General features: G+C 41.4%; 1 protein-coding gene and 2 long non-coding RNA genes across 3 annotated transcripts; 2 read left to right on the top strand and 1 right to left on the bottom strand.

Moving 5' to 3' along the window:
* Nucleotides 1-20,372: 20,372 nt before the first annotated feature.
* On the bottom strand, nucleotides 20,373-46,260 carry LOC309653818 (myosin-1-like; the record flags this gene model as incomplete). The annotated part of the gene is given in 34 exon segments (XM_082478621.1): nucleotides 20,373-20,698; nucleotides 21,700-21,795; nucleotides 22,356-22,439; nucleotides 22,583-22,819; nucleotides 22,903-23,028; nucleotides 24,003-24,206; nucleotides 25,170-25,490; nucleotides 26,415-26,539; nucleotides 26,635-26,800; nucleotides 26,885-27,068; nucleotides 28,205-28,401; nucleotides 28,529-28,647; nucleotides 28,982-29,108; nucleotides 29,541-29,930; nucleotides 30,017-30,107; nucleotides 30,192-30,337; nucleotides 30,413-30,589; nucleotides 30,682-30,810; nucleotides 30,812-30,928; nucleotides 32,974-33,207; nucleotides 37,589-37,825; nucleotides 38,728-38,898; nucleotides 40,026-40,175; nucleotides 40,253-40,371; nucleotides 41,465-41,587; nucleotides 41,590-41,602; nucleotides 41,758-41,861; nucleotides 41,953-42,051; nucleotides 43,036-43,099; nucleotides 43,234-43,346; nucleotides 43,349-43,455; nucleotides 43,556-43,769; nucleotides 45,941-46,097; nucleotides 46,183-46,260. Coding segments are annotated over 34 exon segments (5,271 nt in total). The 3' UTR covers nucleotides 20,373-20,446.
* A 7,721-nt stretch (nucleotides 46,261-53,981) lies between these two features.
* On the top strand, nucleotides 53,982-56,805 carry LOC309653817. Its single transcript, XR_014259531.1, has 2 exons — nucleotides 53,982-54,014; nucleotides 56,249-56,805. It is a non-coding gene; the product is annotated as an uncharacterized lncRNA (long non-coding RNA).
* Nucleotides 56,806-65,694: 8,889 nt separating this feature from the next.
* Nucleotides 65,695-67,340, top strand: LOC309653820. Its single transcript, XR_014259532.1, has 3 exons — nucleotides 65,695-65,855; nucleotides 66,119-66,253; nucleotides 66,909-67,340. It is a non-coding gene; the product is annotated as an uncharacterized lncRNA (long non-coding RNA).
* Nucleotides 67,341-72,089: the final 4,749 nt, after the last annotated feature.

Raw genomic sequence — 72,089 nt, forward strand, 5'->3', positions numbered from 1 at the left:
AGTGTCAGATCGTCTATCCATCCTTGCTTTTGCATCATTAAGTCAACACAGTGAAGAAAGCACATGGCATCTGGGTATTATGAAAATTGTTTTGACCTCATGTACCTCTTGAAAAGTTCTTAGGAATCTCCAAGGATCCATGGGCCACAGTTTGAGAATGGTTGCACTATAGTGTGAGGGAATCTCATCAGGCTGCAAGTGTATGATCTGATGTCATTTAGCTTGACTTAGTGTTCAGCCTGCTACCCAAAGTGTTGAAAGTTGATCCACATCAAACTCATCTGCAACAGAATCTCTGTGGTTGGGACTGAGGAAACTGAATTGTTCTCAAGGGCCTCAAACACAGTGATGTTTGGGAGCATTATTTTGCTTTTATAAAGCCACTCTTTCCAAAACCATGGCATAGTCCCAATGGTCAAATACAAAATGATTTTAGGCAACTCTTTCTTAATTTTAATAGTTATATTAAAGTCTATTACCTTATTTTAGCAAAATGTAAGATGCCATCGATTGTAAGATAACCTATTTTGTGTCCCACTAATAAAGGAAAACACCCTGCTAATTACAGTACTCCTTTCATTGATTATAAGATGCATCCCAAGTTTAGAGATAATATTTTGTGAAAATGTGAAGAAAGTTAGAATAAAGTAGAATAATATGTTCTAACGACTTAGAGACAGTGAAATATCTGTTTATAGTAGTGATATAAAGCAGTGTTTCTCAAACTTTGGTGGGCCTAGGAATCCAGCTGGGAATCTTGTTGAAATAGATATTCTGATTCAGCAGATGTGGAGTAGAGTTTGAGATTTTGAATATCTAAATGTCTCAGCTGATGCTGAGATAGACGGTCCAGACTTTCATAGCAAGCAAATAGGGTAACTGAAAAACACATCTAAGAAGAAAAAGGAATCAAGGTAAATCAAAATATTAAGTGAATTAGCAGTACTGGTCTTAAGTGGGTATTGCAAAATTTGTGATAGTAGTATAAGAATGAAGTCTGAAGTTGGGGAAAGACTACAGTGACTCATGGTCAAACTATACCTTTAGGTCTCTTAGAAAAACAAGACTTTCCGTCTGGGATTCAAGTCACTGCGTGTGTTGAGGTGAAGATTTTTCTTCTTCCACCCACAGCTCTAACCATGACTCAGAATCCAGTATCTCCTACTTTTACTGCCTAGATGATGCATGAGTTGTATCAGCGATATTCTTGCAAATGTGTTGTCCAGACTACTCAAATGCCTTCAGGATGACTTTTTTCCCTTTTGAAAATTTTGGAAAATCATTTGGGGTAGTTTCTGCAGGCCAAAGATACTTCTTGCTTTAAACTGAAATCTGGCTCTCTGTGACTTCAGGATGTTTGATCCTCCTTTCGGCTCTTGGTAACAACAGAAAGAGTTCAAACCTTCTCCCCAGAAGACAACTTTTCACCCACTTGATGGCTGCTCTGGGTTCTCCTTGGCTTTTTTTTTTTTTTTTTTTTTTTAATGTGGAGCATTTTTCAAGTCTTTATTGAATTTGTTACAGTATTGCTTCTGTTTTATGTTTTGGTTTTTTGGCTGCAAGGCATGTAGGATCTTAGCTCCCAGACCAGGGATTGAGCCTGGAAGGCGAAGTCTTAACCACTGTACCTCCAGGGAAGTCCCTCAGCTTCTTCTTTTCCAGGCTAAGTAGCCCCAGTGCTGTCTTCATCTGTTTCTTCCGTGATGTGCTTCTGCATCTCCTTTACCATCACAGTGAGCTCACTCCTGTTAATCTCTTAAGTGTGACATCCAGACCACATGTTGTCCTCCATCAGCATGTGCCCTCACCTCTCCTGACCTAGGTGTCATGCCCTCTGGCAGCCTCCTCACACCGATGGCTCACCACTCACTGTCAAGCAAAGCCCCTCAACGCACGCTGTGTGCGTCCGGTTGCTAAGTCAGATCTTGTCCCCATATTTATACAACTGTACTCTGGGACCGAGGGCTAAAACCATGTATTCTTGGCTGATAAAACTTTCCCTTGTTAGGTCTCATCCAACTCTCTTGGCATGACTCATCGTGTCCCTGGAAACTCTACCCCCAGAAAGTCCTCTAATTATCTGCTTCTTGATTTTGAGAGCTTGACCTGCTTCCAGCCCTACACAGCTGTGTCCCTCCAACCATCCCCTCTGTTCCTGTCTTTAGGGGTCTTCCAATGGGGATGGCCATCCCAGTCTCCCTGACCTCCAGCACCACCTTCTGAGTGCTCCCCAACACCTCTTACTGCTGTCAGTGCACTATGACACTGCTCTCAACTTTCAGCCCTCTCCTGGGAACTTCTCAGCTACTGCATCTTGTCAGCAATGGTGTGGTCATGACTTAATTATACTTTGGTTTCCTTGGTCCTAATTCATCTAGAATTACTTCCAATAAACACAAATCTTGAGGTGGGGGAGTAATTTTTTTTTATTACTACAGTGGACATAGGTTTGAATCCATTTCTCCTTATTCTCTCAGCATCATTTGTGAGTAAAGACACAGCTGAGGGGATTCACGGGTGTGGCCTCTGCTCAAAAAACAGCAAAGTTAGACTTGTGTGAAGACTGAATCTTGAGCCTACGAATATCATGTTTGGGGCCAACCTAAGTATATTGACCTGGAGCTTGTGTGTCAAAGTTCTGCAGTGTGTTTTATTCCTGTTAGTGTGATGAGCAAATTTGGGAAGCCCTGCTTCCTTAGCTGCATATTTTGTAATCTGCCTTTAGAGATACTTAAGTAATGGATTTTAATTTCATCAGTTTCAGATTCCTATGAGTGTGGCAAGAATGAGAATGTGTAAAACACTGTTTGCTAATTTCAATTATTGTATTCCCAATCAAGATGAAAGTGACTCTTACCTTCTTGGTTTCCAAAGCAATGGTTAGTGTCCTTCAGGAATGAAGTGGCTTCTGAGAGTGATTCCAGAAATCAAAACTATACAAAACAAAGAACAAATGAACTATGAAGAGTTTAAATAAATCTAGAAATTGTACTTTTCTAAGTTTAGCTACATTTAAATAGTACACAGTGGATGGTGTGGGATGGAAATATATTTTCCATTTTTCCCTTCGGTTAAGTCATCATTCTTTAAATAATTGGGTAATTACAGCACTGATTAACAATTTTTTTGAGTATCTTCTGTGTGTGCAAAGTACCATGTCAGCTCCTTAAGGGGGTATAAAAAAGGATAAAGACAGGCTCTACCCTAAAGGAATGCAAAATTTAGGAACAGTTAAGAGAAATGCTCAAATAAATCTTTGAACAAGGAAGAATAATACAAATTCTGTAAGCGTCTAAATGAAGTGTTATGGGGACTTAGAGAGATGATGCTTCCGGCTGAGGGTAGGGGGCCGTGAGGGGTCAAAAAAGAAAGGAGGGAGGGAGGGGAATGATCCGGATTGTAACTTGGATGCTTTTAGACCAGAAGTTGAATTCTTTGGCAATGAGAGAAAAGTTGTGAATTATGGGCAAGACTTCTTTAAGAGGTCTAGGAAGGGCACTCTCTTAAATATCCTATATTCTCTTGGAGAAGATGAAGGTAGGGTAGCTGATAACTTATTTGGGACTAAGGAATCTCAGTCCAGAAGTTTATAACCTACATGAAGATCTCAGGATACCATAAGAGTCTGAATAATTTTCAATATCAAATTTAACTTAAACTTCCCATTTACCACACAGTACTTTTATGGAACCTGGGGAACATGTCGTGAAATACCATTTAGGCAGGAAGAGACATTTCAACACTTGCTTTCCTACTTTGGTCGCGTACTCTTGGTCTCTTCCTTTTATGAGTCTCTAATAATCTCCAGCTATATCCTAAAATTCTCACAACTTACTCAGGAAAAGATTAAATGATTAAGTATCATATTCTGAATCCTTGGTTCAAACGAAATCACACTTGGAGGCAGAACCTCGGTTTTCTAATGCCAGCTCTGTAAAGTAGCTGTTGTAATTTCCTTGAGCTTTGGTTTCCTTCTGTAAATGAGACAGATGGACCAGAAAATCCCCAAGATTTCTCTTAACCCTGTGAATGTATGACAGAAGGTATTCTGGTGAAGATGGTGGCCAGAAATCAAAGCATCGCAAGCTCCTAAAGCTATAGAATCCCTCTGAGGGATGCTCCTGCAGTGTCAGACATGACCCAGCCCAAAGTCCACAAGGCATGCCATGCATGAGCAGTCTGGAAACTGGTCATTAATAAGCAAACTAGGATGCATTCTGAGATGGATAAAATGCATGGGAGAATTTCTTCCCGCAATCATCTCCCAGAAATCCTGACACAAGAAAAAAATTTACATAACCAACCACAAAAATTTCAAATACTACTTCAAGGCAATCACAGAAGAGATATCACAAATTAGCATGTTTATTTGTTAACTGCAATTATAATACTGACCTAAACAATTAGAGGGGTAAGTACGTATTATATTCGTTTTATATCCTGCAGGTTAGTTTTTTTTTTTTTTTGGTGTCATAATTGCTTATATTCTTGTCTTTTTACTCTTTGTAGAAGCTTCTTGAAAGGCCTCGCCATCTTGTCTCCCATATTGCCCGTAACACAGCTCCTTACGCTTAGTAGGCCCTCAGCAAAGGCAGCTGTGTTGCCTTCTCTCCTCTCCAGGTAACCTGATCAGGTATAATCACAGCTACATGGAGCAAAAAAGCGGGCACTTGTGAGCACTTACCTTGCGATGTTGTGGTCGAAGCAGTTTCGAAACTGTGGCCCCCCCCAGCTCCCTTTATACTCCCAAATGCGCAAGCCCAGCACTCTAACGTGGCTGTATTGGGGGATCACCATTTACTCCTTAGATGTAAATGCATCGTAGCCCTGATCTTTCACTCTTGTTAAGTTACTTGGATAAATGACCAGCGGAGGCTGTATAATGCCAAGTCAGCTGCGTAGGGATTTTGACGTTGGACACAGATCTTTGAGACTTAGAGAGTCCTAGAGGCTGAGCAGAACTGGGGCAGAGTGTGCTAAGAAGGTCAGTGAAGGGCAGAGCCACAGGGTGAATTGTCAAGCGATGGATGATCAATAGCATGGATACTAAGTACGTCTCCTTTACCCAGCATCGTAAACATGAGGTGGTGTGCGCCTCTTCTCAGAAATCTCCGGAAAACGTAAGATTGGCCATTTAACACATCCATTCTTTTTTTTAAAACGTTATTTTTTAATTGAAGTATATTTGATTTACAATGTTGTGTTAGTTTCAGGTGTACAGCAAAGAGATTCATGTATGTATATACACACACACACACACACACACACACACACACACACACACACATATATATCTATATATTCTTTTTCAGATTCATTTCCCTTATAGGTTATTACAAAATACTGAGTATATAGTTCCCTGTGCTATACAGTAGGTCCTTGTTGTTTTTCTATTTTATATATAGTAGTGTGTATGTGTTAATCCCAAACTCCTAATTTATCCCCCACCTCCCTTTCCCCTTAGGTAACCATAAATTTGTTTTCTATATCTGTAGGTCTACTTCTGTTTTGTAAATAAGTTCATTTCTATCATTTTTTTTTTTTAGATTCCACATATAAGCGATATCGTATATTTGTCTTTGTCTGGCTTACTTCACTTAGTGTGATAATCTCTAGGTTCATCTAACCCATCTATTCTTATCCATTAATTTATTTTGTTAAAAAATCCATTATAGATGGAAAACTTTCTAAAATGTATTATATATTATCTTGATTTATTTAATCTAGTATCTTGAATAGACTTCAACTTTTCCTTGATCACTCAGGGGCCTGGGAGGTGATGTAATAAAATTGTCAGGGATATTATAGTTTCTTCGCGGATTTTACCCTGCACTAATTGTTCCTAGGTTGCAATGAATTTTTGTGTCACCTTTCTAGTTTTTATATCTACACCTTCACGGCAAGGTACTCAGCTGTATTCTGTCTGTGGTTAGTGTGTTTGCCTCTGTGAGCCCAATCTTCCTTTTTCTAATCTGCTATAGAATGGGAAACAGATGAGCAAGCTAAAGGAAAAAACAAACAAACAAAAGGAGTCATAAGTTCCATGGGAAGTTCTAGAAGTTCTAATGGAAATACATGGTCTTTGTGACAACTCTTATGGTTGCTCGGGGTTGTTTTTTGGCTGAAACATAAGTAATATTTGAGTATGTAGGAATTACCATACATTTTAGAAGTTAGAGCCATTTACAGCAATACAGCCTGACTTGTTTATGTTGTATATGATCAATGTGTACTGAATTATACTCAATATTTTGTAATAACCTATAATGGAATATAATCTGAAAACAATATAACTGAGTCACTTTTCCGTACACCTGAAACTAACACAATATTGTAAATCAACTATACTTCAATTAAAAAGAAAAAAGATTCTCTAGTCTTCCAGTGGGTACTCTCATATAGGTGAGGCATTTCCAAGGACAGTTTGCATTAGTCAAAATGAAATTGTGGACAAAGGAGAAACAGATAGGAATAGGACTTCCACGTAGCATTTTCCAAAATAGATTTGACAGAATGCTGATTCTGAGAGAAACTGTGAAATAAAAGGTGCCGTGGCTAAATGAGTTCAGGAAATGTGGCCAACTCTATTCCCTGTTGCTGGAGATTCACCATAAATACTAGCATGTTAAGGGGCCTGAGAAGCCTTTCAGTAAAAAAATATGAAGAATTTTTTGTACCTGGTGATCTGATGTTGGAACACCATCTTACTCCCTGCTTGAGAAAACAAGAGGAGAAGGCTGAAGGCTGCAATCCACAGAGAACTTGTCTCATTCTTAGTACCATTTGGCCCAGAAGAAAGCAACAGAAAGTGATCAGGCATAAACACAGCTGCTTTTATCCAAGGGACAGTCTTTGGTATGTAACAGATGCTCAGTAGATTTTGTTCCTGTGTATAAATGAATAAGGACGATTCATGGGGAATCTGTGTTGAAAGAGGGCTGAAGTGATAAGGCAGAAAAGAATGGAATCAGACTCAGTCTCACTTAATAGTAATAGTTTATATTTATTAAGAACTCACTACGTGCCAGGCTTTATCCATATTGGCTCACTTAAGCATCATAATAGTGTTGTGGGGTAGGTGCTAACATCATTCCCATTTTATGGCTGAAGAAATTTGGGCCACTGAGAGTTTAAATAAACTGCCTAAGGCCACACAACTAGTAAGTGGCAGAAATGGGATTCAAATCCTCTCTGGCTCTAGAGCCAATGCCTATAACCTTTCACTTTTGCAAGCCCATCACTTTTGAGTGCTGGCAATGGGGAAAGGAGATATGAAATAGGGACATTGCTCCAAAGGAGGAGATAATGGACATGGGAAGAGAGTACATAGACACGAAAAGATAAATTACTTTTCGAAGGTTAAGTGCCAAGATGAGTGAGATGCACAGTGGACTAGATGTATGGACAAGGTATTTAAAACCCGTAAGGTATGTTGTTTATGTAAAATATTCTCAGAATTGTTATTAATGATAATGATACTGCTTTGGAGGAGAGAAGAGATCTGAAGGGGATGGTGACTGTGGAGATAATAATAATAATAAAAAATAATAATAATAATGCTTTTTGTAGTTCTTTCCAGTTTACATAGCACTTTTGTATATTTTATTATGTTTATTTTTCTCTGCAAGCCTTAGGGGGTTATACTGTTTATATTCTTATTATTCCCATTGTCCATATGGGGAACTGAGGCCTAAGGGAGTTAAGTGATTGACCAAAAGGCCCCACAGCTAGTAGGCAATGGAGCCAGAATTGGAATCCCAGGTTGCTGATTCCAAAGCCTCGCCTTTTCCTCTATCCTCTACTCTCTCTTAAAGGAGGCAGATTTTAAGAGTACAGGAAGGAGGTTCCAGGCTTAGGGAACGTAGGGATTGTGGTTAGAAACAAGACTTCCCAGGGTGTGTTTCAGGAAGGTGGAATGGGCAAGCCTGGATGGAAGGGTTGGGGGTAACACGGAGGTGAGGCTGGAGAAGTGGGCTGGGCTTGTCTGTGATGGGCTCCCAATGCCCATGGAAGGAGTCAGGACATTATTCTGAGATCATTGGGGAACCTTTCAAGGCTTTAAGCAGAAAAGTGAACGTGTGTGTGTGTGTGTGTAGACACACACATATATCTGAAGATTAGTATAGAACTGATGGTGGGATATAATGGAGAGCGAGAACCTGAGGTCCTAGAACCACTTAGCAACTATTTAGAAAATCTTGGTGTACAACTTGCCAAGATGATTATACAGGCTCTGATATGATTTATGGGAGTAGGTGGGCAGTTAGAATTAACCCCTGGATGACCCTATAAATTCAGATCTGTGTTAAAATTCTCCATAGCACCAGAGGGCTGGCTTTCCCAGTGATTGTCCCCTGGTATCTCCGGGTCCATCCCGTAGGTTCAAGAAGAGTATTGTGTGGGCTTGAAATTGTCTGCCTCACTGTCCCGTTTAGGCCTGGCAAAAAGAGAACCCCAGGAGGTGAAAGGAATATGTTTCTCTCATTTAAGACCTCTCTGAGCTCTACACTTATTATTATTATTTTTAACATTTATTTATTTATTTAGGCTGCTCCAGGTCTTAGTTGCGGCATGTGAGATCTTCGTTGTGGCATGCACGTGGGATCTAGTTCCCCGACCAGGGATCGAACCCGGGCCCCCTGCATTGGGAACGTGGAGTGTTACCCACTGGACCACTGGGAAGTCCTCTAGACTTATTTTTCGAGGCCCTATCCCACATTAATATATTACAATCCTCTCAACATAATATTAAACATGCAAGTAATATCTATTTGCATTGAATATAAAAATAATCATGGTGTAAAATGAAGAGGGCCTTGATTAAGCAGTACAGAAATGAGATGTAAAAGGAAAGAGAAAACCCAAGGGATACCCTGAAGGCAGGATCCACAAGACTTTGATGATGCCGAGTTTGAGGAGGAAAAAGGAATCAGAGGATCCTACCTTTCATCCAGCCCTCACTGCAGCCTAGAAATCTAGGGGCATGATACCTGCCCAGGAGAAATAGTGAAGGGGGGGAAATAGGAATTTCGATTTTGGACAGATTGAGATTGAGATGATGGTGATATCCAGCTAAGTAGGTAGAGATAAGGATTCAAAGTTTACATACAGGAGACATTAAGACTGAAGATGTAGGTCTGTGAGTATGAGGGTGTCACCTGTATGCAGTTGACAGTTGAACTTATTAAGGAAGCTGGGTTCTCAGAGAAAGGCTGCATGTTGAGGAGGTGAGAGGCGGAAATGAAGACAAAAAGAGTGGGAAAAAAAAAGGTTATTCTTCAGGTAAACAAATACCTGAGTGAGATCTTGCTGGAGTCAAAAGAGCCACGTGGATCCATATTTTACTTCTGTCATTTACTGCCATAAATGACAAGTCCCATCACCTCTCTTCGCAGCTGTGATGTTTTCTCCTTCCGCTGCAAAATCAGAAACATAATTCTGTTTCTGCCCAAGTCATGAGGATAGTGTGGGGATCAAATGAGATACTGTCAAGATGTGGCTGTCTCCGCAGGCAGTCTCTTTCCAGCCAGTGCCAAACAGTATGCTTCAATCTGTATCAACCTTGACACAGACCTTGGCAAATAATCCTCTAGCACAAAAAACATAGGTGAGCAATGCAGGCTTTACTGAAGATTTTGTAGAGCAGACTAGAAGAGGATTATATTACATCCCCTAAAGTATTAGTTTCCATCAGCAATGACTTCCACGAAGTCCATTTTCCGTCACACTGATGCAGGTGGTGGATTTCCTTTCTTCCCCTGAGGTGTCTGCCCGACCCCTACGGGTACTCAGTTGTTCCTCTGTTACATGGGGCCGTTTAGCTCTGCCATTGACCTGCATGCCTACTCCTCTGGTTACTCAACAAAATAAAAGTCCTCAAGTAAAGAACACCAGTTTTATCCTTAGCAAGTTTGGTGATCACCTATTTTTACTCACATATTCCCTTTGGGAGCTTCATCTTTATCCCACCACTATGCCCTGTAGTCCCCAGCTCACACCCCACACCATCATTCCATCTCTCCCAACCCTGAGAGGAGTTCTGCCAATGAGGGTTTTCTCCAGTCTTGTTACAAAATCATTTTGTCAACTCTAAAGTGATGGGAACTTCATTATTAGTGTCAGAAGAAGTCAAGGGAGGTGGTATCTTCGAGAGGGTGGTATTTTCAAGAGAGAGGATATAGTAAAAAGCTCTACAGAGAAGATGGAGAAAAGGAGGACCATGAAAAGGGCATTGGGTCAGTGAGAGAGGTGATCCTGACATTAATGTCAGCAGGATGGTGGGGGTGGAAGCTTTGAAGGCAAGGATTAAGGAGTGAGCAGGTGTTAAGGAGGAGGAAAAAGTTTTCCTGATTTCCCTGGGAGCAAATCTCTCCACCAATCACTATATAAGGCACATTCAGAGGAAATGCAGATTTGGATGGAGAAAGCAGCAGCAGGGCCAAATAGAGAGGCCCAGGAAACAAGTGTAATCAAGTTCATTCCGCAGAGGGCTACTTGAGAAGAAAGGGCAGTTAATTGTGCTGCTAGGAGGATCATCCCTTACCCGTTACAACTATCTAAGAGCTATGTAACAGATGAAATTTCCAAAAGCAGCAAGAAGTTCCCCAGCCAGAAACAGAAATTTCTGGGCAAAAGTCACAGGACAGGTATATTAGTGAATGATACAAATTTATATTTAATCGCCTAATTAAAAATATTGAGTGAGAATATTAGATCCAGAACTAGAGGGGAACCTTGAACATTACCTAATCTAACCCTGATGTTACAGAATCAGAAACTGAGGTTCTGGACAGGTTACCTAATTAATGCTAATTAATTAGACAGACCCCCTTCCCATTCTACTCTCAGATCCAAGAGCGCTAGTTCAGAACTCTTTCAAGTGCAATACATAAACTTCCATACTGCTGGCATTTCTACACTACAATTTTGCAAAGCAAGAAGTTGATGGGGGATTGTCCAGAGAAATATTTAAACTGATTTTCCTTCAATCAATGAGGACATAGATTTATCAGTTTTACAGGTTGGAAAACTGAGGCTTGGCAAGATTAAGTGACTAGTCATACAGCTAGTAAGTGGCAGAATGGGAGCTAGAACAAGTCTGGTTTGAATCCAAGTCCAGTTTGTGTTTTCACTACAAGACAGCTGTTTCTGGCTTTGCAAGATCCTGTTAAGACACTAACGCTCTCAGAATTATACATGCTTCTCAGAATTACACGCAAACGAGGCATCCTTCTCTGAAAATATCATGGAGAGAGTGTGTGCATGGCCTGGGAACATTGTGTTCAGAGAAGAACTTCTACCAGTTAGGTCTGTCCAGTAAACTGGAGACTTTCTTATCTGGCCTCATAATCTTGACTGATGCCTGTGAGACTTAGGGTCCATGTCATTTGCCCTTTTTTGTCTAGTAGTTGTATTTTTTTTGTTGGTTTCTTCAGTGCTTAAAGCCTCATTAGAACTAAGAAACGCGTGATCAATTACTTTTAATTTCAACTGTTGGGGTATGAAACAACATAGCCTAAAAAAAAAAAAAAAAAAGATTTTATGCCCTTGGCTAGGCATAGCCCAAATGCATATTTACATTTTTAAGAGCTGCATGATAATGTAGTGACTAAGAGTGGACTTTGAGAGTCAGAATACTGAGGTTCAAATCCTGACTTCACTATTTAAACTATTTGAATTTGCGCAACTTATTCTACTTTTCTGAGCCTCAGTTTCTTCATCTGTAAAATGGGGATAATAACAATACCTAACTCATGGGGTTCTTGTGACAACTGAGTTAATAAATGCATGATAGGCTACTTTTTGAAAGTGACATGGAGTGGGTGAGGCCATGTCAACAGCAGAGCCTGAGACTTAGAAGCCAGGAACTTTCTCTAGAGAATGTACCAACCATTGCCTGTGCCAGAGGGCTCTGGAAGCCAGGACAGCATCTTCTATGTTGTTCTTTCATCTCTTTTTTGTTGCTGTTTGGTAAGGCCCATCAGCTGACCACAGCCTCACTACTGTCCATCCAGCCCTCCCATTCTACCCACTACATATAGCCAATTTCCTCTCCAGATGGCCCAGAACACTCCTAAGTCACCGCCACCCCCCACCCCCCACCCCCTCATTCCACACACTCACAACAATAAAACAAGACGAGGAAGATGGAGCCTAGATACCTCAAAGCAGGGTGACCAACCTTCCTAATTTGCTTGGAATTGAAGAGATTCCTGAGACTTCAGTTTTAAAATCAGGACAATCCTGGGCAAACCCAGATAAATTTATCACCCTACCCAAAAGGTGGTTGGGGGTATGATGGCAAAATCCTCAAACTTGACCAAGATGGGGCTAGATGGAACCAGCTTGAGATCTCTCACAAAACCAGGATGGTGATGAAATTCACATATGGAATTGCTAATTTTGAAGCTGTAATGCACAGAGCCGGTAACAGGGAGCATGCACGTATTCAATTGTTTATTCATCAAACATTCATTGAGGGCTTACTACATGCTGGGAAGATTTTAAGCACTAGGGAACAGAACAGGCAAAGTCTCTGCCCTCATGGAAACTCTATTCTAGTGTGTGTGTATGTGGGGACAGACAACAAACAAACAGATATCAAATGTCAATTAGTGATAAATTCTCTGAAGGAAAGGAAAATTAGGATAAGGAAACAGTGGCTGTGTGGGTTTGAAATGGATCAGTCAGGATAAGTTTCTCTAAAGAGATGATATTTGAGCACTTAGAGGAAGAGCAAGCCAGGAGAATATCAACGGGGCACAGTATTCCAGGCAGAGGAAACAAATGCAAAGGCTCTGGGAGGGGAACTTGCCTGCACAGGAACAGAATAAAGGCCAGTAGGGCAGGGATGAACGGAGCCAGGGATACAGTAGCAAGGAATGACGTGGCAGAAGCGGCTAGGGGCCAGATGCTTAGAGCCTTGCAAACTAAGGTAAGGATTTAGGGTTTTAAATGCCAGCTGTTATTATAAAGGTAACGCTATTCTTCCATATACTCTGCTGAGCGTTGGCTCTGTTATTTGCTGTTTTTCTACTCAGCTTTGCTTTACTCTGTCAAACAAAACGTTTAGCTGCTCTTCATTTAGCAAATGGCTTATAAAGACACCATTCCAGGCATTGGGGATTAGAAGTTGGTTCTCTCAAACAGCTTACCATCTAGTTCGGGGAGGGTGGGTGGATCACAGTATTGAAAACACGTGAAAAAATCAGCAGCCGTGGACTTCCAAGGAAACAGCCGGTAACTACCGAGAAGAAAGGCGGTTTCAATTTCCCAGAGAGGTGAGGAGTTGCTTCCGGTGCGCCCCGGGGCATCATGGGAGGGGTGCGCCACCGGGGAAGGAAAGGCTGGAAGTGATTCCGCCGGGGTTGGGACCAGCCTGGAGACGGTGAGGGGCCCTGGCCGGTGAGTGTACGTTTGGAGTTCGTGAGAGAGCCAGGCGTTTCTCTTCAGCTCCGCGATTCCAGAGCTTAACTGTGCGTGTGGTGGGAGGGTGTGAAGCCGGAAGTGGCGAGGGAATTCGAACCCCCGGCTCTTGACGTGACTGGGCCGCAAGGAAATTTCTGAAAAGTCTCAAGTCGCCAAATTCCATTTGAAGTTTTTCAGTACGTTTGTAGGCGTTTTATTACATTGCATATACATGTACTTATGTAATATATAGGGCTAAATCCATTTTTGGGTACTAAAAACTGTGGATATCAATAGAATTATTTTTCAGAATATACCGGAAAAAAATATGATTCTGTTGCTCCAAAGATACCACCCTTCCCAAACATCCTCTTAACAACATTTTTCATACTTTGAGGGCTCCCCCTGTGTTGTACCTCAGTTTCCCCGAGAGAGAGCCATAAGCCGTTGTTTCTGTGAGGAGCTGAGAAAATAGCCCGCCCCCTTGGGAAGGTCAGGCTACTATAATATAAGAAAAGCCCTGTTTTGGGTGTGTTCCCCAAGGGGAATGTTTTTCTCCTTCATCAGCGAAGAGGCTTTCTTTTTCTCTCGTGGGCTCCGGAAGCAGCATCTTGGTGGTGCTTGGAGCCAGGAGGGAGGAATCAGGCTGGTAAATTCCATCCTTAAGGAAGTAAGGTTCTTTGCATCTGCCCACAGCTGATTCTTCAGCTTCCCACTTAGGAAAATGGGACCGACTAAGTCCGCAGTGAAGGTGCCTGGGGCCACTGGTGTCAATGTAACATGTGCCCAAACCTCTGTCACAGCCAGGAGGCAGAATTTAAGTTTGCTCACCGACAGCTGCTGTGTTAGCCCTGGAATGGTAATGCTTACGGAAAACTTGGCTGAAAGGCAACAGCTTTCAGTAGTTGTGCTAATGGTCTCGTCCATCAAATGACCCTCTCCTCTGCACCTTTCTCTTGTCAGTTATACCCATGTCTTTGATGAGAATTGGATATGAAGTCCTCTTAAGAAGCACGTTCCTTTTATTTATTGTATTTAAAAAATAGGAGCCTTTAAAAAAATTCCCAAAGTGAGGTACACATTGTAGAAAGATTGAAAAACATAATCAAACATACTGAAGGAAAAATTTAAATCACTCCTAAGATTTTAGCATAGAAGTAATCTCTACCGGAATTTGGATTAAGTCCTTTTACACTTTTTTTTATGTTTGTAAACACATACACAGTTGTTTTTTTTTTTTTTAAACACGTGCTTTAAACAAATACATAGTTAGGGTATCAGCCTGTAAGCATGGTTTTGTATTCTGCCTTTGCAACTTAACAGATTATGGGAAATTTTACCATGATATTAACTCTTCTTCTACATCATGATTTTTAATAGTTACATATCGTTCCATCCTATGACTGTACTCAGTTTTCTATTTTGGGGCACTTAGGGTGAACTAAATTTTTTTTCTTTTAAATACTCCTGTAAACATATGTGTGCATATGTTTATGCATATCTTGACGATATTTATAGAATAGACTTTCTGGGCAAAGGGTATGACTGTTTTAAGGTTTGCAGTAGTACAATGCCTGTTATTACAGTCTCCACAGTAGTGATGTGGCATAAGAAAACAATAAGTATTCTCTAATGATCGTTACGGAGCCCAAGCTCATATTGCTTGCCGCACAACAGGTCAACAAATCGAGAGACGAGTGGTTGGGGCAAGGAATAGTGACTTTATTCGGAAAGCCAGCAGACCGAGAAGATGGTGGGCTAGGGTCCTCAGGTAAGATGGGCTAGAACCATCTTCCCCGAGGTAGAATTCAGGCTTTTTTTATACTAAAAGGGGAGAGAGTGTTGTTCCCTGTTGCAAACTTGGTGTCGGAATCCTTTGTTCTTGTAGCTGTCCACTTAGGTCAGGTCATGGTGTTCCTGTAAACCTTCAACAAGACAAACGTTATTCTCTGTTCTGCAACTTTTTCTCTCTCTATGAATGGAAAAATGTTACACCTGTAAAGGCCAGAGCCTTGAGAATTGGCTATCCTGTATATTTCAGGCTATAGGCAACATTAAGTTGTAGCAAAAACAAAGTACAAAGGTTAAAGTAAAAGAAACAGATCTGATATGGTGTCAGTTTTGTTATTCCCTAGTACATGAGCATACTGATTATCAGGTGTCGTAAATATGCAATAGTCAGTGCAACATGACTGCAAAATAAAATGGCAAATACTGCAAAATTTTCAGAATTTAATGAAGTTGATGAAAGTGGTATTAGAAACCTGCTTGAATTTTGCAAAGCCACTGGCCAGGGTGATGCAGCAGCACTGAACTAGTTAATAATTATAAAACTCTGAACATGGACAAAGATGATCCAATAAGTGCTTCAAGGGAGTGACTTTAGGATCAAAGGATTAGGAAGACCCTTAAAATATCAATGAAGACATCATACAGTTTTTGCAAAAAAGGACATTCTTTATGATTGCATTGCAAAAGTTAAACATAAAGGGTGCCACATCATACAAGATTGTGAGAAGGATGTTCCTTTCCTCCCAACTCCAACATTGATTCATTCTTTGTTCTAAGAATTAACAGAGATGCAGTTATAATGTAAATCTTGTGAAGTATAAGAGAAAATAAATTTATTTCAGTAGTTCTGGCTTGATTTTTATGATAAAATCCCAATCAGACTTTTTCCCCACAATTTACTGTGTAATTTTGGACTTCATTTTAATTAATTTAGATTCACCTTAAGTGGTTGTTTTCTGAGGTACATGATTGTTGATGTAGAAAATCCCAAAGAATTTACCCCCAAACTCAGAACTATGAAGTGAGTTCAGTAGGGTTTCAGGATATAACATAAACATACAAAAATCAGTTGTATTTCTTTAGGCTGTATGCTAGCAGTGAACATGTGGACACCAAAATTAGAAATACAGGGACTTCCCTGGTGGCGCAGTGGTTAAAAATCTGCCTGCCAATGCAGGGGACACAGGTTTGATCCCTGGTCCGGGAAGATCCCACATGCCATGGAGCAACTCAGGTCGTGCACCACAACAACTGAGCCTATGCTCTAGAGCCCGAGAGCCACAAGTACTGAAGCCCGTGTGCCTAGAGCCCGTGTTCCACAACAAGAGAAGCCACTGCAGTGAAAAGCCTGCGCATCGCAATGAAGAGTAGCCCCCGCTCGCTGCAACTAGAGAAAGCCTGCGTGCAGCAACAAAGGACCAATGCAGCCAAACAAACAAACAAACAAACAAAAAATACAATACAATATACAATTACTTAAAAACAAAAAGAAAGAAAAAGAAGAATTTAGGTGTAAATCTAACAAAACATGTACAGGACTTGTATGCTGGAAACTGTAAAACAAGGAAGACAGAAATTGAAGAGGATCTGAATAAATGGAAAAACATACTTTATTCACGAATTGGAAGAATCAACATAGTAAGTAAGCTGATTTTCCCCAAACTGGTAAATAGATTTAATGTAATTCCTATCAAAAATTATAACTCTGGCTTTAAAGTTGGACATACAGTATCCTAATTATTATTTTCCCAAAGCACTATAATTGTAGTATTTCCCCCAATAAAAATTTTAACAGTTTTATGGGGATATAATTGATGTATAACGAACTGTACATATTTAAAGAGTCTCGACATATGTAGACACTGTGACACCATCATCTGAATCAAGATAATGAACATGTCCATCACCCGCAAAGTTTCCTCCTGGTCCTTTGTAATACATCCTACTGTCCTTCTGTGCCTCCCATAAATCCTGCCTCTCTGTCCCTAGGCAACCACTAGTCAGCTTTCAGTCACTATAGATTCATTTTTTTCCCCTACAATTTTATATAAATGGAATAATAGAGTCTACAGTTTTTTGGTCTGGCTACTTTCCATCAGCATTATTATTTTGAGATCCATCCATGTTTTTGTGTGTGTTAATAGTTTATTTTCATCATTTTTTTTTAAACAATTTATTTATTATTTTATTTATTTATTGTTTCTGGCTGCGTTGGGTCTTCGTTGCCGCGGGCGGGCTTTTCTCTGGTTGCGGCGAGCGGAGGCTACTCTTCGTTGCGGTGTGCGGGCTTCTCATTGCGGTGGCTTCTCTTGTTGTGGAGCACGGGCTCTAGGTGCGTGGGCTTCAGTAGTTGTGGCTCTCGGGCTCTAGAGCACAGGCTCAGTAGTTGTGGTGCATGGACTTAGTTGCTCCACGGCATGTGGGATCTTCCTGGACCAGGGCTCGAACCCGTGTCCCCTACATTGGCAGGCGGATTCTTAACCACTGTGCCACCAGGGAAGCCCAATAGTTTATTTTTATCATTTTGTAGTATTACATTATATGGATTTACCACAATGTGTTTATCCATTCACCTGTTAATGGCCATTTGGGTGGTTTTCAGTTTGGGGCTATTACAGATAAATATGCTGTGAATATTTGTGTGGACATACGTTTTCATTTCTCTTGAGTAAATACCTAGAAGTGGAACGACTGGAACAAATGGGTAATTTCCTAACTTTTTAAGAGGCTGCCAAACTATTTTCCAAAATGGTTATGCTGTTTTACATGACCACTAGCCGGTGTGAGAGGTCCAGTACCTCCACCTCTTGGCCAACACTTGGACTTTTAGTCATTGTAATAGGTGTGTTGTGATATCTCATTATGTTTTAATTATTAGTCCCCTAATGATTCATGATGAGCATTTTTCATGTGCTCTGTGTATATCTTCTTTGGTGAAATGTTTGTTTAAATCTTTTGGCTCTTTAAAAATTGGGTGATTTGTTTTCTTTTTAGTGAAGATATAGATTTCTGTATGTATTCTGGACACAAGTCCTTTATCAGGGGTATACTTTGCAAATACTTTTTCTCAGTCAGTGGCTTGTCCTTTCATTCTGTTTAACAGTGTTTTTCAAAGTGCAGAAACTGAATTTTGATGAAATCCAGTTTATCAATTTTTTCTCTCATGGCTTGTGCTTTTGGTGTTGGCATCTAAGAAATCTTTGTGTAAACCAAGGTCACAAAGATTTACTCTTACGTTTACTTCTAGAAGTTTTTGTGATTCTACTTTTGGTTTCCTCTTTGATCCAAACTTTAATTTAGGAGAGTATTTTGAATTTTTTTGTTTTAAACTGTTATTAATTTTAGACATTTTTGCGATTGAGGCCTGTGCAGTTTATACTGTAAAGGAGTGAGGCTGATAGGGGTTGGGAGGCAAGGGAGTGTGGATGGTAGAAGGTGGAAGTGGGACAGGAGTGCATAAAGTACAATTTTTGTCTAGATTGCATTTTTGTTCTACTGCTTCCTCTCTTTCTAGATACCAAACTCCTCATGTTTATACTGCACTAAATCTTTCTTGTTTTATTCTTCCTCTTTTCATAAGTCCTCTCTCTCTCTCTCTCTCACCCACTCATCCATCCAATGTGTCAGAAAACCCTATGTGCGCTACCTTCACAGTACATCTAGAATCCATCTGCTTCTCGTCATCTCCCAGTGCCTATCTCTCTGGTCTAAGCCACTGTCATTTTTTATCTTTTATTTTGCAGTAGGCTCCTAACTGGTCTCACAGTTTCTACCTCTGCCTCCTTCACTGTATTCTCAATGCAGCAGAGTGATTCTTTTTTTTTTTTTTTTTAAGACTTATTTATTTATTCATTTTGGCTGTGTTGGGTCTTCTTTGCTGCGCACGGGCTTTCTCTAGTTGCAGCGAGAGGGGGCTACTCTCCCTTGCGGTGCAGAGGCTTCTCATTGCGGTGGCTTCTCTTGTTGCGGAGCACGGGCTCTAGGTGTGAGGGCTTCAGTAGTTGCAGCATGCGGGCTCAGTAGTTGTGGCTTGCGGGCTCTAGAGCACAGGCTTAGTAGTTGTGGTGCATGGGCTTAGTTGCTCCGTGGCATGTGGGATCTTCCAGGACCAGGGCTCGAACCAGTGTCCCCTGCATTGGCAGGCAGATTCTCAACCACTGCGCCACCAGGGAAGTCCCCAGAGTGATTCTTTTAAAATGTGTGTTAATATCACTCCTCTGCTCAAAACACTCCAAAGATTTCCCATCTCACTCTGAGTGAAGAAAAAAGTCCTCAGGTGGCCCTGAAGCCCTACATGATCCCTGGGGCCCCAGGTTCCTCTCTTATGCTGTAACTATCTTGCTCATTCTCCTCTAGCCCTGCTGGCCTCCTTCCTGTCCCTGGGACATGCCAAACTGCCCCTGCCTCAGGGACTTTGCATTTTCTTTTGTTCCCTCTGCCTGGAATACTCTTGCTTCCTTCAGGTCTCAGCTCAAATGTGTTTTTCTTAGAGAGGCCTTGCTTGACTCCTCTCCACAAAGTACTAACTGCCTCCCTCTTACTTTTTTTATTTCTCATGAGCACTTACCTGACACATTACACAGCTTCTTATTTTTTTTGTAGATCTTTTAACAAAAATTTTATGTTGGAGTGTAGTTGATTAACAATGATGTGTTAGTTACAGGCGTACAGCAGAGTGATTCATTTATACCCATACAAGTATCCATTCTTTTTCAGATTCTTTTCCCGTTTAGGTTATTACAGAATACTGAGCCGAGTTCCCTGTGCTATACAGTAGGTTCTTGTTGATTATCTAGTTTAAATATAGTAGACACAGCTTCTTATTTGTTGACTGCCTTTCTTTCCTTGCAGAATATAAGTTCCCAGAGGGAGGGAACTATGCTTTGTTCACTGCTATTCCCATAGTACTGAGAGCAGTGCCCGGCGCATAGTAGATGCTCAGTAACCACCTGTGGAGTGGGTGCATGAGTGTGTCCTGTCTGAAGGGGTAACCTCAGTGAGTGGTTTCCTTAGTAATTTGTAACAGTCTAGAGAGATTTAATAAAATTAAGTCCAGTAAAAGGTAATTGTGTGTGTGTGTGGTGGAGCTGGAGATGGGAACGGGGTGGTGAGGGAGGTACAGATATTGAATGTTCCACAAAGCCATATATAATGTTAGAATAATAATAGCTAGGTGAGAACTGTGTTTGAGAGTAAATAATTTTGGAAGTAAATGAGTCTGGTTCAGTTTATCAGTTCACTGTAGTTTTTATTTATTCAACATGAAGAGAAAAACATCACAAAGCAAGTGACCCAAAATAGCACATTTTGTGCATTTCTTCAGCCCCTTGGCAGCATCAGGCAGATGTGTTCTCTCTGCACTGACTTGTGTGTGAATCTCCCGGCTCTTCACCCGCAGCTTGTTGACCTGGGACTCGGCAATGTCAGCCCGTTCCTCGGCCTCCTCCAGCTTGTGCTGGAGCTTGCGGAATTTGGCAAGATTAGCATTGGATTGTTCCTCCTAAGAATAAAGATGTGAGAGTTAGACTTGGTGGTTCTCATTGCACTTGTCACAAACAGGATTATTTCCTCAACTCAGATATTTCCTTCTAACGGTTTGTCATATCTGATTTCAAATCCAGACAGAACTTGTAACTTCAGTTACATTTTTTACTCTAAAGAATGAAAGAAGAAGTAGTTTTGAAATGGAAGAGACGAGCTCATTATGTCAAACCCATGTATACGTGAAGTCTATTTACGATGTATGGACTGAGTGGAAAGGAGGAAGAGACCCATGTGCGCTCGCTCACAGAGGTTAGACAGTAAATGTAAGGTCAAATTCTAACTTCGGGAAAATCCCAGTTGAAATGTTTTTGCCATATATTTTGACTCTGGTATACAGAGACGCTGCGGGTCGGGGGATGGGGATAGGAAGAAAGTATGCCCTTTGTTGGTTGCACTTACTACCATTCGTGCCTCTCCCTTTCGTGTTCCCTTTTCTTACCTCTTACCCACTACATTGTGTCTGGAAGAGTGGGGAACAACCAGGAAAAGTGAAGCTGGAGAATCTTCCAACACATCCTAATTTGCTACAGCGAATGTGCAGGGATAAGTCCCTGCTGATGACAGTGGTAGTGAGGGAAGGAGTCAGCTGGGGTAAAAGATTTCTGTTTGGCTTTTGGGAACAATTGATTTTGTGCATTTCTAGAGGGAGAGGAATATTTATCATGGTGTTAGATTTTCTGCTGGATATTCTTTGCAGCTATCAAGTAAGGTGGGTTATTTGGAATTTTCTTTTTTCCCCCCAACCCCTACAAATTGCTTAATAATAAAAATATCTCGTCCTGTGGTCTTATTCTATAATTAGGATTTGGGGGTAAATTCATATTTATATCCTCTCTCTTAAAATAAGAATGACATATTCTTACTTGGTCTCTTTCTTTCTCATTAACACATTCTCTTAATATACTTTCTACCCCCAACGAAGTTTCCTTCTTCCCTCAAGGGCTTAAAGATACTTACAGCCTCCTCAGCTTGTCTCTTGTATGATTTCACCTTTGCCTGTAATTTATCTACCAGGTCTTGCAGCCTGAGAACATTCTTGCGGTCTTCCTCAGTCTGGAAGTTTGAAAAAAATGGTCTGCATTGAATCCAACAAAATCAACCCACTACAGGTGGTGAAGTAAATCACTTTGATATGATGGCAGGTGGGCCTGGGGTAAATGTGGTCAACTCTGAGGCTTCCTTCATAGTATTAACAGTAGCCACTCTTGTTAAATGTCCACTGTGTGCAGGCACTATATTGGAGAGTTATACATGTCTCTAATCCTTACCTCTCTACTCTGGTGAGTAGATGTTTTTATTCTATTTTACAGGTGATGAATTAAGGTTGAGAGTGTTAGGTAACCTATCCGAGTTTAAAAAGTAAGAGGCCAAACTAGGACTAATACCAGTTTATCTGTCTTTGAAACCTGTATTCTTTCCTCACTTACACGATTTTCTAAAGGCCTTCCTGATTTTCCTAGCTTAGGAAAGGGTCTGTGATAGGTGATTGTGTCATTTGCCCCTTATGTATATCAAGTTAACATGTAGCTATTTGTGAGTACCACATAGTCACCAGGTTTTCAATTTCCCTTTGTGCAGGAAGTCTGGATATTCTAGAAAGCTCTTCCCCTTACCTGGTAGGTGAGTTCCTTTACTCTTCTCTCGTGTTTCCGCAAACCTTTAACAGCCTCAGCATTACGTTTCTGCTCACTTTCAACCTACCTCTCCTTCAAGCTCACGTACCTACAATCAAGAAAGATACTTATATAGTCAGTTTTGGGGGATGTTAATTAACTCAGGACCTACTGACGATATTGGGTGGCTGTCCCCAGCCACAGGATAAGGATGGGAGTCAACATACAAGAAGAGAGAAGGATGGGGGAGTGCCGTTTTCACTTCCCGGATTCAGAGAGATTGAGAGACCCACCCTGGCCTCCAGCTTCTGGATGTGCTTCTTGCTGCCCTTCAGGGCCAGCTGCTCAGCCTCGTCCAGGAGGTGCTGCAGGTCCTTCACCGTCTGCTCCAGGTTCTTCTTCATCCGCTCCAGGTGGGCGCTGGTGTCCTGCTCCTTCTTCAGCTCCTCTGCCATCATGGCCGCCTAATTAGTAAATAAACCAGTATAATAAACCTGGTAATGGCAGGTAACACACAGTGTCGTTAAACAAATGCTCATTTGCTCACGTCAGTGATGGCCTTCTCGGCCTTCTCTTCCGCATTGCGCGATTCTTGAATTACTTCTTCCACTTCACTCTGGAGTTGCGAAACATCATTTTCCAATTTTTTCTTGGTGTTGATCAGGCTGGTGTTCTGTTAAAAGGAGTGGAAATTTACAAGACCTGCAGTTTGCACACTTGGGATTTTACAAATGTCTTACTCGTTGCTTATGCAGGGGACTAATGGCAACATTTCACTGAACTTTAAATATTTGTTCAGTGCAAAATGTTAATCATTTGCAAGGTTGGTTACCCCGCCCCGCCACTGCCCCAATGTCCATCTGATTTATGCATAAGGACATGGAGGTTCAAGAATGTCTATATTAGTTAATTGCTCTTTCAATTATATGTCAACGAGACATCGCTAGTGTTCTGTCCTTAAAAGGTTGGAAATATTAGAAAAGAGTCGATTCTTTTTGTGAGAGCCTGGCACTGAGAGTTTCTCAGTTAGAAGGAATCTATTCTCTGTTAGCTTGAATGGTTTGCTCCCTTGGGGAATACTGAATTACTCTTACGAAACATTTTCTTAAAATTTCAACCCAGTGGTTCTCTAAGGGAAGCAATATCACCTCAGTGGGTATTTGGAAATGTATGGGGGTGGATATTTGTGGTTGTCAGAATAACTAGGGCGTGCTACTGCATTTAACGCCCGGGCTGGTCAGCGATGCTGAGTGTCCTGCAAGGCACAGGGACTGTGAACATAGCAGTGCTGAACGCTGAAGCGCTCCTGATGGGAAACGCTACGCGGAACATTTTCAGATTTTGGAGTCAACAGATATCTTTATTCAAGTTTATTCCACACCATGGTTTTCAAAATAATCTAGTCAAATCTTTTTAAGTAAAAAAAGGAATACCCCTGCCCCGTTTTGGTAGAAAATCTTAAAAAGAACACACAGCAAAAAATCATCTATAATCGCATCACTTCTAGGTAATTGCAATTAATATTTTAAAGCATCTCCCCCATCCTTTTAAATATACACATATTTATAAAAATAGCGTACTTCCATATTATAATTCTGATTCGTCACTTTACAGTACACCAGCATTTGTTTGATGTGAGGGTCCCACCTGGGTGTGCAGGAGCTGGACGCGCTCGCTGGTGCCCAGGAGCTCCTGCTCTGCCATCTTCCTGCTCCACTCCGTCTGCTCCAGGGTGTCCGGCAGCTCCTCGATCTCGGCCTGCAGCAGGTTGGCTCTGCGCTCCACGATCGCCAGCTGCTCCTTCAGGTCCTCTTGGCCCCGGAGAGCATCATCCACGTGGAGCTGGGTATCCTGTTAAGTTAATAAAAAGGCTTAGACACTCTGAAGAGGATGTGAACATCCCAGGAGATGAACTGGAAGAATGGGTTGGTGCCAGGAACGGGAAATGACAGGCCTGTCATTTGAAGGAGCATGAAAATGGGGATGTCACCTGCTTAGGTGAGAGAGGATTATCAGGAGACTGATTCTTGTTGTGTTTTATGCCATCAACTTGTTATTTTTCATGTGTGAGTCACCAGTATCTATAATTTATGGAGCATTTTCCATATGCTGTACCCAGCACTTGACATCTGTCTTCTCGCTTCATCCTCACAAGTAACCCTATGAGGTGGGTAGTTTCATTCTTAATTAGTAGAAGAAACAGAGGTTCTGAGAGGTTATAATAACTTGCCTAAAATCAGGCAGCTAGTAAGTGACAAAACTAAGACTCGACCTCAGGCCTATTGGTGCCAAAGTCTTTTAATTTCTCTCATATCATAGCTTATCTCTGGGCTTCTGTTTGTTCTTTTATAGAACGTTTCTTTAAAAATAATATATTCGGACTTCCCTGGTGGTGCGGTGGTTAAGAATCTGCCTACCAATGCAGGACACATGGGTTCGAGCCCTGGTCCGGGAAGATCCCACATGCCACGGAGCAACTAAGCCCGTGTGCCACAACTACTGAGCCTGCGCTCTAGAGCCCATGCTCCGCGACAAGAGAAGCCACCGCAATGAGAAGCCCACACACTGCAAGGAAGAGTAGACCCTGCTCGACGCAACTAGAGAAAGCCTGCGTGCAGCAACAAAGACCCAATGCAGCCAAAAATAAATAAATATATATTCTATGTGTATTTATTTTTAGCTACCTCCATACTATGAACTGTATAATTTGTTAAAAGAAAAAAAAAAAGGATGGTGTAACAAGAAGGTGTTGTGATGCATGGGAGACGGGTCACTTCCCTGACTTGTCTGGGCTGTTAATGTGGACCCATCTACCTTCAGGATCCCTTGGGTGTTCCTGTAGTTCCTCAAGCTCTCTGCTGCCAAGCGGTTGGCGTGGTTCAGCTGGATTTCCATTTCATTCAGATCTCCTTCCATCTTCTTCTTGACTCTCAGGGCATCATTCCTGCTCCTGATCTCAGCACCCAGTGTGCTCTGCATGGTCTCCACGACTCTAATGTGGTTCCTCTTCAGCTGGTCAATTTCCTCATCTTTTTCAGCAATTTTCTTATCAACTTCAGACTTGACTTGGTTCAACTCCAGCTGGATACGCAGGATCTTTCCCTCTTCATGTTCAAGAGGTGCCTTAACAAAACAGTGATCAATTAATTAATAATCAATTAATAATGGAAAATGAATATTTGGAGGGTATTCCCTTGTGAGCCAAACTCTTACTAATATCAGTTTGTCTAATATTACAAAGTATAATAAAACAGCTCTAGGACCCTACTAGGTAAATCATCCTTTAATTTATTCAGTCATAGACTTTATTGGGCAACTCTGTAATAAGGGTGCTTTGTAAAGTATAAAGTGCTATACAAATATTATTCATATGAGTAGTAACAAAAATTATATGATTAAACTTATGTGTAGTAAACAGGAATTCTCTCCCGTTCTATAAATTAAAACGTTCATGTGATTCCTGTTGTAGAAATTCTCAGTTTTAAAACATATCCATATTTTTGATTACAAAATATGTGTCCATTGTGGAATGTGGGGTAATTTATAAAAACAAAACCTTCCTATTTTGCCTCCACTTAGAGGCACAATTTTAATGTGGTATATTTTTTTCTAGTTTTTTTCCTATTTATATATATTTATACATGATAAAGTTCTATTGTATATGCAAATGTGTGTCTTGCTTTAAAAATTATCCTCTACCATAAATATTTCCCCATATTAACTACATTTAATGGCTGTAGAAAATTGCATCATATGGATGTTCTATAGTTTGCTTTACCTTGTTTTTGGATTGGACATCTTGTGTGTAAGCTTTGCCTACATTTAGGATAATTTTCTTGGGATAGATTCTTAGAAATAGAACTGATAGGTCATATTATTACATTTTTAAGACTTTTGATAACTATTGCCAAATTGCCCTTCATAAAGGTTATATGAGTTCAGATTCTCACCTGCTCTGTAATAATGGATCCATCTCATAGTACCATTGCCCAATGAAAACAGTGGTGTTTCCACCAATGTTTATCTTTGATTTTCCCCCCACAACATCAATATGCATACCTCTGCTTCCTCTAAGGCAGCCTGAATTTCACATTTCTCTTGTTCCACTTGCTTCTTTATTTTCTCCAGTGCATGGATTTGCTTCCCTCCCTCAGCAATCTGCCCAGTGAGGTCCGAAATCTCCTCTGTGGGTGAACAGAAGGGAGAAGTGGTCAGACTGATATAACATGGAAAGGTCTTTCCAGGGCCATATAGGGTAGGGAAGTTCAAGAGCACTCATGCTGCAAGTTCTTATGTTCTCTCTTTAGCATTTCAAGTTGTTCCAGGGATTCCTCGTAGGCATTCTTGACCTTGAACAGCTCAGTACTGAGAGACCGGGACTCCCTCTGGGAGGCCTCAAGTTCAGCCTGGGTTTCCTCATACTTCTGTTTCCATTCTGATAGGACCTGAAAAGCGGTAAACTGTCAGCTAATGGAAGGAGAAAGGGAGACTAAGTAAAACATCGGTGGAGTTTGAGCAGGTTGGGCCACCTTGTCAAAGTTCCTTTGCTTCTTATCGAGAGCCGCGCAGGCAGCATTAGACCGCTCCACATTAAGCATGAGGTCCTCCGCCTCATTCTGGAGCCGCTGCTTGGTCTTCTCAAGGGAAGCGCATTTGGCGTTCACGGCTTCTACGTGTTCCTCGGCTTCCTGCAGACGCTGGGCCAGCTTCTTCCTGAAAAGTTAGCCAGGCAGTTAAGGAGAGAGGTCAGGAACAGGGGCAAGTGCTAAACTCCTCAGCCCCCTTTCATAGTCCTTTTTCTACAATGTCAAGTAGCATGGTTTTCAAAACTGTGGTAGCCAGAACTGCTTTCCAGATGGATTAAACTGTGAAAAAGTCCAAAGTGGTGAACAACTGGACTCAAGTCCTTTTTGTTTTTGAATTGTTAGAGGCCATTGTTGGAGCTGACATTGTATGTATCTTACAGCATATGATTTCAGGATTTTCAGGGCTTCTGATTGAGTATGGTATGGAGAATGATTAGCCAGGGCAGTTCTATTGATTGATTTATATCTCATCTCATTCCAAAAAGGATTTGAGACTAACTAGATATTTTATTGGTCACAGATATACTGGGCATATTCTTTTGCTTTCTCAGACTTTACATTTTATTTTATATACTTTTCTTCCTAGAGAAAAATAGCCAGTTTCTTCTAATAATATATATTTGGTCAGTCTCACCTGAGAGAGGAATGGATAAATAAATCAGGATAATTCATGTAGTCGAAGCAAAGGCAGGGTTTTTCTTTTTATTCCTTCTGAATTGTCTATATTCTTGCTTTACTCCCAATTGTGTGCCAACTATACATGCCTAAGGTACACAAAAACCTTTAGCCGTAATGCTCTAGAAGATCTACCTGAAGGTCTCCTTTGGTCTGTACCCAGACTAAGACTTTACTTTATTCAGACTAACCCTGAACATTATGCACAGTTCAGATGGCCTCCAACATGAGTTTTAAGAGATCTGTCTTTGTACTACAATACTTAAGAAGGTGGTCTCTGGAATCAGAATGTCTGGTTCTAATCCCAGCTGTACTATTTATTAATCATATGCTCTTGTGTTAGTTGGTTAACCTCTCACAGTCTCAATTTCCTCATCTGTAAAACAGGGATACGAATAATAATGCAATGTAATGTTGCTATGAAAACGAAATGAGTTAATAATAGGATAGTATTTGACACAGTATGCACTTAGGGTAGCTTCTGCTTTTGTTATGTTATCATCATCATCACAGCTGTTTCTGGGAGTTGCTGAGTTGGGCAGCTGGGAAACCATGTCATGTCCCTCCTCTAGAGTTCACAGTACACACTTGGCCTCCTCCAGCTCCTCTGTGTGCTGGATGGCATCCGTCTCGTATTTGGTTCTCCACTGGGCCACCTCGCTGTTGGCCTTGGACAGCACCCTCTGCAGCTCGGCCTTGGCTTCCTGCTCCTCCTCATACTGTCCCCGCAGCAGGTCACAGTCGTGGCGGGAGGACTGCAGGGCGTGGGCCAGGGCGTTCTTGGCCTGTGGAAGTATGAGTTCAGTGACTTAAATTCATTTCTTCAGTGATATTTAATTTATACACTTAAAGGAGAACCTAACTGAATATGTTTAGATTTGATCAGTCGAGAATACTTTTGGTAAAACTTACTTTAGTTTCTTCCTCTAGCTGACATTTCAGCTCCTCAATCTGCTGCGTAGATGCTTGTTTGGTTCTTGAAAGCTGAGAGACCAAAGCATCTTTCTCATCCAATTGTCGGGAATATTCACCTAAGAATTACCGAAGTAAAGGAATTTGTTCATGGCATAAACAAACAAGGCTAAAGTTTGTATATATAATTATATGTATATGACAAATATATACTTTATCTAATTATAAATATTGTTACAGAATTGGCTAGATTAAAAAGCAGCATTGCTATTGTAGTGTAACAAATAAACTAGTCTGCTGATTCTTTCTTGCTTTTTTTTATTTCTTCTAACCCGCTCAGCAAATTCCTATAGTTGATTACTCCCCTCTAATATGGGAGTATTGCTGTTAATTCAGAACCCCCGGGATTGCTTTTGTCTAGTACATAATTGCGGGACTGAGGGAAACCTCTACCTGCTTCCGTCTGCAGGCGTGCTCTCTGAGCCGTCAGGTCATTGATCAGCCGCTGCTGCTCTTCCTCCTTTGTCTTAAGTTCACTCACTTGATCTTCTAGAGTGCGGCACATCTTTTCAAGGTTTCCCTACAGCACATGTACCCGTGAAAGATGAGACATTGAATACAGTGAAAAAAAAAAAAAAGTTACCACTGGATTCTTAAAATATTTTTAGAGTGAATAAATTTATGTCAAGTGTGAGTAGAAACTTCTGGCACCAACTCTATGGAACATGCTAGGATTCAAGTATGACGGGTGCATAATCTCCCTAAAGTGCTCATTGTTGGAACTCATTCATTTATCCCAGTGATACTTGACACTGATACTTAAAGTAGATTTGGAAATAATCTTAACAAATTATATCCAGTATTTTAAAAAAATGAAATAAAATGGAATAGATTAGAATACAAAATTTTAGATCAGTGCTATAAACTGCCTACAAACAGTGTTTAATGCCAGAGAACAATGAGGGTTCTTACAGGTTATTAACTATGCTCATTTAAAGACAGTATTGGGTACCTTGGCTTTGGAAATGGTCTCTGAATTACTGCTAAGGTCGTCAGTCTCCATCTTCAGCTCACTCTTCTCCTTCTCCAGCTTCTGCTTGACCCTCTGCAGGTTGTCAATCTGCTCCCCCAGCTCGGCCACACTGTCCGCGTGCTTCTTCCTCAGCGCGGCCGCCGTGGCCTCGTGCTGCAGGGCGGCCTCCTCCAGGTCCCTGCGCATTTTCTGGAGCTCGGCCTCCCGCTTCTTCTTCATCTCAGTCTGGGCCGAAGTGGCCCCTCCGGCCTCTTCCAGCCGCTCGCTGATCTCCTCCAGCTCCCGGGAGAGGTCCGAGCGCTGCTTCTCTGCTTTGGCGCGGGAGGCCCGCTCCGCCTCGATCTCCTCCTCCAGCTCCTCGATGCGGGCCTGGCAGTGACACAGCACATTAACATGAACTCATTTCAATTTCAGTTTTTTTGGGTGCAGAAATAAATGGAGGTGAGATGACTCACCTGCAACTCTTTGATTTTCTTCTGTAGTTGAATTTCTACTGCCTGCTCATCTTCAATTTTGCTTAGCAGATTGCTGATTTCAAATTCTTTCCTTTAGACAGAAGAACAAGGTGTATTAGTACCCATACGAATTGAAAGATGATGTTGCATAGAATCTTTTTTCTGGAGTTCCTACTTTTTAAGTTTCTCATCAAGTTGCTGTTTGTCATTTTCTATATCTACTATGGATTCTTGGGCCAATTTTAGGTCACCCTCCACTTTCCTCTTGGCTCTTTCTAGATCCGTTCGAAGTTCCTTTTCTTGTTCTAGAGACCCTTCAAGCTAATGAGAAAATAAACTTTGTTAAAAATTGAAAGTATATTAAAAAAAACTTTCAAATGGGTATTAAAAACACACATCATCCACTTGCTGCTCTAGCTTGGCTTTAGCTTTGTTCAGGGTGTTCACTTTGTCCTCTTCTGCCTGCAGGTCATCCAGGGTCCGCTGATGGGCCTCCTGGAGGGCCTTCTTCTCCTTGGTCAGCTTAGCTATGACTTCGTCCAGGCCTGCCATCTCTTCTGTGAGGTTTTTCACCTAGAAAGGTTAAGGAAGAGATTATCTCTGCTCTAAAGCAGCTTAGTTAGATGGCAGAGTCTCTATATGCTGTATACAAATATATTTCATACCTTGTTCTCTGTGGCATGTTTCTCCTTCTCAACCTTGGCCAGTGTCAGCTCAAGGTCATCTATGTCTTTCTTCAGTTCTGAACATTCGTCCTCCAATTTCCTCTTCTTGGCCATCAGCTCAGCATTGATCTATCTCTTCCTCATCCTCAGCTCTCTCAGTCACTTCCTTGATCTTTGCCACCAGCTGGATTTTGTTTTTAATCAGTTGCTCACACCTCTCCTCTGCATCAGCCAAGGCATCAGCTTCCTGTGGAGAGATTTGCTGAGCTGTTTAGAGAATTGTTACTTATTTTGAACTTGTTCTTTGCACAAAGTTGTAGTGTTTACTGAATGCTAATGAATTTTTCAGTATGAATATAAATTAATTGAACATCATTCCATTGTCTGGAGAAATGTAGCTAATTAGATATGGCACTATAGATTTAGAAGCAAATTAGGCTGAAAAATGACTGGATTGAAGCAATTGACTATTTTAAAAAGTATTGTGTAGAAGAGTGGAAGGACCAAAGGAAGCCTGGGTTCTTGTCCCAAATTTGCCTCCATATGTATGACCTTGTGCAAATTGATTTACTCCTCTTACCCTCAATTATCTCATGTAATTAAGAGGATTGGAATAAATGATTGCTAAGAGCATTTCAACTATAATATTCAAAGAATTTTGACTTAGTCAAATTGGTTAGTTTTGGTTTTGATCATTCCCTACTTGCCTCAAACAACTAGTTGCTACATTGAATTTTAAAAAGGAAAACTACGTAAGATTATGCCTATAAATACATTTCCATGAAGCATTTTTCATGTACTCAAAACCTCCCTGATAGACCATAACAGTGCTGTATAATTGTCCAAGGTTTCCATTTCCATTTTAAGAATTACCTATTAGTCTCAAAATGAATATTAGACTATATAAGAACTTGTAATTTTGAGAAACTACATAACTCAATGAGGTTTTTATAAATGATTAAAGGACTCATAAAAATCAGTTCAGCCACGACCTTATTACTCTGGGCTGGGGAATTTCTTTAACTTCTCAGTGTTTGTTTATATCTTAAGTTTTTAAAATGCTTAAACTTTTGATAATGAGGCCTTCCAGGGTTCCTTTGCTTTTATTTTTTTATTTTTATTTTTTTAATTTTTATTTATTTTTATGGCTGTGTTGGGTCTTCGTTTCTGTGCGAGGGCTTTCTCTAGTTGCGGCAAGCGGGGGCCACTCTTCATCGCGGTGCACGGGCCTCTCACTATCGCGGCCTCTCTTGTTGCGGAGCACAGGCTCCAGACGCGCAGGCTCAGTAATTGTGGCTCACGGGCCCAGTTGCTCCGCGGCATGTGGGATCTTCCCAGACCCCGGGCTCGAACCCGTGTCCCCTGCATTGGCAGGCGGATTCTCAACCACTGCGCCACCAGGGAAGCCCCGCTTTTATTTTTTTTTTTTTTATTTTTTTTTTTATTTTTTTCGCTTTTATTTTTAATAGTCATACACTCAGTATATATTTACTCACTGACTAATGATAATACCTATGAAAAGAGGTTAAGATGAAGAGGCTGTGATTGGGAAAATGTAACCTTCATATAAGTGAACTTGTCAGAAGGAAAAGTTGAAAGTAGTTTAAACATTTTAAGAAAACTATCCTTTTTTTTTTACAGATTTCTTCATGACATTGTTGGGCTTGTTGGACCAAGAAAATGGGAGGTTGTATTTGGCCAGAGTGCTGATGCCAAGCCTACCCCCACTCTGATTACAACTTCTTCTTTAACCAATAAACAGAGGCCTTGAGAACTCAGGATCAGTATCAAAGGAAGAATCACAGCGGTCACTAGCTCTGTCTTCCACCGTGGTAGTTCAGTTTAAGTAACTGCAAATGAATTTATTGAGCTAAATCCTGGGGGTTGAGGAAAAGAGATACAGAGAGAAATAAGAATAACTGTCTTTTATGAGTTTAAGTACAATCTCATACACTTGTATTCAGGAAACAGGGCTCTTAAGACTGGGATGAAGCAGGCAAGGCAGATGAGTAAAATGACTGAGATTTGGGGGCTTGCCTTTAAACTGCTTCCTTCATGCCTATTAAATTTGTGATACTGTTAAATAAATTCTTCAATCTCCCATTTTCCATTTGCAATTTGGAAGTAGTTGGTGCCTTACTTCTTCACAGGAATATTGAAAGTTAAGTGAAATACTGAAAAAAGCAACTAGAAATTTTCTTTTTCAAGAAAAGGCCATTTGTAAATCCAGAGTGCATGTGAATTCCAGAAAAGCTTCCATGACATGGTGCATTCAGCACACAGAGTACTCACAGATTGAACCTGGAGCTGCAGCTCATTTTTCTCTTTCAAGAGAGTCACCATTTTTTCCTCCAGTTCCTTTCTTTTTGCCTCTGACTTGGCAAGTTCATCTTTGGTTTTCTGGAACTCTTCCTTCATGGTGGCCATCTCCTTCTCTGTCTTCGCACTCTTCAGCAGGGGCTTGATCTTGAAGAAGAGTTTCATCCAGGGCCAGTGCTTGACGTTCATGAAGGCATGTACATTATACTGGATGCAGAAAAGGACTTCTCTGAAATGACCGAAAAGTATCAGTGTAGATTGATCCATTAGAGACAATGTTATTGTTAGTATTATTTTTTTTACATACAAACTCCCCTTTTAATGACCCCCCCCCACATGTAAATGATGTGTCAAATTCTGTATATTTTATATGCAGGACACACATACACACACGCCCTCACACTCAGAGCGGTCCTCAGTATGACCACTTTGCTAATGTGCACAGCTCATACTGAACGATTGTGTGTTCTCAAGTCCCTGTCACATTAGCAAAGAAGCTGACTTTAGAGGAAGAATACTTTGTATATATGAGCAACACGTACCATTTTAAGAACATTTGAGAAATCACAATATTAGTGACTTGGGAGTGGGTGTGGCAGGTGTAAGTTAATTGTGCTGCTTGGCCTTCGGCACACTGACGTGACCTGTGAAAGGGCATGGCTTGCTTTCCTAATTGCCCACCTAAATTGAGCTTATGGTTTATCCTGTTTTCCTTGAAACCTCTCCTCTTATTTTAATTGCTGCCGAATTATCTACTCCATAAACAACTTTTGTTAGTTTCTTCACATAATAGACTGGCTTTTCTCAAGTCCTTTCAAATGCCTACTTCTTACCTGCTCAGTTAGATTGTTAATGTCTGAAGAGCATTTAGCTACAAAATTTGTTTTATTTAAATAACATTTTAAAATAGTAATAAAAGATATTCCTGCACACTGTAGCAATAGACTGGCAAGGTTTACCTGCCTTATAACAATGTGTGTGCCTCTTCAAGCTTGTTAAAATGGAGATTCTATTTCTGTAGGTCCAATTTATAAGAACCATATCTCTGAGAAGGCCGATATCATGACATAAACCATAATGTTGACACATGGAAAAGACTTGGGAACACTTATACCACAGAAGTAAATAAGTACAGATGAGCAAAATGAATGCAAAACGTGTGTGTAAGGACAGGGAATGCAGTAGTGCTGGGTGGATGGGTTGGATGAGGTTAATTAGAGGAAGCGGAAATGGAAGTCTTGAATTGGTAAAGAGATAAATTAGGCTGAGAGGGGAGGGCTTGTACAAACAGGAGAGAAGGAGATAAGCAAATTGTTTAGCCTGGCTGGAAAAGGCTGTGCGGTGGGAGATGATAGATGAGGTAGGGAATAGAGAGTGGCCTTGACAGACACACAGGCAACTTGGATTTGATGTGGGAGACCGTGGGGAACTGCAAACAGATACGGCATGATGAAAATAGTGCTTACTGCAAATGATTCCTGCTGCTGTATGTGAGATGAGTGAAAGGGAGAAACTGAGGGAGGAGAGAAGTTTTGAAGGGAATCCCAGTGTGAGGGGTTAAGCAGAGGCTGATGTGTTGTAAGAGTGAGTTCCAAACTGGGTGAGAAGTGCATGTTAAACACAAAATGAAAGAGTTACTGAGTAAGGAAGACCGATGTAAAGTCTCTAAGAGACCTTACAGTCCTTATCCTCTGCATGGTTACCTCCTTTGCAACATCTTCTGATATTCTACCCTCATTAGGAATCCCCTACAGATGGCTTGAGTTCTTGTTATAATCTGGACCAACTTTTCATCTCTCATTTCTTCCAGAAGACCCAGCAGGCCAGCTTTGAAGAAAACCTGGAGAGAGGGAAAGTTCCAAATCATCCCCAGACTACAGGAGGTACAGCCATGGCAGAGGACTTGGATCAGGTGTAAGTAATAGCCATACCTCTGTATGTCCAAATTTGTACTGGGTGTGATCAATATCAATAGAGGCAAGAAGTTTCTCAGAAGCCTTCTTGCTGTCAATGAACTGTCCATCTGGAATAGCACTTGCATTTAAAGCTCTGTATCTGTTCAGTCGAAGAAAAGAAGAATGATTAGGAAGGTGTGATCATATATGAAAACCGAACGACACCAAAAAAAGTCAGTAAAAAGAGAAAAAGCAAAAGTAGAAAATCCAGCTGTCCTTTTAGGTTCAGGTAGTGAAACAATATGACTTTTCCACAAGCTAATGCATGCTTCCGTCCTATTTTTAAGAAATGCCACCTTCTCTAGCCTGTATTCTGTTCTTGCACCACAAGACTATATTATTTGACTTAATTTCGTAGTATTGATGAAGCAGGATACATAAAAACAATGAACAGAGGACAACAGTGAAAATGATTAATTAGTCACAGCATTCAGTGAAATATGACAGAGGGAGACTGGCCTTTGTTTAAAATCCCCATATAAGATTCGGCTTGGGAACCCCTTCCTGCAGATGCGGATGGCCTCCAGCACACCGTTGCACCTCAGCTGGTGCAGGACAAGATCATGCTCCATGGCGCCTAAAAATAAATCAGAGTACTTACTACTGGGCACTGAATTTTCAAACTTGTGCCTGTTTGATTATTTCATGCTCTTAGATCTTACCAGGAGTTTGGTTTCGTTGGGAATGATACACCGTACGAAGTGAGGGTGTGTGCTCCTCAGATTGGTCATCAGTTTATTTAAATATTCCTAGAAAACCAGGTAGAAGGGACTTGATGAGAAAGTTCTATTTCAGATTGCCTTTTTTGGTAATTATATGGAACGAACCTAGGCAATTTCTTAACTATATTAGGTAAAAGTCTATGAGGCTTCAGCTGCTCTGTGTTTTAAAGGTCTCAAGAGTTCTAGCCTGCCAAATAACTGAAAGGCTAAAGTGCTGGGAAGAAATGCAGCTCTCCCTGGTATTCATTTATGACACCTAGGATCTATCCTGTAAACAAACTGCAAATTCAGTAGCCTTGACACACAGCAAGTATTCTTGACCGGGAATCAGAAGACAAAAGACTACAGTCTCGCTTTGTCACTAATGAGCTCCTTGACTCTATAAAATCCCTTTTCTCTTTCTGGGCCTCATCTGAAAATAGTTGAGATTACCTCTAAGGCCTCTTTCATCTCTCTCTGCGCTAATATTTTTCACAGTAGTAGTTTACAGTGGTAACCTAGGTTAGCCACTGTCCAATGTTTGCCATTCCTTCCTTGAGTGTATTATTCCCTGGGACCTGTAACCTCTTGTTTTTTGGTTTTTGTTTTTGGAAGAGTCTAAAATCATAAGACTACATGACCTTGTGTGAGTGGATCTTGGGTACCTGAGAATGATCACAGTCTGAAGCATATGGGGGGAGTTATTCCAAAAATAGAGTAACTGATTATGACAGACAGTGGTGTTTTACTCCACCACAGAAAACTAGCAAGTAGCTATTTCTCAGTATTTCTTAGGTATATTCGTTGAGAAGGCAGAGGTGCTTTATTTTTCATATCTCAGTTAACTATTAGGAAATAAAGTGAGTAATGTGAGTTTCTAATCTTGCAATTATGTACAAGGATAAGTTGATGAAACAAGGGCATATTTGGTGAAATAATGCAAATTGGTAGTGAGAAAAAAAGAACAGGGCTGTTTTCTTGTTTAGGTCATACATAGTATCTGCATTTTAGTTTTAAAAAGAACGAGACTTAGCCATAGAAATCCTGACAAAGCAACCATTAGACCAGATGCTCCATATGTTCCCCTTTAGAAGAGCCAGTTTTTAAGCCATCTAAGAGAATCACATTATTTGTAGTAATGTTATTATTACTGTTATTCTTAAGAGAGATTTTTCTATCTTAATCATCAATCTAAATCACTAGGTTTGGCTTTAGATAATTTTCAGCTATTACAAAAAATTAAATCCACCTCAGAGGACAAAGATGTGATTTGGTGGAAGGATGTCCTAAAGGGTGTGTCTCAGGCTCAATTCTCAAAGGGGAACTCAGGAACATTGTCAAAGGGCAACATTAGTGGAATAAAGATACGGCTTTCCACAGGGAGACCTTTGAAGTCCAGCTGTGCTTCCCTAAAAATCGGCCTTATTATATAGCGAGAAAGCTTCGAAGGGCATTTTGGAATTCCTGAATACATTAGATGAGCATAATAAGGAATAAGAGGTAAAACATTCAGCCCTACAAGAGGAGTATTGCTTTGGCTGTACCCTGACAAGAAGGAATATTTGAAGTAATTCCTGTTAACATTCCATTCCCTCTTAATTTATTCTAAATCCTTTATTCTTATCCTAATTATGATAAGTCATAGAAACTGAACAGATTTTTCGAATTAAATTTGTACTTCACCCTGAAAAGGGCTAACACAGTCTGGAAAGAAGAGCCCTTCTTCTTAGCACCTTTCTTTGCGCCGCTGTCTAAGATAAAAAGAAAACCCATCAACGAAAGTAGAGTCCCAGAGGCTGGAATGGTATGTGAACGTTCTGTGGGGAGAGGTTAATTTAGATCAGGGGCACAGAAAGTACCAGCTTCAGCACTAGCATATGTGGAAAAGAGGCTGGCCAGAGTCTTCACTGCAGACGTCTGGTACAGCCCAACCACACTGCCGTTCAGGGGGTCCTTGTTCTTGTCCAGCCAGCCGGCGATGTTGTAATCCACGGTGCCCGCGTAGTGAACCAGCGAGAAGTGTGCCTCGGCCCTGCCCTTGACCACTTTGGGCTTCTGGAAGTTGGCACACTTGCCCAGGTGCTGGTCATACAGCTTGTTCTTGAAGGAGGTGTCTGTGGCCTTGGGGAACATGCACTCCTCTTCCAGGATGGAGAAGATACCCAGTGGCTGAATTCACAAAAGTAGACATTGGTGTCAACCTATCTGGTCTCAAAAGATATAGACATAGTGGCTGTCGTTTGATTGAATTATGAGCACTCCTAATTAAATATATTTATAAAGTAAACCAGGGTCATAGCTCAAAGAGGTCCTTTTGTTATCACTAGAATGACTTTTCCACCATTCTTTCTCACATTCAATCCATAGCATTATTTTCAATTTAAAGAATAGCTGGATATAAACTCCAAATGTCAGCACTGCATAAGTGGGGGCGACTTATTAAAATGTTCTGTGATTATGTGATTACCACATTTTCCCCTGTTTGGTGAATTAATCTATTGTCAGAGTTTCATTTTTCTATGAAAAGGACTTACTGACTTAGAATGATGTTTACTTTATATGCAATAACTTAACGGTATAAATAATGCAAACCTTATTTAAGACATTTTGTGCATTTAATCCCTTAAAGATAGATTATGAAGAAGCATAGCAATTTGACTCTTGACTTCCAAACAGGTTACCTTTGATATAAGCCCTAGCTGTGTGACCTGTGCATTAATTTTGATTTAGAAAATAGTTATTTCTATTGTTGACATCTTGGATCATAGTGGAGATAGATTTAGAACAAATGAGGTAGTTCTTCTAGTGAAGCAGACCATCTCAATAGAGATGCTGCTTTAAACTTGGATCTGAGTCAGTGTTAGAACAGAACTTGTTACGACAAAATGAAGCTAAACACTCTCTGATTCTTCTTACGTAAAAGTTGAAAAGAGAAAGTCATTTCTAAAGTAATTTTCTAACTTGTTCTGATATCAGTCTATTTAAGATTACAGTAATACATTCTGGAGTTGCTTAAGGCACTTGGGAAAGTTATCCTTTCAGTTCGGGTTTCCTTTAGAAGTCAAACAGACCTTCTCGATGAGCTCAATGCAGGCGGCCAGGTCCATCCCGAAGTCGATGAACTCCCACTCGATGCCCTCCTTCTTGTACTCCTCCTGCTCCAGCACGAACATGTGGTGGTTGAAACACTGTTGCAGTTTCTCGTTGGTGAAGTTGATGCACAGCTGCTCCAGGGTGTTGAACTGCACAAAACCAAATTTCCAACATTAAGTGGATTTTTATAGCAGTAGAATTCATTACTGAAAAATCTTTTATTGAAAATATGTGGAATACAATAACGAAATAAAGTTTAAACTGATTGTTGTCTCTTCAGAAATCCCAGGGAAAAAATAATCATTTTTGACATGAACCCTTTTCATGATTTCTGAGCATTATTTAAAGGCACAGCTGTCAATCACACAGCAAGAGTTCTGGTAGAATCTACCTCTTTCCACCTCTGAAGATTGCATGGGCAAAAATGTGCATTAAAAGTATAACCATGATCCTATGAGTTATGGTTCAGATTTAAGGGTGAAAGTAATTCATTACAAAGCCTCACTTCTTTTACCCCCCCCCCCCCCCATTCAAGATAAAGGTCACATTTTCACTTTTGGCGTCACCTTATTAAGGAAAGCTTTTCTTAAGACCTTTAGTTGATGTGCAGAGTGAAATTAATAGGCTAATTGCTCTTCTATTCATATCAAACATTTGGTAAATCCTCATTGTCAGGTCTGTGAAAGTGGGGACCTGATGTAGTATAGAAATTGAAGATCTGATGGAGTCTTTATAATAATTGACACCCTCATTTTATAGATGATAAAGCTGATGCCCCAGAGGGGAAATGGTGTGTGTCAGATGAATCTGGAAGAGGGAAGACTATGAACTGTCACTACGCTTCTACCTCTAGGCCGTTTCTCCTCCATGGGAGGTACCTTGTGTATGGACCAAACGTTACATAGCCAGGTTCCTGTCGTGGCTTTGCCTTATATGGCTGGAGGATCTTTAGCAAGTGTTTTGATTTTCTTGCATCTGTTTCTCCACATGTAATTAGAAGTAATATTAGTTACTCCTTCATGGGTTGTTGTGAAGATTAAATGAGGTAAGATTTTGAAGTGCCTAGTAGAGAAGCCAGAAATACAGGCTTCGTGATAAATGTTAGCTACTATTATTACTTCTGTTATTATCCAGTTACCTCCTAGCTGTTTCGTTCTAGATGCCATGCTGGAGAGAGCAATGTAGACACTACAAGTGTAAATGAATAATAATACTCAGTATATCAAAACCCAAATTGCCTTTCTCCCACTTTTTATTAATATGAAGATAAACTCACATCAAAGATCTCAAAGCCAGCAATGTCCAAGACCCCGATGAAAAACTGCCTGGGCTGCTTGGTGTCCAGCTGCTGGTTGATGCGGGTGACCATCCACAGGAACATCTTCTCATAGATGGCTTTGGCCAGAGCGCCCACTGCATTGTACACCTTCATAGACAGAGTAATGTTTGTTGGCACTATGAAAGGCCTGGGATGTGTGTGATTCATTGAGGTTGTGCGCTTACCTGCTGCACAGTCTGGCCTTTGGTGACGTATTCATTGCCGACCTTGACCCTGGGATAGCAAAGGGCTTTGAGTAGATCAGCAGAGTTCAGACCCTGGAGATAGGCAGCTTTGTCAGCAACTGCAGAGACACAATTCAAGGAATGTTGTTTAACAGCAGATACTTCTTCAAGGTAGTCTTTCCATTTTCCTCCATCCATTTTCGTTATTATATAAATAAAAAGCTTTAAATAATTCTATAGAAGATCAGGTGAGGCTCACTGTATATTAGAGCATGTACTTGCTAATAAATGGTCAGTCAGTTACACTGGCCTTTGGTGATTTGTTGCAAGCAACTCCTGAGAAATTTAACAACAATAAAAATATGTCCAGTGTTTATGGAAATAATTTATGTAACACAAAAGCCAGAGTCCCTGCTCTTAAGACACAGTAGGTGGGGGTGGAAGGTAAGATAAATACACCTTATCTCAATTTAGCTCCTCTCAATTTAACCTCAACGAATTAGTTTCTTTATCTGAAAATGTGAGGATTAAATTTTAGTGCATGATTCCTACAGAGTCCCCTTCAAAAATTTTGTCAGTGACTATGATGTAAATGAGGGAGAGAGAATGTCGAGCCAGGGTGGTCAGGAAAGGCTTAAAGGAGCAGATAACTTTAGCTTCCGTGGTAGATCCTGTAAGTTCCATGTTCTTTCCATACATAGAGTATATGATATTTCTTTCTCAGTTTCTTTTTTATCTTACTTGTTACCTAGATTGTCTGAGGGTTAAATGTAGACAACACACACACACATGTGCACAGATGTCCTCCAACCCCAGCTCTGTGTTTGGGCGAGACCCTGTATCCCTCCACTAGGTTTACCCAGCTGGTGCTGAAATAGACCAATATGCCAAGTTATCCTATATACCTTCTCGCCATTGCTAAGTCAAAGCAAGCTCATGGTTCTGTCTCATTCCCTCTCTAATGATCTGGCCCCAGGTTGTGCTTTTTAGATGTATCCTTGCAAGTGGCTATTAGGGTTCATTTGGGCTGCATAGAAAGATGGAGATATGGAGATGTGAGGAGGGAAAGGGGGTGAGGAAAGCATGCAGTGTGTGTAAATGTGTACCTGCCCCTCAGAAGTCCAGCTACAAAGGAAATGTGAGTTTAGAATAACCTTTTTTTTTTCTTGCTGTATTCTCTAATTTAAACCCAGATGGAGGTTCATTTGGTACCTTCGGTGCCATCTGGCTCCGCTTGCTCCTCACGCTGCTTTTGCTTGAATTTCATGTTTCCATAATGCATCACAGCCCCTGTGAGCTTGTAGATGGACACTTTCTCCTCAGGAGTAAAGCCAGGATGTCAATGGCACTCTGCCAGGAGAAATGACAGGACAAAGTTAGGGCAGAAGAGACTTAACATATTTTGGAGAATTTACTCTATATTCTAAGGTAACCACACTTATAGTGTGGTTGCTATTGTCATTTCCATACATAATGGATTTTTAAAAAGTGAGTGTGTGTCTTACATCAGTGGCCATTAGCTCTTCTTGGTCATCAATGCTAGTGACTGTGATCTCCCCTTGACTGACGAAGGCATAGTCATATGGGTTGGTGGTGATCAGGAGCATTTCTGGATACATAGAATTCAGGGTGTATGTTTTACATTAGAAGTTGTTAACAAAAATATTAACTTTTGTCTGTGAACTTAAATTCATCCTTACCAATCAGATCTGCCTTCTTATTGGAAGTGATCTGATAAAAAATATGGTAGCTTCTTTCTGCCTTTAACTGGAAAGTAACTCTAGACTTTTCTAGAAGATCTGGAAAGAGAGGGAAATAGACATTGAATTAGAAAAAAATATCAATGCTGCTGAGATATTAAATGAACTGCAGTGTCTTTGGCTAAAATTGGGGACATGACGTTCGGCTCCATTGAGATTTCAACGTGATGATGGATCCTGTTGGTACTACATGTAAGAATTCCAAATACGTATGGCAATTACCCAAGGTTCTCACCATCTAAGAGCAGAGAGTGAAGTATGCATGCTCTAGTAAAAATCAACTTTGCATATGGATGACCTGCGACCTCTGTATTATAGTTGATCCTTAATATCCCCTCCTTCCTCAGATCACCTTAGATTCTTTGGTGAGGGACTTACCTTGGAAACACCTACCAAAGCTCAGATTGGGCTTCCTTCGTGGTGCAGTGGTTGAGAATCCGCCTGCCAATGCAGGGGACACGGGTTTGAGCCCTGGTCTGGGAAGATCCCACATGCCGTGGAGCAACTGGGCCCGTGAGCCACAACTACTGAGCCTGCGCGTCTGGAGCCTGTGCTCCGCAACAAGAGAGGCCGCGATAGTGAGAGGCCTGCGCACCACGATGAAGAGTGGCCCCCGCTCGCCGCAACTAGAGAAAGCCCTTGCACAGAAACGAAGGCCCAACACAGCCAAAAATAAATAAATAAATAAATAAATTTATTAAAAAAAAAAAAAGTTCAGATCAAGAGCAAATCACAGAAATGTATTGTAAGCCTATAGGTAACTCATAGGAGTCCATAGATAGTCCTACTGTTTTTCCTGGAGAAAATGTCATAGTTGCTTCTGAGGCAGGAATTGCAGAATGTGTTATAGAGCCATCAGTCTGAGACTGAGGTAAATAGAGCACGCAGCGATTATGGATAAGTTTGGCATTAGCTCACGGGCAACACCGCCAGCAGGCTCAGTGCTCAACAAGTGTTGCAAAATATCCCTGCAAATGACATCACTTGTTTCTCTGTTTGATTTTCAATGGTCCTGTTACTCACATGTTTCAATATCAGCAGAAGCCAGTTTCCCTGTGGTACCGAAGTGGATCCTGATGAATTTACCCTTGCAAGTGAAAAAGATGATGTTATATACAAAACTGTTAGCACACGAGTAACAAGAGGTTGAGTTAATAACTCAGACATGCCTTTTCGGGCATTTAAGACCTGAGAACACCCTTCTGTGACCCAGAGACTCACAAAGCGAGAGGAGTTGTCATTCCTCACAGTCTTGGCGTTGCCAAAAGCCTCCAGCAGGGGGTTGGCACTGATGATTTGATCTTCCAGAGTCCCCTGCAAAGGCAAGAACAGTCCTCACATCTGGGGCTTCCTGCACGCCCTGCCAGTCTTGATTCTGCAATTGTTGCAAAGTACTGGGTCACACATTTCGTGTTCACAGTCTTTCCTGCCCCAGATTCTCCACTGTCAAAGAGAAACCAGAGAAGAGATCAGAACTACAGCTCACATTGTCGACATCCAAGACAATCATCACAAACCAGAGAAGAAGAAAAAAATCACATACGTGATCAGGATGGACTGGTTCTCACGTTCTGTAAAAAAGAAATCAAGACCATCAGTTTTTAAAGATAGTACACATTCAGTACAAAGATTATTGACTCTGTAAAGATTAATCAGTTTATCCTTTTTAACATTTTGAAGATGTTGCCTGTGATCTTGGTTTTGTGTGTAGCTCCCAGATAGTACTTGCCTCTTGGAGTAAAACTTATGAAAATGAGAGGCAAAGAATCATCTGTTTCTTCTTAAAATATTATTAATTTTAAAACCTATGGGAATTTTCAAACGTATACAGAGGTAGAGGCAATAATGTATAAAGAGCTCCTATGTACACATCATACAGTTTCAACAGTTATTATTTGGCCAACTTTGTATAACCTGTACACCCATCCTAAACTCACTTGGTTATTTTAAAGAAAATTCCAGGCATCATATAATTTCATCTGTAACTACTTCAGTAAGAATCCTACAATTCTGAAGTTTCATTTAACAGATGAAGAAACAAACCCAGAGAGAAATAAGTGACTTTTCCAATAGTTACATAGCTTATCAAGATGTTTAGGTCTATTTGACTTCCAGTTTATATATTTTTCTGCTACCTGGCCTCCTCCTGGTTTTTCATATGAATTTGACAGCTGGTAATACCAAAAAAAGAAGGGATCTGGAACTGTAAATGTTGGCGTTCATTTACTTTTATTTTCCTTTTTATTTTATACACGTTTCTAAGTAATAAAAATAAAAATTGTCACTAGTTATATGACTGATATGTTGGATATATACCAATTTTCTGATTTGTTAAATCTTTAATTCTATACTGATACAGATTTTAGAGCATTCTCAAATCTAAAAAAATCTATTCAGAGAAATAGATGCTAATTTGGGTGCTTATTTAGATGTGGATATAGACTTTAGAGAACTTCAAAGCTCTATTCAGGGAAGTAGAGACAGATTTTGGAACATATTCAGATTGATTTCTTTTTCCAATAGAAGAAAATACAAGAAAGATCATATCACATCTAGTGGGAGCATAGATAAGAAAACAATGTTCTAGTCTCTAACCTCGTCAAATGCCACAGTTTGGGGTGGTTTTTATACAAAAATCATGTTTGGAGATAAGTAATCTTGAATTTGGAGCAGCCCCAAAACTTGGGGGAGTGGGGACCTCTGTAGGGGTGGTGGTGTACAGAGCAGTGTAAATGCAACTGCTAAGTGTTAAAACCTCTGGAATGAGCCCACATTTGGATAATTTCTGGAAGGTAGCTAGCTTCTGCTGACAACTAAACAACAGTTTCCTGGCATGATATCCTTGTAGAACTGCTGGCCAATTTGTAATGGAAGATTCCTATTTTATCCCTTTCTCTTCCCTCTTCTCCTTTAAAAGACAATTTAAAAACAGTGCAAAAAAACAAACAATCAAATAAAAAAAACAAAAAGGAACAAAATCTTCTCCAGTTTCTAATATCTCATGGAAGAACAGGAAACTCAGGAATTTAGAATATTTCCAAAGGCAACACATTTGGTGTGTGCCGATAAAAGGTTTTCATGCTGTATTTGGGCCTACAGTTCGCATCAGAGCCATTTGTTTATGCTTTGATAAGACAGGAATAACAGACTTTGATATAATTTTTAAAAAATATTTTCGGGACTTCCCTGGTGGTCCAGTAGTTAAGACTTTGTCTTCCAACGCAGGGGTTGCAGATTTGATCCCTGGTCAGGGAGCTAAGATCCCATGTGCCTCGCAGCCAAAAAACCAAAACATAAAACAGAAGCAATATTGTGACAAATTCAATAAAGACTTAAAAAAAAATGGTCCACGTCAAAAAAAAAAAATCTTAAAGTATTTTCAAAGAAAGAGGGATTTCTATTTTCTTCTATTCTTGTAGGAAAATCCTTCAAAATCTTTGAGAGGAAAGTCATAGCTCTTTCTTTACTCCTGTTCTACCCCAAAGGCTAGTGATATTAGCTGTGTCTTTTAAAGATAAAGAATTCACAAAGCTTTCCTGCTATGGCTGGTAACTATTTTCCTTGATTGCTGTGGATGTGGATATTTTTTAAAAATCTACTTGAACTTTTTTTCTGTCCAAATCAGAAAGTAAAAAATGTGAGAAAGCAACAACAAATATGTTTACAGAGGTCTACTAATTATTTCAACTAGGCTTCTGGCTACCAGCTGGGTTAGCTTGGGTAGGTGAATGAATTCAGTGAGCTTCACTTTACTCATCTATAGAATGGCTGCAGGGAAGAATATGTGATATTACAGCTCTGAAAGCTTCTTGAAAGCAGTGAAGCCCCATGTGGCTGCAATGTATTATTGTAATCAAAGCCCAAAGTCTGTTTGTTCGTTAAAGATTCTATTTCCACATTTCTGTAAATAGATGCATCACTCACTCACCAGTCATCATGAACTGATAGGCGTTGTCAGAGACGGAGAAGATGCGGGGCGGGGCCTCCTGGCGCTTTTTGCCTCGGTAGGCGGCCCCCACCTCGGGGTTGTACACCGGCAGCCACTTGTAGGGGTTGACGGTGACACAGAAGAGGCCCGAGCAGGTCTGAGAAAATCAGAATATTCAACGTGTGAGATTTGTTTTTACTTGGAGAGATAGGTGGAATAAAGAGAGGTTGAAGGGCGCTCACACAGATCATCCAGGCTGCGTAACGTTCTTTGAGGTTGTACAGCACTGCTGGCTCGTGCAGGTGGGTCATCACGACCATGTCCTCAACCTTGTCATATTTGGGAGGGTTCATGGGGAAGACTTGGTCTTCTCTGACAGAGTCTGGCAAGTAAAGTAAGAGACAAGTTTGTATTAATGGTTGGAGGTAGGATTTATGTTTATCTGCTTTAATTATAAGACTACAGTTGTGGACACTTTCCATTATATTATTCGGTGTCTTTTAAATAAAGGCATGAAAATACATTCATCTTAGCGTTTGATGGTAAGAAAATCTGTTTCCTCTGATGAGCTAGAATACGTACTACTCTTTAAAAAGTACTTTTTTCCTCCCACATTTCCTTGTCCCAGGTTTATTTATCAGTTTATTTCATTTTACTTAAATGGGTTTAATTTTTCATTTTCCTGGCCATTTATTACAAGAAACTTCAATTTGGGGGACAGTAATGGGGATATTAATACATTGTTTATCTAAGTAGATAGTAATTGTTTTGATAGGAGAAGCTAGTTTTTGTTTCTCCCAAGTTTGGGGATTTAGACTGGGAAGTGAGAAATTGAAGGGAAATGCTGGAGGCCAAGCCTAGTGGCTTTAAAGTCCTGTGGGTAGTTGGGAAAGGGAGAAATGAGGTCACTGCTGAGAATTTCTTCTACCTTCCAAATCTGATGTCTGTTAATGGACCAGAAGGGTGTCTGTATTGGCAGTAGGCTTAGAGATTCTGAGCAACGAAGGCTTCAACTTGAAGCGAGGAGGTGGAGGAATAAAGCGGGGAGTATTTTCTCCTTATGTTTTTACTTACTGCTCCACGTTCTGTCTTTACAGTTACTTTCCCTCCTTCTTTGCTTTGTATGATGCTCTTCACATAGGATTCCTTGGGCTCCGCCACAAAGACTGATGATTTAGCATTGAAGGGCCTGTTTTGGGCTTCAATCCGCTCCTTTTCCGATTTTCGAAGGTAGGGAGCAGCTTCGCCAAAAGCAGCCATCTCACCGTCCAAACTCGCACTCATGGCTGCGATTTATTTAGAGAGAATTTTGCCTTGGGGAAAAAATGAAGGAGAGGAGAAATAGAAACCGGAAGTTATGCATGTGAGCTAGGATTTGAAATGAAAGAAATGTTGAGGCTCCATTGCCTGCCTGGGCTGTAACTATTCTTCCAAGCTGTTGCTCACCAGTGTTCTCATACAGTAACCCTAGCACTGGGCTGGTTTGGCATGAGACTGCAGTTTGAGGCTTCATTTTTAGGGCTTTGAAAATTTCCTTCCCAGATGGTGTATCTTGATCTTCAGGGCTAGGGCATCTACAACTGAGTGAGAACGGAATCCTTGCATGTTTTATTCTCTAAACTGTAACAATATCTATAGCTAAGACTGTTGTTGATGGATTGTTTTATAGCAACTGTCATTCTTTAATCCCCACTTTTCCTTCTGCATAATGTTTGCATCTGCCATTTGCTAGGACAGTCATAGAGTTAGGAGGGAAGGTTTGTTTTGTGCAAATGGAGATTGATATCTTCCAAGCTATCGAAAACATCTTTGCCTTTTAGATGGCCATTTTTTCTCTCACAAGCCAAATAATTATTTTTAATGTCTACTTAATGTTAATATTTGGTGTTATATCTCTTGGTGGGTCATTAAAAAAACCCATAATAAATTCTTATCATTCTAGGTTTTTTGGGTTTTTTTGTCATTTGGCTTGTTACCAAGAGACTTAGCATTGCCTTAATTCCAAAATCTCTTTTAACATTCTCCTTTTGGCATGAGAGATTTCAACTGTCAGTTAACAGATCTAACCACAGAGAAATGAGAGCTTCAGCACGAAGAAGTTTCTTCATCCCACATAAATTCCACAGGCTTCTTTTCTTTCCGTCCAGAAAAAGAAAAGAGACAAAAATTTAAGAGTTCATCGCATGTATGTGAGCCATTGTCCTCCGTCGATAGATATGTCTCTCAGTGTTGGTGTGTTACTTCGGTTGGGTCTTTCCTTTGCTCTCAGGCAGTGAATTACTTGGGGGGAGGGCCAGGATCTCTTCTAAATTAGGTATGATATTTAGCCCTCTGTGGGTGTAATACTTGTGATTTTTTAAACGAACAATAACAAACCTTTCTAAAAACTACAGTGAATCATGAAAAGGTAGCTAAAATACTATGGTTTTAACAAGATGTTTGTTTTTGTTTACATTTTTAGATTAAGAATTTTTCTGGGTATTTAAAAATTATTGGTAAAATGTATAAGTATTCAATGCTTGTCAGGAGGGGGAGGTTGGCATGGAATAGTCCATTGCCCCTGGACAGTTCTAAGTGCAGCTGAGAACTCACTGTCAAAATTCATTCTTTCCTAAATGGTCCTTTAATCCTGGAATTCAGGTGAGGGTGGTCTCTGAGAATAAGACATTCTGAAAAAATGATTTCCCAGCATTTATAAGCAGACGTTTGGAAGCACAATCTATTTACATAACTGCAAAAATATGGAAATGGTGTACAGTGAAGAGCTGCCCCCAGCTTCGTTAGCCTAAATGAATCCCCTCTGTCATCAATGAATGAATAAAGCAGAGTCTTACCTCTGGCTTCCAAATGAAGATGCAGGTTCAGAAGCGTCTAACACTGTAAAACAACAAGTTTCTTATTAGTGAAGCTCTGAAATTCCAGTAAGGTAGTTACAGAATTAAAGTATTTCCCTGGTCTGAAACTTGACTGTATGAAAATAAAAGTCAAAGTTGGGAGGAACAGTCTCATGCTCAGAGATGGGCCACGGGGTAAGCTGTTTCTGCCCCCGGAGTCCTTCAGGTCCCAAGGCCCCCACCACTTACCTCTGGGTTCTTGGTGGAGACGAAGCAGGAGGGCTCCTTCGTGCTTATGTAGGGGCTGATGTGCTGATGCTGCAGCTACCTCCTCTTTGTTAGAGCAAGACATTCGGCAGCATGAACCCTCAGAATAACTTGTATTGACGTTTGTCATATTTGGATATAATTAGAAGTATTCATATCACTTTGAGTATGTGAACCAATCTCCTATAAATAATTTGACAGCGACCAATTTGCTGGCAGAGATTGCTTTCTAGTGTGCTGGGAAGGTAATCTTTGACAGTGCCTGGTGGGGCCTCCTAAGAGCTATATTCATTTTGGCAAACTCTCTCGCACATGCCTGTGGTGACCCAGTGATCGCATACTCAGCGACACATTGCTTTCAGGGCCCTATAACCACTTTTCCTTCTTTGGTACCACAGGAACCCCCACCTCCTCCACACCCTTGGGCTGCTGCCAAGGCTCCCCCTTGGAGTCTGGGCTCGGGCAGCAGGGCCAAGTTGAGAGGAGATGCTATCCTGAGTCTCTACCGTCGGGTCAGTGCCCATCCACCCAACACTGAAAAAAATGATTATTTGTTACAAAATTATATGTATTCATTGTAGGAAAAAATACAGATAAGCAAAGAGAAAAAAGCTCTATGATCCCAATATGCAGAGATAAGATATAGACATATAAGTACATATATGTCTTACAGCCTACTTTAAAAATTATATCACAGGTAATTTTCATACCACTAATGAAATTTACACCCTTATTCTTTCTTTCTTAAATTAATTAATTAATTAATTAATTTTGGCTGCGTTGGGTCTTCGTTGCTGCGCGCAGGCTTTCTCTAGTTGCGGCGAGTGGGGGCTACTCTTCGTTGCGGAGCACGGGCTCTAGGTGCGCGGGCCTCACTAGCTGTGGCATGTGGGCTCAGTAGCTGTGGCTTGCGGGCTGTAGAGCGCAGGCTCTGTAGCTGTGGTGCACAGGCTTAGCTGCTCCGTGGCTTGTGGGATCTTCCCGGACCAGGGCTCGAACCTGTGTGCCCTGCATTAGCAGGCGTACTCTTAACCACTGCGCCACCAGGGAAGTCCCTACACCCTTATTCTTTAGACAAATTATATTATGATCATTCTTTTAAAATTAGAATCTTTTCTTTTTTTAATGGCTAGGGATATTGAGGTATAATTTATATACAGCAAAATTGACTCTTTTTAGCTGACGGTTATATGAAAGTTTTTCTGCTGCTATTTAAAAATTTTTTTTTTTTTTAATGCTATTCTTGTCTGCTTACATTCTTTTTTTTTTGTATGTATGTATGTATGGCTGTGTTGGGTCTTCGTTTCTGTGCAAGGGCTTTCTCTAGTTGCGGCGAGTGGGGGCCACTCTTCATCGCGGTGCGCGGGCCTCTCACCATCGCGGCCTCTCGTTGCCGAGCACAGGCTCCAGACGCGCAAGCTCAGTAATTGTGGCTCACGGGCCCAGTTGCTCCGCGGCATGTGGGATCCTCCCAGACCAGGGCTCGAACCTGCGTCCCCTGCATTGGCAGGTAGACTCTCAACCACTGTGCCACCAGGGAAGTCCCTACACCCTTATTCTTTAGACAAATTATATTATGATCATTCTTTTAAAATTAGAATCTTTTCTTTTTTTAATGGCTAGGGATATTGAGGTATAATTTATATACAGCAAAATTGACTCTTTTTTGCTGACGGTTATATGAAAGTTTTTCTGCTGCTATTTAAAAATTTTTTTTTAATTTACAATAAAATTCACTTCTTTCGTTTTATAGTTCTATGAGTTTTTGCATGTGCACTCTTTCTTGTAACCACTGGCATAGACAGGATGCAGAACTTCATTTCTGTGAGTTTCGATAAACATGTGCTGTTGTGCAACCTCTTGCGTTCTATTTATACGAAAAATTAAAGCCTTATAGATTAGACTAAAATTAATTGGATTGCATCTAATGTCTCATCAAATATGATATTTGATGTATACTTTATATCTGGTTTTCTAATCATTGTAATCATAAATGTGAATTAAACTATTCCATTCGTAGATATAAGGCCAAGAGAATTGAAAGCATACGCTTATACAAAGACTTGCACATAAATGTTCATAACAGCATTATCCATAATAGCTAAGTGGAAACAACCCACATGTCCATCAACAGACAAATGGATAAATAAAAGTGGTATATCCATACAGTGGTATATTATTCAGCCATGAAAAGGAATGAAGTACTGATACATGATACAACATGGATGAACCTTGAAAACACTAATGCTAAGTAAACGAAGCTGGATGCAATGTGTTCATATTTGAATAACAAGAACAGGCAAATCCACAGAGACAAAAAGTAGATTAGTGGTTGCCAGACAATGGTCTGGAGAGGAGAGATTGGGGAATGACCGCTAATGGGGTTTCTTTTTGAGGTGATGAAAATGTTCTGGAATTAGATAGTGGTTATGGTTGCATAACTTTGTGAATCTACTAAAACCACTGAATTGTTCATTCAAATGGTGAATTTTATAGTATGTGAATTATATCTAAAAAAATGCATTGGATTTTACAAGTGTTTTTTCTGTATCTATTGAAATTATATTTTTTTCTCCTCTCACTTGTTAATATAATGAACTGTGTTAGATTTCCTCACTTTTACTGTTCTGCAATTCATGAAATAAAACCTATTGATTTAATGTTTAATATCCTGCTGCTTTAAGTTTACGCATTTTTTTTTAAATGTGGGATTTCTGCATCTGAGTTCATGCGGGACTAGGCCATAGTTGTCTTTTCTTGTGCTATCCTTTTCTGGTTTTGATATAGGATTGTGCTAGTTTTGTAAAATGAGTGCCTCCCATTTGTTTCTATTTTCTTCAACAGTGTGTTTAGGATGTGAATAATCTGTTCTATGAAGGCTTGGAACAGTTCCTTCAGGAAACTCTTTCTGCCTGTAGCCTCTTTGGAGGAGAAATCTTTCACTCTTAATTTAAGGTTTTTCATGACTATTGATTAGTTTGTTCAGAGTTTCTACCTTTTTTTTTTTTTTTTTTTTGCCCATTTGGAGAATTTATATTTTCCTAGAAAATTGCCCATTTCATGTGGGTTTTTAGATGTTTTTTGTGCCTATCTTTTTATAGTTAAAAAAACTCCTGTGTAGGCATCTATTCCTTTTAATTTTTTTAACATATTTTAATTTTGTTCTTTTTATTTTAAACCGTATTTGCCAAAGTTTTGTCTTTTGTGTTGGTCTTTTTAATTTAGATTTAGCAAATAAGGTTTTTTCTCTTTTATTATTTTCTGCTTTTAATCTTATTCATTCCTTTATTTCTTAGGTTTATTATATCGGTCTTTAATCTAGCATCTTGAACTGAAAGCTAACTTCATTTATTTTCATTCTTTTTATGATCTTGCATGTTTATTTATGGTTATAAATTTTTCTTTGGTTACTACTTTGGCTAAATCCCATGGGTTGATATGTAGTACCCTTGTATGATTGTCCTTCAATTATAATTATTTTAAAGCTTCTATTTCCATTCCAACTCCCAAATTATCTAAAGTATTTTTTTTTTTTTAATTTCCAGATGTATAAATTTGGGCTTTGGGGAGAGGATTCTCTTTTAGCTGATAGTTCTTTTTATCGCATGTGTGTGTGTGTGTGTTAGATTCTTCTATTGATATTTGCCTTTTAATATGTCATTATATTGTACATTAGTCATTTCCAATTCTGTTTGCAGTTAATTTTGAAAACATTGATTCAAGTTTATCTATCCACAGAGGATCTGATTGATTGAAGATGATGAAGGACGGTTTTGGGATGCAGAATTTTCTAAATCCTCCTGGAAGTCTGGCAACGTCTCCCTCCAGCCACAAGGCCCTGCCCCACACCCTGCAACAACCAATCTGGAAAACCAGACTTCAACCTCTGCAACAATAGGCCCCAAGGGTCAGGACGTGGCCAGTGACTCACAGCTTCGTCATTTTCAGTCTTTTCCATGTAGAACCAAATGCGGGGAAAGCCAAATATATTCCCCTAAGTAATCACTTAGGACGCCCCTCTTCCTATCAGCTTGTCTCCAGCCTCCCCCATCACAAGCTCTGGGCAGGACATGCCTTCCTTTTTTTGCCACCAGAAAGTGTCCCCACTCTTATGTGTGCCTGAGTCTCAGCCTGATGTGAGGGGTGTTGGCTGACTCCCGTGCTCTATAGACAAGTTCTGAGTAAATAGTGTCTGTTCTCATTTGGGGGGGTGTCTTTTTTCATATATACAGAGCTTAGTATGACAGGAAGCAAATAAAACTCATGATAATGTTTCCCATATTATTTAAAAAACACATTTATTAATCACCATTTTTTAAGTTGAGACATAATTCACGTACCATAAAATTCACCCTTTGAAAAGTGTAGAATTTAGTGTTTTATAGTCTATTCACAAAATTGTGCAACCATCGGCACTAATACCAGAACATTTCATCACCTCAGAAAGTCTGAAAACTCTAGGTAGGATTCAAGTCTCATGGTTTTCTTCTCTTTCCTTCGATTTGCCTGCTTAGAGTAAACAGTGTCTCTGAGAGAGAATACTAGCAGCTGAGTTCTTGGCAATTTGTCCCCAAGTGAGTGGGGACTTGCTTTTTCTCCTGAAACGGTAACTCTGTTTCCACCACTTGAAGTGAGTGCTCTAAGTGTATCCAGGAGGGAGTCAAGGCTCTGAGCACTAGTCCTGTCATCTGGCATCTCTGTGAGGATCGTGGAGTAGGGCAAGCGCTAATACAGCAACCTTCTCCTTTCCAACATTTACACCGACGTGCTCCAGACTCCATGAAGGCAGTGATGGTAAAGAGGGCACATGAAAGGTTATATTTCTCTCCCCTCAGCCATGGTCTTGACGAGGCTGTGACTCACTCCATAAGCGAGTCTGCGATGCAGTGAGCTCTGTCGTGTGATGGACACAAGTGGAGGGATGAGCAAGAGCAGAAGTTCAAGGCCCGGTAGGGGAGGAGGTGTGTGGACGGGTAAGTTCAATACGTCCAGGGTCAGAGGTGCTGGCTAGAGGGCTGTGCAGGGCTGAGGGGGCAGGAGAAAGAGAAGAAACCCTTCAGCAGGACTGGCCCAGAGGGCAGAGTGGAGTCAATTTTGCTTTTTTTTTTTTTTTTCAATCCAATTTTTAATCTGTTTTCTCAGAATACAATTGACAATTTTGAAAACTCTAAAAAGTCAAAACAAAATACTCCCCTTCATTCTTGTTCCAAACCAGCCATTTTCCCCCTGTATAGGTAACTTTGTTCAGAAACTGGAAGCACTTTACAGAAAGCATTTTTCCCTTAATTGGTGCATTGAAGAGGATATAGTAGGTAGAGGAAAACTTAGGATACTAAGGCCATATTTGAAGCTCTGGAGAGGCCTGAACCATCGAGAGTCTCCTATTAGTCTGTGAGCAGGGAAGACAGGAGGAAGCTACAGGAGACACAATGATAGTCAAAGTGGTGAGGTCCCAGGAAACGAGGAGGGAAAGAGGGACCTCAACCCACAGGAAAGGTCAGTCGGGGATCATCTTATCGTTTGGCAGCCCCGAGACCACTGGCTTGTGAAGTTGAGCCCGTCTGTCCTCATATCTGGTCATGAATGCATGGTATGTGTCGAGGTTAGGGAGGCAGCAACTGCGGACCCCAAGTTTGATATACACTCTGTTCACTCACACAAAATGGTGGACATTGCATCAAGGCTCTCTGACTTTTTAATGACTAATTCACCTGTAGCTTTTATTTATTGGGTTTTGTTATGTTCAGACATGTCATGTCAACTCATTTAATCACTCAACTCTCTTGAGAGGTTATTAAAGTATTTTCCACATGAGAACAGGGAGTTTTTTATTGGGGAATACTTTGCCTGTAGTCACTGCTGATAAGTGGAGGAACATGTATATTGCCTGCCTTGTGCTAAGTCTGTAGATTTAACTGAAAGCATTGGGGAGAAGGGATATTTATGAATTCCCAAGTACACATTTTTGAATTGCCAGTCAGCTCACAATTAACATTCTGTTGTGGACTGTGCAGGTTATTTCACACCACCCTGCATGTGATGCTCCTTTATCATGAAAGTCACTCTGTATTCAGAGTGTGCCCAGTTCTGTGATGCATCTGAAAAACATACGCCAAGTCAGCCCAGAGGAACATTGGACTTGACATCAAACAGGGTTTGAGCTTTCGATACACACAGCTGCCTTTTCTCAGTACTGTCGCCCTCGACCATCACCTCTGGACATTTGGGGACATGGGGCAGCTTGAACCAGAATGTCCAGCATGTTTTTAGGAATCAGTGACTTTCAAGTCAGGTGACTGTGAACTTCATCCAGAATTGGGGTAATGTCAATTGCAGGTTTCTTTGAGTGAAATGTCTCTGGAATCTTGTTGAAGTCAATGTAGAACAATCCCTCCAATAGTGCCACAATTCTGTGAACGTATCAATCTTATTAATCTAACCTTCTGCATATTCCTTGGCCTTAGAGGAAACGATGGCTCTGTTGTTACTGGTGCTAAACTTCAACGCAGCACCCACTGTTTCAGTCCCTCCCTTTCGGCGCTTTTCCTCATCTTGATCTCGCCAACATCCCACCCATTTTATTTTTCGTTTGTTTTACCCTTAAAGATATATTCTAATTGTCAATATCCTATAATATGTTTCCAATTACTGGTATATTCCTCCATTTCATACCTTTTCTCTGTGTTAAAGATCAATATTTTAAACATGTTCACAGACGGTAGCTTCAAGAAGAACCCATTTAGCTGAAGGTCAACAGTAAGTTTATGGGGATGAACCCCGCTGTCCACATTAGAGACATGATCTTAGGGTAAGAGGAATTCAGCACAACCACCTGACTGAAAGTGGACTTAAACGCTGGCCCCACAGAGGTTTTTGAATACTTTGCATTTGGAACCATATTGTCCCAAAGGCAAACTGTACCTTGAGTTTCAAAAGGGCAGTTGCTTAAATGTAACTCATGTATATAGTGTTTGAAAAACAAAGAAGACCTAAAACTTAATCAGAAAACAATGGCAGTGAGAGGCTACGAAATAGAAAAATCTATGTGAATTCAGCAAAGTGAGGCTCTATGTGAATGTAAGTAACATGGGGGGTAGTTAGTGGAGACCATCACTGAGGGAGCATCCTAGAATTCATGTGTAGAGAACTAAAGAAATGAATTTTATGTGAGCAAACTTTTAACAGTCTTTCCTTTCCTTATCAGTAGCAGAGACTTCACACTGGAGAAGAGCCCACTGAATGTAACAAATATGAGGCGATTCACATAGAACTGAACTTTCACGCCACATGAGTGGCTTCTCACAGGACAGAAACCCTATGCTTGCAATCAATTCGGAAGAGCCTTCAGCCTTTATTCATCATTGAATTCACATAAGCTAATTTATACTGGAGTGAAACCATGCAGGTCTCATCAATGTGGGAAGGCGTTCAGGCAATGCTGTAACCTTAGATGACGTGAGAAAACTCACGCTGAAGTGAACCCCTATATAGGTTATAAATGTGGAAGATAGTTTAGCTGGAGCCTCACATTTAAATACACCGGAAACTCACATTGGAGAGAAACCTTAATGTGATAAATGTGGGACACACTTCAGCAGAGCCTTAACTTTTATTCACACTGATGAACTCACAAGGTGAGAAACCCTCTCTCTCGAAACACTGTAAAATCTGGTGCTTCAATTATTTTATTCCTTTTATGTTTTCACTTAATGTGCCCCTCATAACTTAAAATTGAATTATAAATAAATTTAATTTTTCACAAGAGTCCTAGTCCTGGAGAATTTGTGGACCCTGCCATGAAAATCCCAAGAACTCAATCAGCCCGGGGTTTATTCCTTCATCAGTATTTTTTAGCCAAAATGTTTTTTTCCCCACCAAGAACAGATAGATATGTCAGGACCGAGAAGTTGGAAGATCATTCCATAAACACAAAAATGTAAAACAACTATACCCCAATAAATAAAATAAGGTAAGATAAAATAAAATAAATCATTGCAGACATGGAGAGTTCCATTTTCAGATTTGGAGAGGGTAGGGGCTGCATGATAAGGCCTGGCTCTTCAGATAAATTGCTTTTACTTTGTTGGCCTAAAAACATTCATTATAACCCTAAAGTCCACTGACGTCTAATGGGTGAAAGAATGTTATTGTAGGGGTCTATAAAGCATGGGATGTTGCCTGCAACCTTTGTGTGTCTGTGTTCCTGTCTGTGTACATGCACACGCACACACACAAACATGCACGCAAGGGAGAGAGCATATAGCATCCACCTGATCCTAAAGAGAAAATATGAGTCTGGAATCAATGGCATAAATGTGTCATCAGGAGAAAGAGCATCTAAGTTACCTTATTCATTAATGTATCAAATTTTCAATTACTAACAAATATTTACTGAAAGCTTCCAGGATTTCAGAACTCGGCTTGTTATGAGGACTAAGTTGTAAATATTACAATGTTCCTATCTTCATAGAACTCTACAGAATAACGCAGTCAATTCAAATATACTGCAAAATAAAATTTCTGATATTAAAAATCAACTATACATAAGGGTTTACAAATCGTGTAAGTACAAAATGTTTGCTACTAATTTACAAAGAAAAGTTGCCACTTTATAAAATAAAATTGAGATTTATAACAGTGTCATTATAGAACTTTGGAAGGCCAAAAATTGTCAAAAAGACTGGGTTATTAAAAAATATTTTACAAAATTCTGAACCTTTGAAAAGCTATTCTGCAAGATTTGGGAAGAATAAAGATAGATTTCCATTTCTAACAGCCAAGATAATTGTTCAAAATATTATGAAATGAGTATTTTTAAATTAATTGTTCAATTACAAAATACACTTTTGAAAATCAATAATGGTTTTTATTAGAATACAAAAACTGCTGCACATGCCTATTAAAATACATTTAACATCCATTTTATTCGAGATTCAGTGGGGCAACATTTTATTTATTCATTTATCTTCTTCCAGTTTTACTGAGATATAACTGACATAGAGCACAGTGTAACTTTACAGTGTACAATGATTTGACTTACATATGTTATGAAATGATTATCACACTAAATTTAGCGAACATTCAACATCTCATATAGACACAAAATTAGAGAAATAGAAAAAGGTGTGTTTCTTGTGATGGGAACCCTTAGAATTTATTCTCTTAACCACTTTTATGTATAGGAGACAGCAGTGTTAATTATCTTTATCATGTGCTATGTTGCATCCCTAGTACTTCATCTCTCTTATGGCTGGACGCTTGCAGTTTGGGCCACCTTTATCCAGTCCCACCTCTTCCCATGCCCTGCCTCTGGCGACCACAAATCAGACTGTTATTGGATGAGTTTGTTTGCTTGTTGGTTGGCTGTTGAAATATAACTGATCTACAACACTATGTTATTTCTTGTTACACAACAGAGTAATTTGGAATTTCTATACATTTCAAAAGGAGCACCGGGTCCTCTGCATGGGGAGGGGCCAGGGCACTGGCGCCTCTGAGGCCCTGGGCCCCGCCGCCAAGCTCAGGGACAGGCCCCTGTCTGCGGCGGAAGAGGTAGCCTCCAGGGGCCAGAGGAGATTCTGGGATCGCGCCCCTTCTCTCCGTCCTCCGACCCCAAGTTCCCGCGGCGGCGGCTGAGACCCCGGGCCGGGGTGTGCGCCGAGGGAGGGAAGAGGGTGCGGTTCCGGCCCCGCTGGGCTGAGCCCGGCCGGCGGGAAGCCCTCTGCCGGGCCGAGGAGCCGCTGTACCGCCCGTGGTGCTCCCATGACTGCCGCTTCCCCTGAGCCCGGAGGAGCGGGACCGTCTCCTGGGCCTGTAGGCCGCCCCGCTCCTCTCCTCGCCGCCTCCAGGGCTCCCGCCACGCATCCAGCACCTGCGACGTCAGCGAGTGGGCCAGGAGCTCGTGCGGGGATGGGGGGATGGGCCCAGCCGCGATCGCCGCCCCACCCAGGAGCCCTGCCGTGTGCTCCGCCCACCCCGCGGTCGCTCCTTCCCGGACCTGCCGGCCGAGCTGCAGGCGGAGGCAGGGAGACAAGGAAGCCAGAGGCGCCGTCGGGGGTCTCCCGGCCGGTCCGGGGACACCGGGCCGCTTCCATTTCTGGCTCCAGCGGCTTCCCGGTCTGTAGCCTCTGAGCCGGAGGACGCAGCGCTGGGCCGCTTCGCTGTCTGCACGCTGCGCGCAGGGCCGGCACTGGAACAACAACGCGGGGGTCAACTACACACTGCACCCCGCGTGCTACTTCTTTGATCTTTGTCTCTGGTGTGAAAGGGCCCAGATTTCCCATCCTGGGCGAAAGAAATGTTCTTTATAAATATTTTGTAGAAGGTGTTCTGTCCCCTGCCAAAATAAGATGTTAGGTGACTTGAAGTGTCAGAGTCATCCGCTGGTGTTGGCCGTGAGGCTGAAGAACAGGTCACGGCCCCAACCCCCTTTGGGTGCACAGAACCCGCAACAGCTGCCAGACTCCGCTGGCCATTAGCCCTCAGAGAAGCTGGACCCTTAGCGGCTGGACTCCAAGCCAGGGGTGGGGCTGGAAAGGCGGCTTTCTTTCCTTCTGGGAGCCACAGAAGTTAGTGGTGAATTGATGGATGAGGAACTGTGCCCAGCGAGTAACTATTGCTCAGAACTCTTTGGGCCCCTGCACGCGGCCGGACAGGGAGCACAGGGACAGGACAGTGTCACTCACTGCTGGTGGCTGGGGACGCCAGCACGAGGGGACCATACATGAGCACAGGCGGGCACCCTGGGGGAGGAATTTATCCCCTCACATCTTGGGCAGATTTTGGTAATTTGTTTTTTGTTTTGATTTTAGTTTTCATATTTTCTGGCGCAGGGCTAGTACAATCAATTCGTTTTGGAATGCTGGTCTCTAAGGAGGGATGTTTGCACTGTAACTCGAGAGAACAGGCCATTGCCTCCTACCTCCCATCTACCAAATTCCACACCCAGCTTGTGCTGGTAGGAACTGCAAGCTAAGTATGGTTTTTATATTTTTAAATGGTTGAAAATAATTCATAAAAAGACTATTTGCAACACACGAAAATTATATAGCATTCAAATTTCCTTGTCTATAAATAATGTTTTATTGAATCACAGTTATACTCCTTTATTTACATTTTACTGTAGCTGCTTTTTGGCTACAATGACTGAGCTGAGTAGAAACGACAGACATCATATGGCGAATCTAAAATATTTACTCTCTGGTCCTTTACACAAGTTTGCCAACCCCTATTCTAGAAAAGTGGGGAAAAAAATTTTTTTTGAAACATGTATGCTGGGATTTATACTTTTAAAACAGTTAAACTTTTAGCGAATTTTGTCCCTGGAAACAAACTTAGGTAGAAGTAAATATGTTACATTACTCTCAGTAATCTCAGTTATAACAAACACTAATTCACAATTATTCCTGCACTGAGGAAGGGAATCCGCCTGCAGATTTTTTCATTTTCATCTAAGAAATAATCACAAATTAGTGTAACTAAAACCTAGCACCCATCTGAATTAGCATCAACTGCAAAAACTGCTAGATATTTCTGAGCCTCAAAATAGGACATTGTAAGCCATAAAAGTATTTACTTTACATTTTGCTTTGGTGACATCTCTTGACTGTGGCAGTGTTGTTTACTAAAGTTAATTGATCATGGAGAATTTCATCAAGAATCATTTTCTAGTAGAAAACTATCAAGAGTTAATGCACTATAATTCACACTAGAGTAAAATAAACTAGAAAACAATCACACTGATGAAGCAATGAATATGTAATTTACATAAGAATATAAAAAGATGTAACAACAAAAAAATCACTTATTACCTTATTTTCTGTTATTAAATATAAAAACATATGCATCTTCCAGGTATTCTTGCATGTGGTAAGCCATTTCTTTCTTAAAAGGGCATTATTGCATAATGAAACACATAGGTAAATGCATTTTTAGATTTTTATTTTGTATTTAGGAAAACACTTAAGTTCAAATTTACCAATAGTGTATATAATCGCATTGACACTATATACACTACAGAACACACTGGGAAATTCTGGATTTTATGATAATAATGTGTTATTCTGGATTGTTTTAGATTATCAAAAAAAAATAGAAAGAAATTAAGAGTCCAATATAAAGAGCAAGATAGCAATCCTCTTGTCTGTTATCCTTTAAAATGGTAACCGGTTGAATTTTGAATAAAATGGATGATGGAAGGAATTTTAAGAGGCACGTGCAGCAGAATTTTTATCATTGTAAGAATCGTTACTGATTTTCAAACGTATAGTTTTGAATTCTAACAATTTTAAAAGTACTTATTTTGGAATATAGAGAACAGCAAACCTGGATCTTAAGACAGGAAATCTAGCTTTGCTCTCCCCAATTCATGCAGACTAGCTTTTCCAAAATTGAGAATTTTGTAAAATATTTTTACTAACCAGTCTTTCTAAAAATATATAACCTTTCAAAGTTCCAGAATTGAGACTGTTTTAAATGTCAATTTTATTTTATGAAGTGCCAACTTTTTATTGTAGACTGGTAGTGATATTTTGTAACTATACAATGTATGAACATGTCTTTTTTTTAAATGTCAGAAATTTTATTTTGCAATTTATTCTTATTGCCTGCATTAGAATACAGAGTTCTAGGAAGAGAAATGCGTTGTGTTATTTATAGTTTAATCATCATAACAATCCAAGTTCTGAAATGTTGGAAGTTCTCATTAAATATTTAATAACGGAAAAGTTGATAAATGAATGAACAAGGTGATTTAGCTTATTTCTCTCCTGCATGAATCCTTTATGCCAATAATTCCTGAGTCGCATTTTCCCTTTATGATCAGATAGTTGCTACAGTGTCCCTCCCTTGCATGGGTGTGTGTGTGTGCACTCAGATGCACGTACACACAGTAATGTTGCAGCTATCATCTTGGGCTTTAAAAAAATTTTGTTTTTAAAGATTTTTTTTTTTTTTGATGTGGACCATTTTTAAAGTATTTTATTGAATTTGTTACAATATTGTTACTGTTTTATATTTTGGTTTTTGAGCTGCGAGCCATGTGAGATCTTAGCTCCCCGACCAGGGATCGAACCCACACTCCCTGCATTGGAAGGTGAAGTCTTAACCTCTGGAATGCTAGGAAAGTCCCCATGATGGGCTTTATAGGCCCTAGAATACCATTTCTCAACCCATTAGACTTCAATGGACCTCAGGGCTATAACGAATGTTTTGGCCAACAAAGAAAGAGAAATTGAACTGAAAAAGGGCCAGAACTCATCATGCAGCCTGTATGCTCTCCCTAGCTAGCCTTCTTGAAGGTTTAATTGACAAAATAGACATTGTCTCTATGCTGATCTTTCTCCCGGAATTTTTTTTTTTTTTTTTTAATCATCACCTTTTGTGACCAGGATTCTTTCTTTATTTATTTACGACTGTGTTGGGTCTTCGTTTCTGTGCGAAGGCTTTCTCTAGTTGCGGCAAGTGGGGGCCACTCTTTATCGCGGTGCGCGGGCCTCTCATTTTCGCGGCCTCTCTTGTTGCGGAGCACAGGCTCCAAACGTGCAGGCTCAGTAATTGTGGCTTACGGGCCTAGCTGCTCTGCGGCATGTGGCATCTTCCCAGACTAGGGCTCGAACCCGTGTCCCCTGCATTGGCAGGCGGATTCTCAACCACTGCGCCACCAGGGAAGCCTCGGAACTTTTTTTAGTACCATTTTTCTAGATGAAAGAGTAAAGCTTTAAACGTAGACTTACCAATGGCTCTCTGAGGGATCTCCTTTGTGTTTAAATGATTTAGTATATGCACCCCTTATTGTTCGAATACATTCTTAAAGTACAACTCTTTTTATGTCTGCAAAGATCATTCACCTTCTCAGTCCTGAAGATATCTATCTGTTCTTCTTGGACAAAACAAACAAAGAAACCCTTGGCTACAAAATGCTAAGTAGGGATTAAACCACCGTCTGACTCTGAATTCTTGAGTTCTTCCTGTCCGTGTACCCACAATTATTCACCTTTGTTTAAATATAATTAATATATAATTCTTTTTTAAAGTCATGTGGGAAATAGTAAATGAAAGTTAAGTAATAGAATTAATTGAAACAGCAGAGGTTAATCACAAAGTATGTGTGTATTTATCCTTGAAGCCATTCATCCTGAACGTGTATACACATATTTGGACACTAATGTAAGAGTTAACACACATCATACTATGTTTTACATTTTCAGTTAACGTTCAACGTTGTTTCCTGATTGATCCCAGTCTTTGTAATTATGATTATAATTTTATAAAGACAGAAAGTGTCTAACTGATCAACAGTGACAGAGTATTAACAGAAAATGGGCCCATTCTTACTCATCCCAATATTTCATGATTTTGAATGACACATACCCATTCAGTAGTGCTTACATATTTGCAAATACTGATCTACTGAAGCAGGTTTGCTTCGTTTCTTCTTACTTGATACTGAATATTGCTTTCAGCACTTCTCAAAACCCTTCACCATCTACATCTTTATATTGTATATTTAATAAAAAGACAATTGCTGAAGGACTTAATTATTGTCTCAATTGCATGCTAACACATTCTTTATAGACTGTTTCCCCAGTATGAGTTTTCTGATGTGACTAGCAAGTGAAAGATTTTCCACATTGTCTTTAGAATTGGCATCTCCTCAGTGTGAGCACTTTCTTGTTCACTCAGGAATAAGGAATCAGTGAAGAATGTCCTTCCTTCATTACACTGAGACTATTTTTTCAGTGTGAACCCTCTCATGTCCAATGACGAATGTGACTCTAGCATTCATTTCATCGGATTTCTTCTACAGCAGTGATTAGATGGTGTACCCCTAGAGGGCTCTCCTCGTAGTAAACCTTGGGCTGTCTTCTCTACTGTGTCAGGGATGAAGCCCACTCTGAGTTCTCTGTGCTTTCTGAGGCTGGAGCTTCACCTGAAGGCTCTTCCACCACGATTCCAGGGTCAGGGTTTCTCTCCACATGACTTTCCTGGTGGTTTAAAAGGGATCATTTCTGGCTGAAGGCTCCATATCATTGATTACAGACACAGGGTTTCTACTCTGTATAAATTCTCTGGTGTTTATAAAAGTGGGAGCTCTGGGTAAAGGCTGCACCACATGGATTCCAGACATAGGGTGTCTCTCCTGTCAGTTTTCTAGTGCGTGTAAACGTGAGAGCTGCGTTTAAAGGCTCTTCCACATTCATCACATTTGTAGGGTTTCTCATCAGTGTGAATTCTCCCCGATGACTAAGGTTATGGCTTTGACTAAATGCTTTCTCACATAAATGATATTCATTGTGGTTTCTCTCCTGTGTGAATGTGCTCATGACATCGAAGTGTTGGATGGTCACTGAAAGCTCTTCCACAGTCATTCCAAACATAGGGCTTCTCGCCCGCGTGAGTTTATTGGTGTGAATAAAAGTCAGCTCTCTGCTGTATTACCTTTATAAGGTTCGTCTTCTCCAGTGTGAGCTGTTGGTGTATAAATGCGAGGCTTCAGATGAATTATTTCCCACGTTCAGGACATTTGCAAGAGTGACTCCAGGGTGCACTCTCTCATGTTGTCTAAGGTTGGAGGGTGACTAAAAACCTTCCACATTCTGAGATCTGTATGGTTTCTCTCTAGTATAATTAGCTTATGCCAATTCAGTGATGAATAATGGCTGAAGTCTCTCCCGTTTGGGCTGAAAGTATAACACATGTGGATTTAAGGTTGTTGTATGTGAAATGTCCTCATATTCATTGCATTCAGTGGGCTCTTCTCCAGCATGAAATCCCTGCTATTGACAAGGAAAAGGAGGCTGTTAAAAATTACTCACATAATATTTATTCAGTCATTTCTCTACATGTGAATTCTAGGCGTCTCCCTCAGTGATGGTCTTCATTGAAAATCTCCCCATGTTACTCACATTCACAGGTCGTGTTACTTTGCTGAATTCACACAGATTTTCTATCTGGTAAACCCTCACTGGTCCTAGCTTTCTGATGAAGTTTTAGGTCTTCTTTATGTTTCAAACACTATATCCACGAGCTATGTTTAATCACTCACCTTTTCACTGAAGCCCAGGTTAGAGTTGGACATGTAATGTCAAATGACATGGGTCCTCAGATTGCTCCATCCTCCATTACATGGATAGAAAACCTCCTGGCCACATGTCCAAAGCCACGGAGGGCAGAGCTAGGGTTGAGGCTCTGATGTCGCTGATTCCCACATGGGGAGGAACCAAGGTGACTGAGGGCAAGGGCATCTGGTGGGGCAGGGGGTGCAACAGGGAAGGTGGGGTGCTAAAGGCCTGGAATGGGTGTTGGAGAACAAATGTTGGTGCCTTTCACCAAGTATTATTAAATGAGAGTTTTGCGAGAGGTGTCCTTGCTGTGGAGACAAGACTCTCCAGGAGACCATGGTAAGGGTTGCCTGGGAATTAGTGTTAATCCTAGGAACTGAATATTAATAAAATAATAACTTTGAACAGTAAGTCAAGTCAAAGTATAACACCCCATAATTTGCATTGTTTTCTGCAAAATGGGGATATTATATCCTCCTTACATGCCGAGTAGCCAATGCAGCCTTATTTTTGACCATGGGAGGAAAAAGTGTTCCTTCTGTCTGCACATGACTGTGGGTTAGGTGGGAGGGGTCACTCCCAGCTGAGTGGTTGGGGATTCATGCCTGGTGTATCTAACAATACTTTGAAAGGCTGGGTTCTGAAGGCTGCTTTCTTTTTCCTCAGATTTATCTGATTGATTTTCGGATTGTCCCTGCATAAGGGTGCAGAGGAGGGCAGGTGGTGGCAGAGTTCCTGATAATGAAACAACAGGTGAGAAAACAAACTTACTTTGATTCCTGAATTGATCCATCTTTTGCCAAATGGTCAGGTTTCTACTTTGGGTCCGGATTTTCTAAGTGCACCCAGGAAATATTAACGCCAGTTATGTTCACCACCCTGTTAGGGATATGGCAGGTCAGGGACCAATGAAGAAATACTCTCTTTCCCAACATTTACTTTCACTTGTTCCAGCCTCCATTAAGCTGTGACCTCACAGAAGACGGGAGAGGTTTTTTCCTTCTCTTTTTTTAAAGGTCATCCCTTGGGCACAGCGACCTCCTTCATCATGTTACTGGCTGCAGTGGACTTAGGAATGCGGTGAACACAGGGGCTAGAGAATGACTCAGAGCAGAAATCTCTAGGCCAGTGGGGAGCAGGCGTTTCATCAGGTGAGTCCTGTGTCATAGGTGCTGGTGTGAGTGGGGGTTTGGTGAGAGATAGCAATAAAGAATCATTTATTTTTCCTAATTTTAAAAAGATTAACTTTCTACAGAGTACTCATAAACATTTTGATAGCTTCAAAAAGATAAACGTAAGCTCCTTAACAAAGTTGTTCACATAACCCTTTTCCTTTGTGTTCTTAACCTTCATTCAAATTAGAAAGTTGAATGCAATGTCTGCAGATTCTTATTTTCTTAATTTGGACTGTGTATGGAGGAGAAGGGGCACAGTACAGAGAACAAAATGTAGAGCACTGGACAGCAAATGACAGTCTGGGGAGCTCCAAGACCTCACTCCGCCAGAGTGACATGAATAAAACAACCAGGATCTGCCTGAATGAGCTGGGGTTCTAGCCCAGGGAACCCCAGAAGTGGCAATAATGGGCTTTCTGATCCCACCATTGTCAGCCCTGGTAAGTGTTCTTATTAGACCCGGGGGATGTGTGTGTATGTGCTGTGTGTGTGTCTTTCTTCTCCTGGCACCCCTGGACTTGCCGAGTGTGCATCAGTGTTTCATGAAAGCCATGGCCATGTGGTGCTAAAGTTATAAGACCCTCTCAGTCTTGTATCTTCCTGCGTTGGATACATAAAATTTCTCTAATAGGTCCAGATGCAAATGTTCAGCTGTCTCCTTGGCTCCTACCTGCAATGGCATGGGGATGTCTTTTCCTTGGGAAAGCAGCTCTAGGCTCATGGAGAGAAGAGCGGCACACGTGTAGGGTGGGCAGAGATAATTGGAGCAAGCAAGTGAATTGCTAAGGTCTCCTGATAAGGAGGTAAGAGGCTGGGCACTAAGGGAACCCAGGTCTGCAGAGTCAGGGTTCCGACTGCAGAATTCTCCACATTAGCGTGAGGAGCGCGTCTCCTTCGCGGCAGCCTCCTGCCCAAATCTTCCCAGCCTTGTCGGCTGCTGGGGTCCCGTCGTGCCGTGCCGAGCCGAACCGGCAGGTAGCTACGAGGCGGACGCCCCGAGACGAACTCGAGCGTTTGGGCGGTCGGAGCTGATCCCTCGCCGCCCAGCGATCAGAATCCATCCCGCTGACGTTCGAGCCCGTTGTCGGGAGCCACTAGGCGGCCGCTTTTATATTGTCCCTTCCCTCCTGAGCTTCGGTGACCTTCGCGAGGGATGTGACTCGCCCGCCAGGCGCGGGGCAGAGTTCCGGGAGGCCGCTGACGTTGGCGGCGACCATCCCGGTGATGCGGAGTGGTGAGCGCGTCCTGCTCTCACCGGAGACTGAATGTGGAGAGCAGTGTGTTGTGGGGCCGGCGCTGAGCTCCCTCGGATGGTTGTGGGGAGGTCTGCGCCGGTCGACCAGCACTCCCTGGTGCCCCTTGGCCCGCTGAGACTTCCCGTCCTGCTATGCGTGACCAGGAGAGGATGTCCGTGCACGACGTTGTCCTCCGTGTGTCACGATCCGTCGGTGCGTCCTCGCCGGCTTGGGGACCCGGGTCCATCCCGGTGCAGTCGAGGCGGTGGGGCTGCTCACCGTGGGCCACTTCAGTTTCTCAGTGTTCCACGCGAGGCGGTCACGGGGGCGAATCTTGCCCCGAGGCAGGGGCACGGGATGCTTGTCAAGAGACGTGATCCACCCGGCAGATTGAACCGGCGTCTACGCGGGGAGCTCCCGTCCCCACTCCTTGGTCACCTCGTCAGCGTGGCGCTTGCGTTTGTGCAGGTCTCCTCGCCGCGGACTGTCGTGGGCAAGCGGGAAGGGCGCTAGTGGAGGGCCGGCAGTCCCTCCTAGGCTTCGGTGGTCGTAGGTCGTAGTCGTTTCTCTTTGGGAAACAGGGACCGCCCGGGGCCTCCGGTGATGGTCGTGAGCAGACACGAGCCTGGCCGCGGTCCTGGGTGGGCGTGGTTGTCGGTAGCTTCTCTGAAGAAGCTCTGCAGACAGGGAAAGGCGTACAGATGCACGGGCGGACGGGAGGATCCCCCAGGGCGAGAAATGGGACCGATGGTGGCATGGGTCGAGGACGGGTGTCAGGGGAGCGGCGGTGCGCCTTCGCCGGTGTGCGATCTGGATCCTTCCTGTTGAGGTTCACACCAGTTACACGTGACTTGGAGTCTGCAGCGCAAGGTCGACCAGATGGCCGGATTTCGGTATTGGGGTAAGAAGAAAATTTAATGAATTAAATTTTTTTTTGTTGTGAGATTCACTACAATGTGAACATTAGTGAAATGAGAAATCCTGATGTTTACAGTAAATCGACATTACTGTAATAACTACTATCATTTGCAATTTTTTCACAAAATGCTGATTTATGAAATTTAAAATATATTTAGTACAATTTTTTGTGATACAAGTCTGCTAATGAGAAAACTGGAATTCTTTTGCAAGGGGGATGCCATTTAGCTTATTAGAGATTCCTATCATCAAAATTTAAGTTGTTAATCCTGACTTATAAGGAGATTTTGCATGGTTTACATATTTCATATTTGAAAATTCTTTTCACACATATATATACTACCAAATACTGCAGTTCATGAGCATATGATTTTAATTGAGCATATTCATTGCTTGGAAGGAATTTATAAAATTCCGTTAGATTCTTCTATTGATATTTGCCTTTTAATATGTTATTATATTGTACATTAGTCATTTCTAATTCTGTTTGCAGTTAATTTTAAAAACATTGATTCAAGTTTATCTATCCACAGAGGATCTGATTGATTGAAGATGGTGAAGGAGCGTTTTGGGATGCAGAATTTTCTAAATCCACCTGGAAGTCTGGGAACCTCTCCCTCCAGCCACAAGGCCCTGCCCCACACCCTGCAACAACCAATATGGAAAACCAGACTTCAACCTCTGCAACAATAGGCCCCAAGGGTCAGGACTTGGTCAGTGACTCATAGCTTCATCATTTTCAGTCTTTTCCATGTAGAACCAAATGCGGGGAAAGCCAAATATATTCCCCTAAGTAATCACTTAGGACGCCCCTCTTCCTATCAGCTTGTCTCCAGCCTCCCCCATCACAAGCTCTGGGCAGGACATGCCTTCCTTTTTTTGCCACCAGAAAGTGTCCCCACTCTTATGTGGGCCTGAGTCTCAGCCTGATGTGAGGGGTGTTGGCTGACTCCCATGCTCTATAGACAAGTTCTGAGTAAATAGTGATTGTTCTCATTTGGGGGGGGGGGCGCTGTGTGTTTCTTTTTTCATATCCCAGAGCTTAGTAGGGCAGGAAGCAAATAAAACTCATGATAATGATCCCCATGTTATTTTAAAAATCACATTTATTAATCACTATTTTTTAAGTTGAGACACAATTCACGTACCATAAAATTCACCCTTTGAAAAGTGTAGAATTTAGTGATTTATAATCTATTCACAAAGTTGTGCAACCATCGGCACTAATACCAGAACATTTCATCACCTCAAAAAGAAACCCCATCCCCATTAGTCCATTCTATTCCACCTATGCTCAGGCCGTGGCTACCACAAATCTGCTTTCTGTCTCTACAGATATGCCTACTCTCAATATTTCATGTGACTGGAATCATAAAATATGTGCCCTTTATGTCTGGCTTCTTATACTGAATATCATGCTTTTGAGGCTCATGTTTTAGTATGTATCAGTACTGTACTCCTTCGTTTGGCCTAAGAATTTTTCTTTTTAAGTGATAAGATTTTACATACATTCACATGCCATCTGGATTTGTTTTTCTAAAAAATATATTTTCAATTTTAACCATTTAAAGTCTACAGTTGACTAACATTAAGTACCACTTCCCTGCCTGACCCCAACTTACCCGACTCACCTGGAGCTGTCAGTAGGCCCAGAGGACACAAGCCCAGCCATGCTGCCCTTCCTTGGAACTCCCAACGTCATCCAAACTGACCATGACCCCACTATTAGTGTCCCTCATTGTAGCAAAGAGAACTCCGGACACGGAGAGACTCTAGTGAAGAGGGCAGCTGCCCCCAGGCAAGTTGTTGTGCTTGGGACAAGGAAGCAGTGCCCTGGGACCTGTAGTCACCCAGGGGCCCAATTAGGTACAGTGCTGGTCTCCTGAGGGCGTATTATGCTGAGGTCCCCGCCAGGCCCCTATGGAGGAGAACCAGTGAACATTTGGGGACATCTCTTGTCATTCTTTTTTTTTTTTTTTTTTTTTTTTTTTTTTTTTTAAGTTTTTTTTTTTTTTTTTAATTTTTATTTATTTATTTATTATTTTTGGCTGTGTTGGGTCTTCGTTTCTGTGCAAGGGCTTTCTCTATTTGCGGCGAGTGGGGGCCACTCTTCATCGCGGTGCGCGGGCCTCTCACTGTCGCGGCCTCTCTTGTTGCGGAGCACAGGCTCCAGACGCGCAGGCTCAGTAGGTGTGGCTCACGGGTCTAGTTGCTCCGCGGCATGTGGGATCTTCCCAGACCAGGGCTCGAACCCGTGTCCCCTGCATTGGCAGGCAGATTCTCAACCACTGCACCACCAGGGAAGGCCTCTTGTCATTCTTTTCTCCCTTCCTTCCTTTCTTTCTCTTTTTCTCTTTCCACCTGGAAGAGGTAAAGCTTGACAAGAAAAAACTAAATGACTCTCTAGACCATACATATTTCAGGGTTGCCTCATGCACCTGTCCTTATTTTCTCCATAAAAACCCTCTAAGGAACTAAGATGTGCTACGTGTTCCATGCACGCTCACCTGTGTGCCTGCCCCACACAGTCCTCCATCTTCCCTTCCCTCTTCCAACACTTCACTCCCCTGTAGGGGCTTAGGCAAGGGCAAAGATTGCTGTGAGTTCCAGCATGATGTCTGCCTCACCCCCTTCATGACTGTCTTGCTGACTCAATAGCCTGTGTTCTGGCTGCTCGGGAATCCCTCGTCTGTCCTCTGCTCAGGGACACTGCTCATCTTTAGCAACACCCACCTGTATTCCTCACTGTTCAGGCCCTGGGAAATCGGCTGTCCTGACCTGGGACAGCTTGAAATATAAGAAACTGCTACCTTCTACCGCTGGGGTCAGAAGGCTGGGTGTGTGGTCCAAGGCTCTCGGAGGTGTTTTGCATCCTCCCAGAATCTCCTCTCACCTCCCTAAGAAAGTCAACTACCAGGACAGCTCCAACCAACACCCTCCATTAGATGCTGAGCTGTCAATATTTCCAGCCCAGAAAGTCCACAGCCTGTGCTTTGCAACAGGGAAAACCCTCCCCTCTACCTCCAGTCCATCCAAGTCGTCCCCTGTTCCTCAGCTCGCACAGCCCACAGACGGTTTCTGAGTCTGTTCAGCAGGCGAGGTCCCATAGGTGTCAGGTCCCGAGTCTCTTCCAGCCACCATGTTCCACCCAACGCTACATGATGAGTCCACGGTCCGCTAGGAGTGCAGGGGCCCCTCCCATGTACCTCTTCTGGCACTGTTGCTGGATCTCCTTCCTCCTTATATCAGGGCAAGGAGCTTGGTTTCTCTGGGCCTGTGAGTGGGGAAGGGTAGGAGCGGACGAGTGGCCTAGAGAGTCCAGTCCATTCTGCATCCTGTGGGCCTATGACCCTGGTGGGTGGAAGCAGAGGGTGTAATGAGACAGCGAGGCTCTTGGCCTGCTTGGTGGCTCGGGATTTAGGGCACATTCAAGCGGAGGATGAACCTACTGGAGAATGTTGGTCAACAAACAGTTTCTGCATGTGTAGGAGCTGAACCAGTTCACCAAGCTCTCTCAAAACTAACATCCATTTATAAACACCCTTCTGGCAACAGGGGAAGGGCAGACGATGTTCCAGGAAACTCCTCCCTAACCTCCTGGGAACATTCTGACAGGGTCTTTGAATATGCAACAAATGTGTGCTTTGGTTAAGAAGACA

Source organism: Balaenoptera physalus (assembly GCF_965194825.1).
Source record: "Balaenoptera physalus genome assembly, contig: HAP1_SCAFFOLD_1240, whole genome shotgun sequence".
In the NCBI taxonomy this organism is placed as follows: domain Eukaryota; kingdom Metazoa; phylum Chordata; class Mammalia; order Artiodactyla; family Balaenopteridae; genus Balaenoptera; species Balaenoptera physalus.